Below are 71,578 nucleotides of genomic sequence, written 5' to 3'. Positions count from 1 at the left end.
TCTGACTTGAGGACTAGTTATGTAGGTAATATGTTGTGTCTGCCTGGCTATATCAGAGGGTGAGATTCCTTTCCGTCTTTGCAATCTCTAGCTGATTGCTCAGGAGGCACATCACATTCTGGATGAATGCTTATTCAATAACAAAACCGTCTTCCTTCCCTACTACCTTTGTGGAGAGGTTTTCTGGGTTGGCAGATTTGTTTTTAATTATAATTCCTCAACAGTTCCCATTGGTTTGGCTCTGTGAGCTTCTAGTCACACCCGTGATTAGTAAAATAACATTGGTGAGGGCTAATCAACTGGAATGCCTCCTAGAAGGTTTCTGGAGGACACTTAATTAGGAATGATGAACATGAGTTCAGTATGACCCGAGGCATTCTCCTCTCACAAGATTATGGAAACCTGTGACTGCCTCCAACTTACTGAGAGAAGTGTTTCTTGGTGTGGTGAAGCATGACCCCTGTATCCATTTCCCATACGGGCTGTAAAAGCAGCAGCTCAGGAAAAACAAAACAATTTTAGAAAGAAAGAAAAAAAAAAAAGGAGTCTTTTATTTTTACCTCATTGTCTTGATTTCCACTCCTGTGACAACATTCACCCCCAAGGAGATTTGGCTCTACAGCTACAGAGCAGAAATATTTAAAAATTTTCCATGAGAAGATGGCCTTGTTCTGCCTTGGGATTTCAACCTAAGACCTAATAATGAATTCTTCTCTCTCCCTGACCCACTCCTCCCCACAAGCAACTTGGAACCTAGAAATATCCATGTGGATATTTTTGCAGCCTACTTCAAGCATGAAATCACAAACCTAAACAAATTAGTTCTCACAAAAGCATTTCTGGTTCATCAAATAAAAGGAGGAATCACGATTATAAATTACCTCCAGATTATGAACATGATACCATATCATTTTGCCATTTTTATTTACCTTTTTAAATTCCACAAACTTCAATTTCATAAGGCATGAAATGCTGGCTTAACATGGGGGGAAAATATAAAGGATATAAATAAATGTATACAAAGATTTTGAGGGTTACGAAAATTCTTCCATGAGCGAATCACTACCAAGATGGAAATGCAACCCCATCCTTTGCTCAAATTATGCAGTTAAGTGCTCTGGTTTGGAGACTGGCCTTAAAGTCGGTCAGAACTGACTAGAACACCAGCTCTGTGCCTCAACAGCTGGGTAACCTGGGCAAATTAGTTAACCCAACTAAGCTCCAGCTGCCTCATCTACAGAATGGGAATGATAATAGGGAGTACTCACAAAGTTCTTGTGAGAATTCAGTGAGGTAATTGTCCATCTAGTCAACTTGAATCTCTTGAGCACCTACTATGTGCCAAACACTGAGCTATGAACAAGAATAGTAGGCTGGAGATACACCATCCCTGTCCTCTGACACACAATCTAGCCTTTGATACGGGACAATTTTGAAGTCATACTGTGGTATGTTAGAGCTGCATATGAAACAGCTGAGAAAAGGAAGGCATGCCCCCAGAAACGAAAGAGCTGGAAGTTCACAACTTTGCTCAAGGCCACAGGAATGTGGGCCACCATTCTCTCATTGTCCACACAGCAAGGATTTATTGTGTGCAGAAAGAAGGCCCAAGAGGGAAGGTCTGGGTATGTGGGACTGTCACTTTCTCAGGCACTTGGAAAATAGTGGCTTCAGGCCAGGGAGTGGAGAGCTAACTGGCCAGTCTGGGAGCACCCCTCTGGAATGGGGAGTGAGTGGGGAATGAACAATCTGGCCTCTCCTTCCCCTCCCCCCACCCCATTATCCATCAAAGGCTGGCCTCCAAGGGCATAGAGCGGGGTAGGCAAGGGTAAAGAATGGCACATGGAAAATAAGCAGCCCAAGCTCTTTTATTTCTGCTCAGTAGAGAGTACTAATGTACAAGGGACAACTAGCCAGAAGGTAGCATCAGTCTTTAACTAGAAAAGCCACTTTTTCCTTAATTGTATCCTGTACTTGGAATGGGGCTTCTCTGGGTACAGGACAAAATCATGATCCAGGCAGAAGTGAAGATCACAGAATTCCACAGGCCAAATCCTACATGGGCAGGGAATTCATTCCTATAAAATAGCATTCCAAACTCTTCAAATAAGTCATTTGCAAAGGTACCCAGTTCTGCCACTCTGAGAATAAAATTAAGTTCTCTAGGGATCAGATGATCCCTAGGAATCAAGAGCTCTCGGCTGTGGGGGGTGAGAAGCCTGCTGGTTATTTTGTTCTGATACAGCTGTGGGTCACAAGGTTCTTACACAAGCTTGGGGGTGGCCTGTGATATCATGAGCCCTTCCTTCCCCTTAGCTGGTGATGATGACTCAGATTTCAGAGAGGAGCTCAACCAGCAGGTTCATCTTGGGGCCCTTCTCAGCCATTTTCTAGATCAACATTAAGAGCTGGTTTCAGACCTGAGAAGCCTGGACATTCACTCCCCAGGCTCTGCCAGCAATATTCTAGTAAGTTCGGGCTAGAATATGATGAGTATACTACCTGAAGGGCATCATGAGGAGTGACAGAGAAAGACAGTTGTGGAGACTTGTGGTGTAAGGTTGGGATATGCAATATACATGTAACTCTACTAAATGCCCAAACCTCACTAGCGGGACAGCAAAGAAATAATAAAAAAAAAAAAAATAGGGAAACCCCACATGACACAGAAAGCAGAAGAGAGAGTAGCAGGCTCAAGAAAGCAATAAAATTAAAAAAAAAAAAAAAAAGAAAGCAATAAAATTATGGAAGAGGAAAGTGATGTCATAGACCAGACAAAGTGGAAACCTAAGCAGGCTGGGGTGTGTATGTATGTGGTATGTGTGTGTGTGAAGCCCAAAGGACTTCCTCTGTACCAGGCACTGGTCTAAGTGTTGAAGGCACATTGATTTATATAATACCCCAACAATGCTAGAATTTGTATCCTAATTTTGGGGATGAAGCACAGAGAGGTTAAATAACTTGTCCTAGGTCACACAGCAGAATCTGTAGAGGTGTGGCCCAGAGACCATGCTCTATAGCCTCACAGTGACAAGCAAGCCCTTCTGCGCCAAACCACAGGAGATCTCCAGACTTGGAATATCAGGAAGCTTCAAAATGGGGCTGAAAATAGAATTGGTAGGAAGCCTGTCTGAAGAGACAGAACCTCAGACTCCTTCACTATCTTACTCAGGCCAGGCAAGTGCCCCTGTGCTCCCTGGAGGATACCACTGGTCTATTCACTGGAGGCATTACCCAGTTGAGGATGAGATATCTATGCATGTAAGAGAATTCAGTGAAAGTTCACGAACTGACCAGTGAGGCTATGCCGACCCCTTCCCCACTCAGCTCCTGTGTGTCAGCAGTAAGGTCTTGCACTCCCCAGGCAGGGACTGGGGGCTCCTCTGCAGGAGTTCTGACTGGCTGGAGAGAAGGAATTCAACACTGACATCTGAAGGTCCTCTCATGAAACAGCTGGCTCACCAACTGATCAGTCCTGCCCACAGAGCTGGGGCTCATTGAACAAGCTTCTAGCAGCTTTTTGGTATCTTCCTCTTTTTTCTACCTACATTTTTATCATGGAAAAAGTAAACATATAGTAACTAATGAACATCCATATCCCTACCTTTTAAGTTGTACAAGAATTAGCATCTTAACATACTTGCTTCATCTTTAAATATAGAAAAATAAATACAGATACATGTGTTCATACAATGTTTCTCTAAACCATCTGAAGATAAGCTGCAGACATTGTGATATTTCATCCTTACATATTTCAGTAGAAGGTCATTATCACACAAAATTGAAATCTATACATAATCCATGACTGCACCTAAGAAAATTTAAAATAATTCCTTAATATAGTCTAACAGTCAATCCATATTGAAATTTCCCTCATTGTCCCTAGAATGCCATTGCATTAGGTTATTATATCTCTTCATTCTCCTTCCTAGAGTAGTCCTCTTCTCTTTGCTTTTCCTCCACCCCCTTTGGAAGGGACCAGGTCACTTAACTGAAGGAGGGTCTCACAACTGATTTGCCTGATTGTTTCCTTGAGGTATAATTTAACTTGCCCTTGTATCTCCTGTCACCTATAAGTTAGATCTAAAGGCACAGATAGATTCAGATCAGATGTTTTTGGCAAGTCATACAGGTTTTCTACTTCATATTGCATCACATCAGGAGATAACATCTGCTGTCTCACTCGTAGTGAAGTTTGGTAAAGGCAATGACCGCTAGACCTCTCCACTGTAAAGATCCACTGTCCTCTCTGCGGGGGCTGTGCATGACATCTGGCACAGTGTGCATATCCTGTGCAAGGCCTTACTCCAATGTAAACAGACAGTAAAGGATGGTGGGACATCTGAGAAGGAGCCTCCAACATGTGAGAGAGACAAAAACAAACAAAAACCAGTAACTCAGAAAAGGAGATCGGTGTGGGAAACAAAAAGAAATTTCCCCTGAACAATAAATATCCTTAGAAATAAGAGAAGATATCACACCCATAAGGCAAAATTACTATAAAAAGTATTTAGAAAATAGGAAAGAGCTCTTTGAAATCTACACTGAAAATCAAACACAAAGTTGGAAGATGAGGTAGAAACAAAAATCTCCTGAGGATCCTGGGTGGCTCAGTGGGTTAAACGTCTGACTCTTGGTTTCGGCTCAGGTTGTGACATCAGGATCATGAAATCAAGCCCTGCATCAGGCTCTGTGCTGAGTGTGAAGCCAGCTTAAGATACTCTCGCTCTAGACACCAGGGTGGATCAGTCAGGTTAAGCCATTGCCTTCAGCTCAGGTCATTATCCCGGGGTCCTGGGATGGAGTCCCACATCAGGCTCCCTGGTGAGCGGGGAACCTGCTTCTCCCTCTGCCTGCCACTCCCCCCCCACTTATGCTCTCTCTCTGTGACAAATAAGTAAATAAAATCTTAAAAAAAAAATTCTCTCTCTCCTTTTGCCTCTTACCACTCCCTTGCACATGCTCTCACTCTCTCTGGAAAAAAGAAAAAAAAGAAGAAGAAGAAAGAAAGAAAGGTGAAGGGGGATGAATTATAAGATAAATAAAAAACAAACATTTCCGGGACGCCTGGGTGGCTCAGTTGGTTAAGCAGCTGCCTTCGGCTCAGGTCATGATCCCAGCGTCCTGGGATCGAGTCCCACATCGGGCTCCTTGTTCCGCAGGGAGCCTGCTTCTCCCTCCGACTCTGCCTGCCTCTCTGTCTGCCTGTGCTCGCTCTCGCTCGCTGTCTCTCTGACAAATAAAAAAAAAAAAAAAAAAAAACAAAACAAACATTTCCCAGAACACTTGAATTTTAGCTTGAAAGGGTCTTTGGAGGGCCCAATACAAATATATTTTATAAAGATAAATACAAAAACATAATATTGGGAAATTTCAGAACATCCTAAAAAGAAAAATAGGTCACATACAACAGATCAAAAGTGAGAATAGCATTAAAACATCTTAATGGCAATACTGAAATCTAAAGGATAATGGAGGAAAGCTTTTAAATTTCTGAGAGCAATTTTAACAATGAAGTTGGACTATAAACCCTTAGAAAAAAATAAATATCTATGAATCCATGCTGACGTAAATAAATAAATGAATGACCAAATAAATGGAGAAAGGACAGCTCTACCTTACAAAAGAATTACATTGACAAGTGTAAAAGAAAGGAGGAAAATAGAAAATTACCATTAAGAATATTACAGTAGGGCGCCTGGGTGGCTCAGTGGGTTAAAGCCTCTGCCTTCGGCTCAGGTCATGATCCCAGGGTGCTGGGATCGAGCCCCGCATCGGGCTCTGCTCAGCGGGGAGCCTGCTTCCCCCTTTCTCTGACTGCCTCTCTGCCTACTTGTGATCTCTCTGTCAAATAAATAAATTTTAAAAATCTAAAATAAAAAAAGAATATTACAGTAATAATTGTTGCAGGCAAGATTTACCAACTGAGGCTAAAATTAGTGGGTGAAAAGTTTGAGGATAAACAGGATATTTGCATTGTCTTAAAGTATGCCCACCAGAGGCTCCTCAAAAAATTAAAAACAGAACTACCATATGATCCAATAATCACACTACTTGGTTTACTCAAAAAATACAAAAGCATTAATTCAAAAGGATACATGCACCCCTATGTTTACTGCAGCATTATTTACAATAGCCAAGATAAGGAAGCAGCCGAAATGTCCATCCATAGATGAATGGATAAAGAAGATACGGCAGAATACCACTCAGCCATCAAAAAACTGACATCTTGCCATTTGCAATGGCATCGATGGAACTAGAGGGTTTTATGCTAAGTGAAATTAGTCAGAAAAAGACAAATGCCATATGATTTCACTCATATGTGGAATTTAAGAACAAAACAGAGGCTCACAGGGAAGAGAGGAAAAAATAAAATAAGACAAAATCAGAAAGGGAGACAAACCATAAGAAACTTAATCATAGGGAAAAAAATGAAAAGGAAAAAAACAGGCCTGTTGGAGGGGAGATTGGTGGGGGATGGGTTAGCTGGGTGATGGACATAAATTAAAAAAAAAATAAATGTAAAGTTTAAAAAAAAAAAAAGAAATTTTTAACACTTCTTGAAATGGCAGTGTTTAAACCTTGGGCTACCCTCCCTGGGCACAAGTGGGGGTGGACGGCCAGGCTGGAGCCACCCAGTCTCAGTTTCGGTGTTTATTTATTTTCCCTTGAGCATTTAAAAAATATTTATGTGTGCCTCAGGTATTTTAGCCAATACTTTATCTCAGTGTTTAGAACAAAAATGTTATGATTTTATAAGAAACATGGATTCTTTTCAACTTTTTTAAAAAAGATTTTATTTATTTGACAGAGACACAGGGAGAGAGGGAACACAAGCAGGGGGAAGTGGGAGAGGGAGAAGTAGGCTTCCCGCCAAGCAGGGAGCCGGATGCAGGGCTGGATCCCAAGACCCTAGGATGATGACCTGAGCTGAAGGAATGCTTAACCATTTGAGCCACCCAGGTACCCCTCTTTTCAACTATTTTAATACAGCAAAATAAAGATTATGAAAAAGGCTAAAAAACTATGTGGCATATATGCACAATGGAATATTATTCAGTCATAAATATGAATGAAATCTTGCCATTTGCAACAATATGGATGAATTTAGAGAATAGAATATTAAGTGAAATAAATGAGTCATAGAAATACAGTATGTCTTCACTCATATGGAATTTAAGAAACAAAACAAAACAAGCAAAGGGAAGAAAAAGAGAGGCAAACCAAGAAACAGACTCTTAACCATAGAGAACTTGCTGATGGTTACCAGAGGGGAGGTCATGAGGGGTTGGGTGAAATAGGTGATGGGGACTAAGCAGAGCACTTGTGGTGAGCACAGGGTGATGTATGGGAAGAGCTGAGTCACTATATTGTACACCTGAGACTAATATAAGACTGTATGCTAACAATATGGAATTAAAATAAAAATTTTAAAAAAGTATGTCTACCAGTATATTTATTAATTATGAGAAAAAAAAGTAACTCACAGTGGAGAAAACAGGCACGAACCATACAACCAAGTGGTCAAGATCAACACCATCAGTAATAAGTCATACCACCTTCACATGCCCCTGATCAGATGCACTAAGAAGGGCACATCATCTCTGTGCTAAAAATCTTGCCAAAAATCTAGAACCTTGGTCTAATCATGAGAAATCAGAAAAATGTAAGTTGTAGGACAGTTTACCAAATACCTGACCACTATTCTTCAAAACTGTTAAGATCATGAAAGACAAAGTAAGACTAAGGAACTGGTCCAGATCAGAAGATACTAAGAAGACTCCACAATGAGATATAATGTGGGAATCCTGAAATGAACCCTGGAAACATAAAATGACATTTACTGGGAAAACTGATGAAATCCAAAGTCTATAATGCACTCAATACTAGTGTATCAAAATTAATGCCTACATTTTGATCATTGTGCTATGCCTGTGTTAGACGTTTGTATCAGGGGAATAGCAGTAAAGGCATTAGATAGAACGCTGTTTTTTTTTTTTTTTAAAGATTCTATTTATTTGACAGAGAGAGACAGCGAGAAAGGAACACAAGCAGAGGGAGTGGGAGAGTGAGAAGCAGGCTTCCCGAGGAGCAGGGAGCCCGATGTGGGGCTCGATTCCAGGACCCTGGGATCATGACCTGAGCTGAAGGCAGATGCTTAACGACTGAGCCACCCAGGTTCCCTGAGAACGCAAATGTTTTTGGAACATTTCTGAAAGTCTAAAGTTATTTTTGAATAAAAAGTACGAAAGCATTCTGAGAGAATATTACTGTTGTAACCTAATCAACCAATCATGTGAATAGAATAATGACATTTTCAGACAAGCAAGAACTCATGCACCTTTTATCAAGAGGCCACTGGTCGTTGTGCTCCCTCAAGCGGAGAGACCCAGGGCACCAGGGTGGCTCAGTGGGTTAAGTCTCTGCCTTCGGCTCAGGTCATGATCTCAGGGTCTTGGGATCGAGTCCTACATCGGGCTCTCTGCTCAGCAGGGAGCCTGCTTCCCCCCTTCTCTCTCTGCCTCCGTCTCTGCCTACTTGTGGTCTGTCAAATAAATAAATAAAATCTTAAAAAAAAAAAAAAGAGGACGGAACCAAATGGAGACACGGGACGCAGGCAGCATGCATTCAGGACTAGAGAGGATCAAAGGGGGTTTCCAGAACATAAAGCTACCTATACAGCTGGGAGCAAGAGAACCAGTGGTTCCCAGAGGTGTCACTTAGGTCTTTTGTCATAAGATAACAGAAACTAATACTTTATCTTATCTGTTTGATTCTGTCAGTAAAGTTTTCAGTTTTGACAGGTTAGGTTGTCTTATTGATAAGTATGTAGAAAACCAAGCAAACAAATAACAAAGAAGGGCAATTATCAGCTCCTGGGGAAACAAAAGTTTGCACTGGAAAGAAATGTAACTGTAGTGTACTATAATGGCCCAGTTGGGAACAATTTCTTCATATTCATAACAGTGTACACACTAAATACTCATTTAACCAAAAGTTTCTATTGGGAATATGGGGAAGGGATACATGTGTGAGGGTGGAAATTAGGCGAGAGTGCAAGAGAGCGCAAGTCTCGCCTTCCTGGGTCAGAAGAGAATAGGTTGAGTCTTTAGTTGAAAAACAATCAGGAGGTGCGCCTGGGTGGCTCAGTGGGTTAAAGCCTCTGCCTTCAGCTCAGGTCATGATCCCAGGGTCCCGGGATCAAGCCCCACATCGGGCTCTCTGCTCGGCAGGGAGCCTGCTTCCTCCTCTCTCTCTGCCTGCTTCTCTGCCTGCTTGTGATCTCCGTCTGTCAAATAAATAAATAAAATCTTAAAAAAAAAAAAAAAGAAAGAAAAACAATCAGGAAACAGCAACAGAAACATGGGGCAAAGAAGTACGGAAAATACCAGAAGACACAGCTAAAACAGCTGTTTCTGGGGAAAAGGAATTAGAGGAGTTCGTAGGGGGTGAGGCAGGAGACTGCTGTTTTTCATTATAAGCCTCTACTTTTACTTCACTTCTTAAGCCAGATATCTGTATTCTTTTTATAAAGATAAAAACATTTTAAATAATAAATAAGTTGAGAGCAACCAAAACGCCGTGCATAACCATGCTCACTCCACGGTTAATTTAGGCCTCTACGGCCAACTCCTTGTCGGCTCAAGCCCCGCCCGCTTGGCTTTCCTTCCTCGTCTCCCTGATTCTTGGGTGGCTGAGCTTCACCCGGCTGGCCCCAGGGGGCCTCTCCCTTCCTTGGCGCTTCCTTGGCGCCCCTTAGCCGTGGAAGAGCTCCCTGGCGGCCATGCTGCCCTTCCGTGTGCCCGCCCCCTCCACACTCCTCGGGACCACTCTGGGCGGCGTCCTGTTCTCTGGCTCACGGAGCCTGTGACCTGGAGGAGCTTCCCGGCCGAGAAATGCTGTGGGAAAACAAAAACAAAACAAAACAAAACAAAAAACATTAAAGAACACGTTTTTTATCCCCTTCCTTTTTTTTTTTTTTTTTTTCCTGACTTACCTTCAAGAGTCTCCCAGGACTGCCAGGTTCCCCGGAGCATCTTTGCCAGAAAATGCTGCTACTGCAGCAACTGGCAAAGAAACCATTTAGCTCCATTTAGCTCTTCCGGGCGTACCACAGGCGAGCACCGAGGTACTGCGGGCCCCGCTCTCCAGCGCTCTCTCCACCCACTTCCTTGCCGCGGCCTCATCCCGATTGGAGGGCCCTTTGGCGGGGAGCGGATGACGTCAGCGAGGCGTGGCCACGTTGCTTTCTTTGGCCAATGGGATGGGCACAGGTGGGACACAGGGAGCGGCTGGAAATGTGCTTGCATGCTGGTTCTCAATCTCTCTTGCTTCTGCCAGCGCCATCAGAGGAACAAGCTTGGGCCGGTCCACTGTCTAAGGAGGGTGAGAGACACGTAGAGCAAAGCCGCCAGCGGGGTCCAGAGACCCGACGTGAGAAGCGCAGCCCCTCAGCCACTGCAGACTGAGCACAGTGGAGCAGCCATGCCCAGGGCGGATCAGCCACATCCCAGACGACACGGAGCTCGGAAGGCAAATGCTTCCTGTTGCCCTGAATTGAGACTTTTGTGGTTTTTTTCCTCCCCATGATACTAACAGACACAGGCATCAAGTGTTGGAAAGTACCCGTCTACTGTTTTATATCAAGATTTCACATATGGGGTGCCTGGGTGGCTCAGCTGGTTAAGTGTCTGCCTTCTGCTCAGGTCATAACCTCGTCCAGGCATCGAGTCCTGCCTCGGGCTCCCTGCCCAGTGGCGAGTCAGCTTCTCTCCCTACTCTTCCCCCCTGCTTGTGATCTCTCTCAATCTTTCTCAAATAAATAAACAAAATATTTTTTAAAAAAGATTTCATGTATATAAAATAATGCTCAGGGACAGTATTCCAAGTACGAGTCTGAGAAGTAGCCATTGTCACTGCAGTCTCCCCCTCTGCAGGTAGGGGTGCATACTCCTTTGTTGTGGTTGTGTTTATGTTGGACTCCCTTGGGTACAAAGTGATAAAGCATATGCTTAAGTAAGGTAGGATCTCTTTTGCCATCCGCCACACCTTTCTGAAGTTATAACTTCTCTTCCTTAGCTCATAAATGATTAAAGACTTAAGCTATTTTCCTGTGTGAAGTTGTGTTAAACTACAGGTTGGAATTCTTATATTCCTTGGATTCCCTTTCACGAGCTCTTGGGGCTCTGCTAGCCACCAGACTCTTTCCCATCTTGGCATTGTTTAGTTGCGCTAACATGAACACACTACTTAGATGGTTTGCTGACAGCAGGTTTTAATAAGGGGTGAGGAGCGAGCGTGGCAATAGGTTCCAGAAGCCAGAGATCCAGCAATGGATTCAAAGCAGAGACTCCTGTATGATGATCACGAAGCCGAGAGGAAGAAACTATCTTGAAGCAGAAGGGGAAACACACCTTGGTTGGTCAGGACCCACGGGGACCTAACCACACCCAGGCCTGTAACAAAGCATTCCCATCCTTCCAGGCGGTGTCAGCTTTTCTTGGAGCAGAGCTGTTAGGGGTAGTGGGGCAGAGGTAGCGGGTAGAGGTACAGGATGGGGGAGAATCCCTGAAAGCTTGCGGGTCTGGGGCTGTAGAAAGGAAGAAAACCAGAGAGGAAGGACAGGTACATTCTTGGGCTGTGGTTCACAAATAGTTTTGATTTAAGAAAATAAATGGAATACTACATTTTCAGAATGCCAGCGGGAATAGCCAGGGCTAGTGTTCTGAATCAGGAATGAGGCTGTATTGGATTTGCTCAGCTAATAAAAGCCTTCTCCCAGGCCCAGGGTATTTTAAACAGATGTCAGGGAACACAGTATGAAGAACCAAGAGGGAGGGAATCAGGAAAAGCAAGGAGATCCCTGTCCAATGGGATCCCAGCCTCAAGGTGAATAGTGCCCTCTGGGAGTGAATCTGGTGGACAGTGAAGATGTGAATTCACAGGAGAATCCTCTCTCCTCTCCTGTTGCCCGAGGACGGCTCAGCTACTAGGCAAACAGGAATATGGTAGAAAGCCAGGGCTGAGTAGGATTAGGCCTGGGGAGATGGGCCAAGCAGGGCTGGCTCCTGATGCGGTGAGCTCAGGTTCACTTTTGGGAGGGATTGGTGTCCTCGGAGATGCCATCTGGGGTAGAATGCGGCCACGAGTCAAGGCAGCTGACAACTCTCAGGAGGTGGCTAGGGCGTGGTTTGGGCTGATGCTTCCCAGGTAGGTTCTGTGAAACTCTAGTCTGAAGGATGGGAAGTGCTGTTGACTTGAAGAGAGGCTCCATGGTCCAACAGGCTTGGGAAAGGCTGGGTTCAGTGACACGGAAGAGGTTTTTCCACTAGAGGATATCGGAGTCCTTAATATGATGATGGGAATAGCCAATCTGAAAGACCCATCACAACCATGGAACCCTTTCCACATAGAACATGACATTGAACTGGTGAGCTATGGACAACAACCACTTTCCAGCATGGGGGCTGGACATCAACTGGGGGCTGGTACTCACAGGGAAAGGACCTGGCTCCTTGCTTGAGGGCACCATCACCACCACTGTCAAGGCCCTCTGCCCTGGCTAGGTCTACTGAGGTTTCCGGGTCAACATGCAAATGAACTGAGGTTTGAGCCAGATGTTGCCCACTCCCCAGGGAAACTGGAGCACTAACTAAACAAAAAGGAGCAGGAAACAGTCCAGTTAAAAGGTATCTAGGCACTTAGCCAGGAGACTGGACCCCAGTGGACCCACAGGTCTGTGGTGTATTGACAGTCCCTCAAAAAACCAAGATCAAACCTCCAGGAGCCCCTCTCCACTAGCCGGAGACCTCAAGGCTCTGTGGCACGCCTTGGCTCCGGAGATGGTGGGGCAGCCACAGGGAGGACAAGCCCAGGGGTCCAGCTCAGCTGCTCTGGGTAAAATGCAGGCGTGGCCAACCTACAAGTGTAGCTCTCTCCAACTCCCTCCCTGCAGGAGGCTTGGGGACTTCACTGTCCCTGGTGCTCCAGGTCTCTTGTGCTGCTGATACCATTCCCTCCAGGTGCTGGTGCAAACCCCTCTTCCCGGAAGTACAAGTAGAATGTTTTCCTGAAACAGAAGGATGGCAAGAATAAGGAATCCCCAAAGCACTTTCCAGTCCAGTCTCAGAGGGTCCAACTGACAAAGTGTCTGGGCCTACAGGCTTTTTAATCTTTACCTTTTATTCTCTTTGATGTGCATGCTCAGAAGCCCCAGGTTTTGGCCAGTCCTGCTCTAGGCAGGAGCACCTGAATGGTTGGTTCTGAGACAGTCTCTCCTGTGAGGGCAGTGGCAATGTCATATACTCAGGGCCTGGACCCTGGACACATGCAAAGGCAAATAAATGTCTGAGATTTTATTTGGATAAGAACAGCCTATTGAGTATTTTTTTGTAAAATTATTTATTTGAGGGGCACCTGGGTGGCTCAATGGGTTAAAGCCTCTGCCTTCAGCTTGGGTCACGGTCTCAGGGTCCTGAGATCGGGCCCCATGTCGGGCTCTCTGCTCAGCAGGGAGCCTGCTTCCCCTTCTCTCTCTGCCTGCCTCTCTGCCTACTTGTGATCTCTCTCTCTGTCAAAATAAATAAATAAAATTTAAAAAAAGATTATTTATTTGAGAGAGAGAGCATGCATGAGCGGGGGTGGGAAGTAGTAGATGCAGAAGGGAAACAGACTCCTTGCTGAGCGAGAAGCCCAATGGGGGGCTCAATCCCAGGACCCCGGGATCATGACCTGAGCCAAAGGCAGACACTTAACCGACTGAGCCCCCCAGGCACCCCACTTTTGTGTATTTTAGTAAACATCCTTACAACTACATGTGCCAAGTGCCATGAGTCTCAGTTTCTGGATCAGGAGAGGAGTTAGCGTCTTGCCCTGAATCCCAGCACTGGTGAGCAGCAGAAGTGGGTTCGAACTCAGCACTGCTGGTGGCAAAGCCAGGACAGTCCAGCTTCAGGTTCCAGCACGTGTCCTCCTTGTGACCTTGGGTGATCGCTAGTCTTTCTCCGTCAGCTTCTTCTGCCACAGAAGGAAGATGATCATCGCTGTCCGTGGAGTTCAGGGGATCACTGCAAGGATCCGATCATACAATGAACAGAAAAGTGCTTTGAAATGGAATAAGTATGCATGCAGGGCGGTAATAACACCCCGTCCTTTTCCTAGATACCAAACAACCCAGGCTCCCCAAAGATACCACTGTCTCCTGACTAGGAAAAGGAAAAAGGCCAAGAGGTGCAAGAAGTACGTGGTTTCTAAGGCGGAGACCTCGGTGCCAGGAGCCTGGGAGCCCACAGGAAGTTAGGGAAAGAGATTTCACAAGTGGGAGGCTTTGAACTTAAGCCTGGGAAGAGCCGAGACCTCATCTTTGCCTTCTACCCCCACCCAAACCTCCTAAAGGCTCCTGACACTAAAAATACTCTGGCCATCTGCTGCCCAGGAAGGCAGTAAGTCACTGGACTTTGAGCACCAGAATCCAGGCAAGGCCCGGCCTAACGTGGCCAGTGGCAGCTGACAAGGCCCCACAGGTAAGTTCACTTCTTCCCAGCCAGGCAGTTATCAATAGCTTCTCCCTGCTCAGGAGCTGCAGGAGAGTGCCCTGGGGAAGTGGGGATGACGTTGAAGTGTTCTTGGGCCACAGGTGCCAACGGGGTATGCAGCGATGAGAGAGAAGCGTGTCCTGGAAGGAGGGGGGCTCCCTGGGAAAGGGTGTTGGCTCCTGTGGTGACAGGCCACAGCTTTATGATCTAGAATAAGGTCATCTCGTCAACATCCACAGATCAGGCGCTGGACTGCTGTCCTATTACCCTGGGGCCACCAGATGTCACTGTTAACAGGGAGCATGAATATTTGTGGTCTGAGCCGGGGCCAGGCACTGCATTTATGGAGACAGTTTAAATTGTGCGCGCTCAGGGGAACACCGGTGAGATCTGTTTCTTGCCTCCAGTTCTTTACTAATGAGATCCTACCCCCAGGTACAGAAGTCAGTCCAATTCCCAATATGTAATAAAAAAAAAAATAGCCCCAATTCTTTACTGTAAATACAGTCACATAAATCAGAAAAGAGAAGCCATTATCAACAAACATATTTGTGGGGAAAGGTACTGTGCTACTCTGCATTGTTGCTCAAATCTGAAAAGGTGGGGGGCCCTGGGGGAGCGTCCTCTACTTTACCGCCCCTCCCCCTGGAACACCACTGCATCATACAAGTTAACTGCTGTCACCTGACCACTTGGTCCAACCAGCGAAAAATACTAACAGGACAATATACAAAACACAAAGTCAAGCGATGAGAGATTGAGAGATTGAGAGACTCAGAGGATCAGAAAGGTGCTTAGGCTAAATTTTTTAGATCATAAAAAAAATGAACAAAATTGAATAACTTTCATAACTTGCAAGCTCCTGGGAATATGTCTAACGCTGCTGGGATAGGAAGAACACTGGGTCCTACCCCACTAAGATGCTGTGTGGCCTTGGGCAGTTAGCTAAGCCCTCTGAGCCTCCTTGTGTATAAACTGTACCTCCCCAAGTCCCCTTGACAGTATAAGGTTCTAGGACTCGGTGTGGCCTTGAGGTTCCTGGGAGTTGTGAAGATGGACACCAAAGATAACAATATGAGGCCACCCAGGGCCGCTTAAGTGACACGGACAAGGGCTGTAAGAATTCAGAGTCCTTCCCTCTGACTCTCAGGGAGGGCTTCTGGAAGGAAAGGGATTAAACACGTAGGACATAACACCACAGCACGCTCAGCACACTTGATCCCTCCCTTGAAGAGCTGGGAGGTGGCCAGTCAAATATTTTAAGATGTCAACTTGATCTGTGTTAACATAAGCATCTACGGAAAGCAGTTTCCAAAAATAAATGATAAACTGCTACCTCTCCACCTCTGTCAGTGCATGCATTTCTCGAGAATGGGGGCATGTTCTAGAATACTCTCCACAGCTGGTTTTGCGTGTCCATGTAGAACAGATCCTCCTTGGATAATAAGTTAGGGCAAGGGGGAGAGAGGAAGGAAGGGGTGTTAGAGTCCTACTTCAAATGTTAAAGTCTCCCCAAAATGTTAATACATGCACAGATAAGAGCTTGAGAACTAGAAACTAAATTTGTAATAGTGGCTCTTCCTGACGATTCTGGGTATAATTATTTTTTTTCTTTATGCGTATCTGAATTTTCCATTTTTCGGCAATGCAAAATTATCAATTGTGTCATACATTTTTTATTCAAATACATTCAGGAAGGGTAATGGGGTAAAGTATAATCAGTTAGTTATTAATACCTTAATATTAATGAATGGATGTGAGTTGTTTCCCCTAAGGAATTGGTGACGGGAAATGGGTTTTTTCAGGTCTGGGGTCTTGGAGGGTCCAGCAGTGGTTAAGTGGGGGAGGAAAGTGCAGACACTCCAGAAGGGCTCTGGGTAACAAGCCCGGAGGTTAGTTCACATTATGCTTAGGGCTGCTGGGCCCTACTTAGCACCTTGTAGGCACTTAATTACAATTCAGGATGGCAACAGTTAACCTTTTTCATATAAGGCTTTGCCCAGTGATTCTCTGTATAAATTTATCCTTACATTCAAACTCTAGCTTTCATAACAAACAAGAAAAAGTTTGTGGATTTTAATAATAACTTTAAAGAAAAACAAAGGTTTCTCCCCCCAACTTTTGGCATTTTGTCTTCCGTCAAGCCAGTCTCTGGCGAGGTGTTATTTTACACTTTCATACTGCAATCTGTAGACTTTTCCTAGAGCCCGGGTGCCAGTACTTCAGGAACTGTAGAATTAACATAATTAAATACAAGGAAACTATCGTTCAGACCGGGAGTTGAGATTGGTTATGCTGATTCTTTGCCTCAACAGTTATCTGGAAGGGAAGAATTTGCAAAGGAAATTTACAGTGTAAGCAAATACTGGGGAGGGACAGACTGACTTGTTTGCAGGAATCTAGTTACTTACAATATAAGCCATTAGTAATCCACTGCAAATCATTTTATATATTCATCACAGCAGGCCTTCTACAGTTGGCTCCCAGGCAGCAAATGTGAAGGGATGGGGGGAAGGGCGGGAGATATTAAAGTAAGTGATCCCTAAGGCTCCAAGCAAAATTGAGACTTCCACAATAAATTTTGAACTGTCAGACTCCAAGTAGCTCAAGATACTGAGGCTTGAAGGAGCAACACTGAAGGTAGTGACTTATTTAACTGGATCTGAGATACCATCAATTATAAGATACATCATACTTCGAAAGAAAATGAAAAGGCCCTGCCAACTAACTATGGCACAGTACAACACATTCTAATTTTTGGAATATTAAAATACTGCTGACTAACATAACATAATAAAAAAATCAGTTAAAAATTTAAAAATATGCAGGAAAAAAATCTGTTTTTAGGATCAATGAAATAGAGTATTTTATACCTTGTCTCCAACTCTCTCTGATGGGGAGAGGGCTTCTATCTACCCTGATCTGTTAGGTTTTCACACCGGGACACCAATGTCTCCCCAACTCCCTTCATTGTGAAAACATTTCGATCTGTCCTCCTTTGGCAGCAGCACGTATCTGCACTCCAAGTTCCTGTCAAAGTCTATAATCCCCATTTCTCTCCCAATCAACACTCAGCAAAAATTCTGTTGAGAGACATCATGTTTTCAGGGCTGCCTGCGGGTTCTGTAGCCCATCCATTTTTTCTCTACTCTGTTTACCCTCGGATTGAGCCAGGTCAGCAGAGAGCAAAGTCCCGGAAACAACTAGGTAATCCCTCATGGAAAGGCTTTTAGATTCCCTCTGGCATCCTGCCTTCAGCCCACATCAGGGACACCCTTAGAAACAGCCCATTATCCTAAACCTACAGTCAAGGACACGGTGTTCTCTTCATGGTGGCCCACTGGAGACAGTTTCCAGGTCTTCGTGCCAGGGTTTTTAAAAATCAACTTTTAAAAAACTGAGGTAGAACATATATAGAGAGAAGCATACCATTCATAAGCGTATAGCTGGATTATCACAAATTGTAACTATCACGCATATGAAAAAAACAGATGACCAGCATCTCCTGGTAATCCCCTCATAACTTCCCCCATTACCACAGCCAACCATCTTCCCCAAAGGCAGCCTTTACCAGGTTTTCTAACACCACAGTTTGACTTGGTTTTTGGACCTTCTATAAACAAAAATCCTACAATATGTATTCTTTTAGTCTTTTTTTTTCATTTATCATTATGTCTGGGAAATGCATCCCTGTTGTTATGAGTGACGTAGTTGTTAAATTTCATTGTATAGTAATCCTTTGTATATCTGTATCACAATATAATCATGTAGGTTGTTTCCAGTTTGGGATTATTAAATGAATGCTGCCATTCTGGTGCACAAAGCAAGCATTTCTGTAAGGTATATACCTAAGAGAAAGACAGAGAGCTCGCACGAGTCGGGGGAGTGCCAGGGGGAGAAGAAAAGAGAGAACCCCAAACAGACTGCCCACTGAGCCTGAAGCCCAACGTGGGGTTCCACCCGGGACCCTGGGATCATGACCTGAGTGGAAATCAAGAGTCAGAGCTTAACGGACTGAGCCACCCAGGTGCCCCAAACTCTGGTCTTCCACAATGTTGTCCTAGCTTTCCTAGCCCTTGGTATATCATTCCCCTAGAACATCTTAGAATCAACTTCTTTTTTTTTTTTTTTTTTTAAAGATTTTATTTATTTATCAGAGAGAGAGAGAGGGAGAGAGCGAGCACAGGCAGACAGAATGGCAGGCAGAGGCAGAGGGAGAAGCAGGCTCCCCGCTGAGCAAGGAGCCCGATGTGGGACTCGATCCCAGGACACTGGGATCATGACCTGAGCCAAAGGCAGCTGCTTAACCAACTGAGCCACCCAGGCGTCCCTAGAATCAACTTCTTAATTATAATTTTTTTTTAAGATTTTATTTATTTATTTGACAGACAGAGATCACAGGTAGGCAGAGAGGCAGGCAGAGAGAGAGAGGAAGGGAAGCAGGCTCCCTGCTGAGCAGAGAGCCCAATGTGGGGCTCTATCCCAGAAACCTGGGATCATGACCCGAGCCGAAGGCAGAGGATTTAACCCACTGAGCCACCCAGGTGCCCCTCTTAATAATCATTTTTAAAAAATTTTCTGGGATTTTGATTGGGATGAGATTGAATCAATATATCAATTTGGGGAGAACTGACTTCTTTACAATATTGAGCCTTCTAAAATCTGAAGGTGGCCTATCACTCCACGTATTTGGATCTTATATAATTCTCTCAATAATATTTTATAGTTTATTTTCTTGTACATCTTTCAGTTTTCCTAAATATTAGAATGTTTTGATACCATAGTAAATGGTATTTTATGTTTTAAACCTTTATTGACAACTGGTTTGCTTTTAATTTCATGGATGCGATACTGCATTGCTCAGTGCTTCCTTAACTGCTGTTCCACGAAATACCGTCGCGCTTGTTAAAGTGGTCTGGTAAATATGGCGGGAAAGAGTGGGGTTCAACAAGTTCATCAAGTTCCTTTATTAGCAGGACTTCTAAAGCCTTTACTGTGATAATATAATATAATATTCCTCAAACTTGTCTGGCTCTACTTATTCAATATTCAACAAATACCATTGTCAAGATACACTGGTGGAGAAGAGAAGTCCCTTTAGGAGATTTGAGGAGGATTTAGCCCAGGAAATGAGGTGCTTACAAAATTCACTAAGAGGTTTCGAGGGCAGGTACTTGGCTAAGCTTCTAGGAAGGACTCCCAGATGCCCACAGAACGAACCCACCCCCAAGGGAGACAATACCAAAGAGGCCACCACTGGAGCGACTCAGCCCACAAACACCTCATGCTCGTGCCCCAACTCCAACTGCCTCTCAGTACCTAGGAGGTGGGACACAAATGGCAAAACTCCTTACATGTTACCACAAAATGGCAATAATAATAATAGTAAATAAATCAGTAAACAGGAGAAAAGGGAGGAATAGTCGAAATGATTTCCACGCTTTTACCCTCCAGATCTCACGGAAGCATTTCTGAAAGGGGAAACCAGTTTTGCATCCAGGACCACAGCCTCCAGCCTCTGCAGGATAAGAAGACGACTGGAAGGAGGGGACAACGATGCAGACCAAGCTCTCCGAGCTACAGAACCACCACAACCTACCACGTGCCTGGTCTACGTGCACCGGACACTTTTCTAGGCATTCACTTCATCTCTGGTTTCACTTCAGTAACCGAAAGACAAATGAGAGGAGGCAACAATATGTTCTTGGAATAAAAAAATACAAGGCTCTACAGTATTCTATGATCATTGGTTTTATTAATGTGGAACAATTAATGCTAGCCATGAAAACATAGAATTAAACGTGTTATTATTACAAGTTAAAATGTATTCTCTGTTCCCCATATTGTCATTTAATTGGGAAAAGAAAAAACAAAACAAAAAAAAACAATTAATGAAAACTTGTCACCATACAATCAATTTGAAATAGGTTGTTGAGGAACAACAGTAGAAAAAGCAAGTGTACAAAGGAATGCATTACATTTTGACCAACCAAAAAGGTTTGACCCTTTCCGGCTCATAAAGCAAGATACCAGCATTTGCGATTTTGAAAATTCACTGGAACTTTTTCCCTGAACTGGTTCCTCTGTAATACATTTTCTTGAGTTCTACCCATGACTGCCACAGTAACAGTCCTGGCATCAGAACCCACACACTATTGAAAAATACCAGATAGACTCCAAAGTAGAGCCAATTGTTGGTGTTGAGGTTGGGGCTTCCCATAAGCCAGTCCGGGAAGAAGGTCATCCACCCGCCATACAATTCACACACGCACAGGGTAATCTGTAGGAAATGCCTGTTAGAGAGAAAGAAACAAGGAATCAAACCATCAGCTCGGCACAGCTTGACACCCCGAGTCCTGACATCTTTTCTCGGACGGCAGCATCAACACAGTCTTCCTCAGCAGAAGACCTCTCTGAAGTCGGTCCTCAGGTTTTGCACAGCGCTCCTTTGATGGGGCAAGTCAGTCTGATTCATGGAAGACCCATGCAACCTCGGGAGAGGCAACACTGCCCTTTCTAGATTATCCTCAGAGTTAAATAAGGCCTCTAGGGTATCCTGTTCTATTCTTAGGAAGATTCACTGAGGTCAGACCTCACCCAACAAAGAGAAACTGAGGTTCGAATCTTGCTAGAAGCCACAGTTTTACCTACTGGAAAAGGGGATGGTAAGAACAGTCTCTTCCTCAAAGACTACAGTGGGCAGTAAACGAGATACATGCATCTGTAAATACTCACAGTGCAGACATTATAAACGGTTGAAGTAATTACCAAATGGGGCAAGCAGTGAGTCTACAACCAAGGTCATGGAGCTGAAGTTATAACAAGATAACCAAGAAGACATTTAATTTCTCCCGCTCACTATCTAAGTAAAATTGGGTGGGAAAAGGTAGGTTCAATGAACTTGGAGGTTCCATTCCACCTGATATTTTGTGATGGAAGTTTTAAACATGACTTCTTCGATTCAAGATGCTAGAAAATGGAATGCAATTGTGCCTACTTGACATTGGTTCTGGAATCGTCCCCAGGATAGCATTCTGTTTGCCCTAGGTCATTGTGTCTGCAAGGAGAGGAAGGGAAAGGGCCGGAGAGAGGGCAGAAGAGTCTGCAGACTCAGAATCGGACCGACAGCCGGCGGGTAGTCTTCATCTCCCTCCTTCCTCTCCCCCCTCTTCTGCCTTCCTCACATCTTCCACAACCTGCTTCTGGAAAGGTTTATCTTGCGTATTTAATTTCAAATTATGTAAGAGACTTTGCTTGGTGTAAAGTGGAATAGGAGTTTTCTAGAGTGATTTGGGGGTGGGGGATGGGATGGAAACATGAGCCTTTTATTTTCCAAAATATTAGTGAAAAATCGTCCAATGCTTTTCACGCTTTCTTGCCTACACAGGGACTACCTGGTCCCTGCGATCCCATTTCTCAGCTTTTATTTTGAACGATCTGCAATTATCCTGGCGGCACCACGATTCTTACCTAACACAGGACAGTTTTCATCTTTACTCTACTTTTCATCTAACAAATAAATATGGTTCATAATCTATTCCAAATGCCACACGGGCTTTGGGACAGTTCACGTGTGTCCTCTCTTCAGCAGGCCAGGAGGAGGGCACTTACCGATAATACTTCTCTTTGACTATGGCATAAATGAGGACTATTGCCAAAGACCCATCCAGGACAACAGTCAGAATTTCCAAAGATACAATAGTTGGGTCAAAATACAGCCATCTTGCATCAGCTTTGCCATATTCTTTCCCTACAAGTGAAATGCATTTTGTTACTCATCTGGCAACCATTTTTATGACAGTCAGTGGAAATTACCTTTTTTTCCCCCTAAGGAGAAGGTAAAAAGAACTGCCACCCCCTGCATTCTCCACAATGCCTTCGTAGAAGACAGGAGGAGGACTGAAGCTAAAGCACATTTGCTGGGTGACACGAGTAATAATAACAACGTCATGTGACATTTGTAAAAGGATTTTGTTCCTAAAAAAAGGGGCATCCTCTTCGCCCCTGCCCTTTTCACTATAAGCAGAATCCTAAATTAATTCAACGTGGTCAGATTTTGCAAAGACGATCTTTAACACTTATCTTGGTAAATGCATTACAATTCCTTATTTCAAAATTGCGACCTAAAGACTGTAGATGTAATCTAGATGTGGGAAAATTTTTATTAAGGAAACGTTTATTTTTTTAAAAAGTGTTTATGAATAACTGAAGAGAACTTGAGCGCCGAGGGGGGCGGTAGGGAGGTGGGGGATGGTAACGACCAGCCCGGACTACAGAAGGGATCCTGGATGGACACGGGGGGGGGGGGGGGGGGGCTTCGGTCCAGACAGGGGTCACTGACAACGGCTGCCACAGAAGTCCTCACTGGGGTCACCAGGGAGTGGGTATGCCCTAAGAAATGTTTCCAGGCCCCATTATCAGGATGGTTTCTTCTAGAAAAAATGAAGTGAGAAAGTCATTTTAGGGCCGGTCTGAGAGTCGTGCCCTGGGAGAATCCTACCCCCCTCCATTCCTTTCTTCCTTCTTCCCTCCCTCTTCTCTCTTTTTTTAATTTATCAAAGTAATACATCCTGGTCCTAAGATCTTAAGTGATCAGAGTGAAAAATGAAAAGTCCCACCTCTTCTCTGGCTTTCAATACTGTTCTCACATTACTTAGAAAAGGCACGAATGATCAAATATTAGCTACATTATCTGATTGGTTGGAGCAGCAGGACAAAGCTCTAGTCTCTAATAATGGCCCAAGTTACAATCCCTCAGGGCCTGGGACAAAGGGGTCTAATGAAGGCTGTCCCCACAGAAAGGCCAATAAACAGGATTAGCCATTTAATGAGAAAAGACACAGACACAGGCTGAACAGAGATTCTGAAAGGCCAGACACTACCACCGGCAGGCAGAGCTGCCCTGTCTGTCCTGAGCCCACTGCCAGCCAGGAGCCAATTGGAGAACAACATAATAGTGAAAGCAAGTTTTTCCTCTAAATCTAAACATATATAAAGGGGCACCTGGGTGGGTTAGTTGGCTAAGTCTGCCTCATGATCACAGGGATGGAGCCCCGCATCAGGCTCCCTGCTTCTCCCTCTGCCCCTCTCCCTGCTCATTCTCTCTCTCAAATAAATAAAATCTTAAAAAGAAAACCCATCTATACAAAACCTGAGATGTTCCCACTACGGCACCCAAAAATCTAAGGAATTATCATTAGCATAAAATGTCAGTGTTTTAGGAACTAAGAGATCAGTGGGTGTTTAGACATAACCCCATTCAGGGGCGCCTGGGTGGCTCAGTGGGTTAAGCCGCTGCCTTTGGCTCAGGTCATGATCTCAGGGTGCTGGGATCGAGTCCCGCATCGAGCTCTCTGCTCAGCGGGGAGCCTGCTTCCCTCTCTCTCTCTCTGCCTGCCTCTCCATCTACTTGTGATTTCTCTCTGTCAAATAAATAAACAAATAAAATCTTTGAAAAAAAAAATAACCCCATTCATTCATTCTTTAATTCAGCAAAGCTTCTGGAGCACAGGGAAGGCTCTCTGGGCAGGGCCTGGGGAATGCAGTATTAGCCAGGACGGGGGACACAGGCGGCCCCCGAGAGGCTCCCATTCTGAGGTCAAACTGCACAGTAAGTGAGGGCAACTGAACGTGGGACATGGAGAAAGCGACACTTGGGCCACATGAGGGAGGTGAGGTGTGATCACTTCCTCCTTCCCGCTGTCAGTGAGGGAGGGAGCCCCACCCTCAGGTTTTGGGGGTGGCCACACACAACAGGTGGCACTGGACAGATGAGGTTGGTGGTAATTTACAAGTCACCTACACTCACAGCCTGGGGAAAGAACCGGGAGGGGCTTCAGGAGGATGGGGCGGGCCCTGGTTCCTGCAGCAGGATGGGACGGGCTTCTCCCAGGAATCCGGAGGGCTGGCAGGGAACTGAACCCCGCTCCTCAGGGATCTACGGGCACTGTGTCTGGTCCTGGGGATGAGGAGGGTCGTTTGGCTCCTACTGAGGAAGCAGAGTGGGGAGGCGACTTGCGGGTTAGGCCATGCGAGGCCCTCTGGATTGTATCAGCTGTCAACACATGTTAGTGGATCTTAATGTCACAAGAGGTGAGCACTGGGCGAAGGGTAGGGTGTTTCGGGGAGGAGCATGCCCAAGGCACAGGCCTGGAGTGGAGAGAACACGGTATGTCTAAAATCATGTTTAACTCAGCAGAGCTGAAGGAGACTGTGTGTGTGTGTGTGTGTGTGTGTCCATGCACGCATGGGGCTGAGGTGAATGCCAGAGAGCGAGACAGTCCCAGTGCCTCAAGCCTTTGCTGGTCAACTCTAGCCGTTTCTTTGCTGAGTAAACACCCACACAGCAAAAGGGCAAGCAGAGCATTCAAAAGCCTAACGATGGAATCGATATCATTTATTTTGTGACTGACGCCAGGCTCCGACAGAGGCTTAGAGGGAAAGATGCACTGAAGTCTGGAGTAGGATCCCAGTCTCCCATGGCTGGGCCCTTCATCCTTATAGCGGAGATAAGGAGAAGGTGAGGGGTGACAAAGTCTGTCTTCTTGACCCAGCTTGAGTCAGGCTCTTCGGAGCCCTCTCCTCGACGAGACCCCCACCTAGCGCTCTGTCCTTGGCTCACTTATCCCGATTCCAGCAAGAGTCCTACTGGGTCAGTGTAGCAAAAGTCCTCCATTCTTGGTATTTGCTCACATTTTCCCCCCAGTTTTACTGAGACGTCCCTGACACCTAGCACCATATGAGTTTAACGTGTGCGTCACGATGATGTGCCTTACATAGATCATGAAATGATTACAATGAGTTCAGCAAACATACATTCTTCATATAGATAGAAAAACAAGAGAAAATGGTGTGTTCTTCCTTTTGATGAGAATTCTTTGGATCCATTCTCTTGATAACTTACAGCGGTGGTAACTACAGCCATCATATTGTACATTATATCCTCAGTGCTTACCATCTCGTAAATGCAAGTTTGTACTTAATCACCTTTATTCAGTTTCCTCAATCTCCAACCCCCACCTTGGTAACCACCAATCCCATCTTTTCTTCTAGGAGTCTGAGCATTTTTAAAATTAAGATTCCAGGGGCGCCTGGGTGGCTCAGTGGTTAAGCTGCTGCCTTCGGCTCAGGTCATGATCTTGGGGTCCTGGGATCGAGCCCCGCATCGGGCTCTCTGCTCAGCGGGGAGCCTGATTCCTCCTCTCTCTCTGCCTGCCTCTCTGCCTGCTTGTGATCTCTGTCTGTCAAATAAATAAATAAAATCTTTAAAATAAATAAATAAATAAAATTAAGATTCCACATAGAAGTGCGGTTATACAGTATTTGTCTTTCTCTGTCTGGCTTGTTTCACTTAGCATAATGCCCTCAAGTTCCAACCATGTTGTCACAATGGAGGCGTTTCTTGTTTTTTTGTTTGTTTGTTTTTTAATGGTTAAATACTATTCCATTGTGCACATGCACGTGTGCGTGTGTACACACATATGCACAATCCCCCCTCCAAACTTCTTTATCCATTCATCCGTCGATGGACACTTAGGTTGTCTCCACACATTGGCTACTGTGAATGATGCTACCATGAACATGGGGGTGCAGATACCTGATTACTCTTGATACCTGATCAAGTTCCTTACCCTCCATGTCATATCCTATCATCCTGGCCTGCCTGCAGCATGAATCCTGTTGAGTTGGTCTATTAAGGGTCCCCACTCTTGATGTTTCTTCTTAGTAATTTTCCATCTACGGATCCCACCTGTTTTCTGGCCATAAAGCTCCACTTGTCCTTGGGTGCATCTGGAGTTGAGCCCGATCTCGTTTCCCTACCCCTAAGACTCCCCTGTAGGGGTACCTCCTGAGTAAATTCTTCTTCATCATCTTTTAGAAGTGTCATGAATAGGGGCGCCTCAGGTCATGATCTCAGGCTCTTGGGATCGAGCCCCACATCGGGCTCTCTGCTCAGCAGGGAGCCTGCTTCCTCCCCTCTCTCTCTCTGCCTGCCTCTCTGCCTACTTGTGATCTCTATCAAATAAATAAATAAAATCTTAAAAAAAAAAAAGAAGCGTCATGAATAATTCTTCTTTAACAGGGTCCGTGTAATGGTTATAGCCCAGCTCTACATCCTGGTGAGTCAAAGGACAGCCCGCAGATCAACATCTGGGAGGCTTCCCCGTAGCCCCTCTGAATCCGAATCTGTATTTTGACAAGAGTCCAAGGCAATCTGGTCCACTTTAATGTCCGAGAAATTTACATTATCTAATGGATTTTACATTATCTAGTGGATTTTCATCTTCTTAATAAAGGACACACCATTAATGAGTTTTTACTTTTTTTTAAGGCAGATAATGTAAACTGAGGACGACTGACAAAGATCATGTCAGACATTTGCATTTCAAGGGACTGGGCTAATGCTGGGCTCTTTGCTTTCTCTGATGCCTGGCCAAGCAGCCAGGGTGAAAGACAATGACTTAGGCTGGTCCTCCGGCCTCTGGGCGTCCCCTGCAGCTCTTGGGTACAGTTTGATCTGGCCCACTCATCCCATTACACACACGAAAGTGAACAGCAGCACTTCACTGCTGAGGCCGGGGCTCAGCCTCCCTGAGCTACCACTGGCCAGGACCTGACAGGCCTCAGAAATGACACGCGTTTTGCTTTGAGAAGCACTGATGGTAGCTGCCTCGATTCTCTCGAAGTTTCCTAACACGAGTGATGAACAGCAGTCCCAACACAGGTCCTGGCTGGAGGGCCTGATTCCAGAATTATGGGAGAAATGAGATAAACAATGCAGAGTTCCAGACGCAAAATCTGAAAGAAGTTGCCTTGCATAAGGCAATTCTATAATGGTGGCAAAGGACCCTATTGTTGCCTGGCTCACGTGTTTGTCAGATTTGACACAGTTCACAAGAGGAAGTCAATACTAACTGACGGAAAGTTGACTGATTTACTGTAGCAGGAAGAAGGTAGGCAAAATGAGGTAATATCTCTGCAGAGCAGGAGGAGTTGGGGAAATTATTTGCAAGACTACACACACACACACACACACACACACGTCATATATATATTTGATAAAGTGAAGGTTGATATTGAAAGTAAAGAAAAACACCCAGTTTAAATACTGCAGACCCTTCAATCTGCATTATAAACACATTTTTAAAAAGATTTTATTTATTTATTTGACAGAGAGAGAGAGAGATGACAAGTAGGCAGAGAGGCAGGTGGCCGGGTAGGGGGTGGGGGTGGGTGGGCAGGAAGCAGGCTCCCTGCTGAGCAGAGAGCCCCATGTGGGTCTCAGTCACAGGACTCTGAGATTATGACCTAAGCTGAAGGCAGAGGCTTTAACCCACTGAGCCACCCAGGTGCCCCATAAACATATTTTTAATATACAGCTTTACTGAGATATAACTCACGTGTCATATAATTCACCCATTTAAAAAGTATAATTCAGTGGGTTTTAGTATATTCGCAGATCTGAATCATCAGAATGAAATTGTAATACATTTCATTAATTCCCCAAAGGAAACCCAAACCCGTTAACCAGTCGCTCACTCTCCACCCCCTGCCCCCCTCCCCTCCCCAAGTCTAGTCCCAGGCAACCACTAATCCACCGTCTGTCTCTAGAGATTCACCTACTCTGGACATTTCATATAAATGAAATCCTACAATTTGTGCTACAGGTACTCATTTAATTGGCAGCCACACTTGCAATTAATCTCCTCAAATATTCCAAATGCAAACATTTTAAATTACTTACACAATGAAGCAATCAAGCCTTCGGAATCTGCAATGTTTCCTACAAAAGACAAGTAGACAAAAGGGCCTTCCTGGAGAGAAGAAAATGAATACAGGTTCTAATTTAACATCACAGCCACAGGATGGCACCCCAGATGCGTGGTGGCACCCCCAGGAGCCCACATCCTGGTCCATGCCCTCTGCCCAGGACACCTCCAAGACCGCGCGCGCGAGGTGTGAGCCTGGAGCCCGGCCCCCCTACCCCCCCCCCCGCCCCTGCCCTTGCAAACAGATATGTCCAAAGGGAATGTTTATCTAATAAATGCTGTTTTCCAATGATTGGCATTATAAAAACCAGAGGTGTGTTCTTATGGGGAAAAATACGTCAAAAATTTGGCACAAGGAAAGAGCTTAAATATTATATTAAATGAGCTAAATTCTGGATTATTCCAGAGATTTTACATCTTTGAGAAATACCTCAAGACAGTTCCTTTTGTCTCATCTCAAAAAACAGCCAGGATCTCTTTTAGCAAAAGTGGCATTCACATATCTATGTCAGAGTTGAACTAGTTCTTTTTCCTGCACAAGGACAAATTTAGGAAAATTAAAATCCTTACAGGCTACATTTTAAATTTTAGGTAATGAAACAGCTGCAACTACACTGAGTACTTTCCTATCGCTGAAGTGTTTCTTTGCTTAAATCTCAAAACTAATTAATTAGAATTCCCTGGGGTATCTAATTGTCATGTTGCTCCTTTGAACAACTTTTATTGCCGGTCACTACAACTTTTTTTCCTATTTCTTTTTACTAATGCAATTGTTTATAATACATTAAAGTTATATCTCTGCCTAATCCCTGCTCACTTATTATACTACTTCCCAGAGCTCATCACTCAGAGTCTCTGCTGTATTTAGTTCTGTGGATCATCATCCTAATGCAATATATTTAAACTATTTCTTTCTTTCATCTTTCTTTCCTTCCTTCCTTTTTTTTTTTTTTTTTAAGATTTTATATATTTGACAGAGACAAAGGGAGAGGGAATACAAGCAGGGGGAGAGGGAGAAGGAGAAGCAGGTTACCCGGCGAGCAGGAAGCCCAATGCGGGGCTGGATCCCAGGACCCTGGAATCCGGACCTGAGCCAAAGGCAGATGCTTAACGACTGAGCCACCCAGGCACCCCTACACAGTTATTTCTTTAGATATTCTCAACTGACTGCCAATCTGAAAGATTATGATTGAACTTACGTCTCCCCTCCACTTCTCTACTTTTCAGTTTTTTGATATCGTAGGGGAGGAAAACTTCCTTCTGCCCTCTTAGACTCTGTAGCTGGCCCAAGAATTAAGCGACACGACAGTCTAACAGGAGGAAAGCACACATATTTATTTGATTTACTATTTGTACCCGTACACGGGAGTCCTTAAAAGGAAAACAAGACCCAAAGAAGTTGTTAGGCCCAAAAGCTTATATACTTTTTCACACAAAGAACGATAAATTCTGGAGATGTGACAAGACAAAGGGGCATGGACCAGGGGGCAGTAAATTGTGGGAAAGTGACTAAGAAATATAGGAGGGAAACCAGTGGAAGATAAGGGTTATTTTAGTAGGTCTGTGTGTATAGGTCCATTTCAGCACCGACTCCCAGTCTCTGGTGATAAGAATGTTCTTCTCTTCCTGGCGCAGGGAAGGCACTTTTCTTGTGGGGAATTTAATGACCTGATTTTAGGTAGAAAGGAGGAGGTCAGAGAGGCCTTCCTACATCTGCTGTTTTCCAATAGCCTTCAGCTCAAAACCATCCATATGCCAAAACAGCATAGTTTAGAGTGGCATATCCTGCACCCCCCCCCTTTAAAAAAAAAGATTTATTTGAGAGAGAGAGAGACAGAGACAGAGAAAGAATGTGTGTGTGGGAGGAGGGAAGGGGCGGAGGGACAGAGGGAGAGGGAGAGGTTCTCAAGCGGACTCCGTGCTGAGCATGGAGCCTGACACAGGGCTTGATCTCACAACAATGAGAACGTGACCTGAGCTGAAACCAAGAGCTGATCGCTTAACCGACTGAGCCACCCAGGTGCCTGAATCCTTTCAAATAGCCACATTATATTCTTTAATTCTTCCATTAGTTACCAAATTTGTAACTTAAGTAGTAAACCTAAAAACCTCAGCTTCCTCATTCATCAGTGTTGCACAGCATCTGGACCTCCCAGTGTATAAGATGAGGATGCTCGCCCCTGTCACGCTTTCTTCCTCTCCTCCCCGCTACCAAAGCTCAGCCTCTGCCTACTTTGCTTGTTCACTGCTGAGATTGATGACATTTCCATTCTTGTTCTGTAAACGTATTTGTCTTCCTATTTTATGTGGATTCTAAAAGCTGAAAGTCAACAGCACTTATAATAGGGTGATTAGGTAAATGTCATTCACTGCAAAGGGCTACAACTTCTTTCTCTGCCGATCCAGTATTCTGACTTGTGTCATTTAAGAAGAATGTGGCAGCTGGAATATCCTTTAGTACACTTACGCATTTCTGAAAACCAAGCTATATTTTAGTTTGCTACACATTTGTGCCATGACTTTCTTACAAAATATTTTTGTTTATGTTACAGTTTGTAATTGCCTTTCTTTTGCTCATATTGAGAGAAGAAACTCGACTTTCTCCCCATCTCATTAATATCTTCCAGCTTCTTACATATGCTCATCTCCGCTAAACAGAAGCTTTAAAGTTGGTTTGTTCTGTCTTTTCTGGACACTTTGTAAGTTACTTACTTGGTAAATGTGGCTTACCTCAGAGTACATGTAAAAATTTTATCCTTTAAGGGAGATTTAAACAAATTACAAGGAGATAAACAGCAATGTTTTAAAATAAAAAGTACTTCCCATCCACTGTGTAACACCTTATTTTCACCAATCAATTTTTTATTTTTAGCAGAGACATAGCAGGAAATCCACACCATTTCCCTGGCTTGGGCTGGGGACTTTCTAGACAAAACATATCCACTGGCCTGGCCAGCAGGAGCAATAAGGCTGGGCTGAATTTGATCCTCTGTAGGTCTTAGTCCCTCTATCTGTAAGATGAAAGACAGCCTAAAATTAGATTGTGGATCTCATCCTAAAACTAGACACGACTTCCACTAGCAATCTCTTCAGCTGGAGCCATCAGTGAAACATGGACTCTGACATTAGGTCCAGGACCCTTCCTCAGAAGCAACTCTGTGGGTAAGAGCAAGAAGGGGATCTGGCAATCTACACCATGCAGGGACCTAGGAATGTACAAATGTTGTCCCTTTTATATCTACCTGTTCAAGTTCTACTCCTTTTTCAAATGCCAACTCAAACTCTCCTTCTTCGAAGAAATCTTCCCAACCTCTTAGTGATAGTTCCTCACTCTACTGTGTTACTAAATGCGTGCTTCTGTGATCAACTGTCTGCTGGTTATGAATCTCCAGTGCTCATTAGATCATACATCTCTGGGGTCTAGGGTGCTGTCTTATCTTAGAATCTTCAAGAACCCAGGATGGTATTTTGTGTTCAGTGTTTGCTAATCTTGAATTTATGACAAGTTCCCATAATGAATTACTTAGAAAGATACCCGGAGGGGCTTTTAGAAGGCATCATATGCTTCTTACTATATTAATGTCTCAAATGTAATGGCAGTATACAGTTGACTCTCAAATAACCCAGGGACCAACCCCCGTGAAGTCAAAAATCCACATATAATTTTTGACTTTCTAAAAACTTAACTACAAATGGCTACTACTGAACTAGAAGGCTGATAACATCAACAGTCAATTGACATATTTTATATGCTATATGTATTATGTACTGTATTCTTACAATAAAGTGAGCTAGAAACAATTATTAAGAAAATTATAGGGCAAATACACCTACAGTACTGTACTACCTTTATCAAAACAATCTATGTATAAGTGGACCAGTGCGTACAACCCACGATGTTGAAGTGTCAACTGTAATCCATGTCAAGTGTAATAAACATATTCATGCCTTCCCCTGCTGATCAGATGCTGCCTCCTCCAGGAAGCTTCAGTGATTCTCTTGACAGAAAGTAGGTGTCTTTCCTATACAGAACCCCACTGCTTACTTGTTCCCTCCTCAAAACCGTCAGTTCCTTTAGGGCAAAGTCTTTGTCTTTTCTCTCTGTATTCCAAATGCCTGATAGATGGTACATGCTAACAAATATTTACTGAAAGAATAAGAAATAAAAGAAGGGGGAAGGTAGTGGGGGATAACAGAGTTAAACAATAGCAGCAAACATGCAAACAATCCATTTAGAAAATGGGCAAAAGAAATGAAGAGGCATTTCAGTAAAGAGGGTCTACGGGCAGCAAACACACACTTGAAAAGATGTTCCACATCATTAGCAGTCAGGGAAATGCCCATGAGAACCACAATGAATTAGGACTCCACACCTATCAGAATGGATAAAATAAAAAAGTAGTGATCACAACAAATGCTGATAAGGATGTGGGTCACTTCCATTCTTCTGGTGGGATTAAAATGGTACCGTTCTGGGAAACTACAGAGTCCGTCCATTTATTCTAGAACAAAATATGCAATTACTATAGGACCCCAAAATTGCACTCTTGGGTACCTGGCCCTGAAAAATAAAAACTTATGTTCACACAAAAGCGAGCACACAAATGTCCACAGCAGCTTTGTGTGTAATAGCTTAAAGCTTGATGCCCTTCAGCAGGCGAATGCTTAAGCAAACCTCAGTCCATTCGTACTGGAGCACTTCCAAGCAATGAGAAGGAGCCAAACATTGATACACTTGACCGACAACTTGGATAGATCGCCAGGAATTTGCCGAGTGAGGAAAGCCAGTTCTGAAGATTATATATACTCTCTGATTCCTTTAATATAACACTTTTAAAAAAGATTTTATTTATTTATTTGACAGAGTGAGACACAGCGAGAGAGGGAACACAAACAGGGGGAGGGGGAAGGGGAGAAACAGGCTTCCTGCTGAGCAGGGAGCCTGATGCAGGGCTCGATCCCACGACACCAGGATCATGACCTGAGCTAAAGGCAGATGTTGAACGACTGAGCCCCCCCCCCCACGCCCCTATATAACACTTTTTAGAAAAATATTTTATTTATTTATTTGACAGGGAGAGAGAGTGCAGGCAGGGGGAGCAGCAGGGAGAGAGAGAAGCAGACTCCACCCCCACCCCCAGCAGAGAGCCTGACATGGCGCTTGAACCCAGGACCCTGGGATCATGACCTGAGCCAAAGGCAGACGCTGAACTGACTGAGCCACCCAGGCGCCCTTCTATAAAACTTTTTGAAATGTTACATTTTAGAAATGGAGGACACATTAGTGGTTGTCAGGGATTAGCGGTTGAAAGAGATGGGGGAAGGGCAAGTGCCAGTGGATTCAAAAGGAAAACACTAGGGATCCCTGTGGTGTTGGAACTATCTGGTATCCTGTTGTGGCGGATATTTGAACCTACCCAGTTGGTAAAATGGTACAGAAATTAATACACACACACACACGCATGCATACACACAAGTGGATCTAGAGAAATCTGAGTAAGATGAGTGCACTGCATCAACGTCTTGCTTATGACACTATACTATGTTATACTATAGGTTTGGAAAATGTTACTGTTGGGGAAAGCTAAGCAAAGTGTACATGGGTTCTCTCTGTATTATAACTTACAACTATGTGCAAATCAACAGTTACCTTCCCCCTCAAAAAAATTAATTAAAAAGCCAGGCAGGTAAAACAAGAGATATGGAAAAAAGAATAACATGACTAATTGAATACCATTTTTTAATCAATTGCCAGGACTATTTTTTTTTAACGATTATTTATATATTTGAGAGAGAGAGAGAGAGAGAGAGAGAGAGAACATGAGCAAGGGGAAGAAGCAGACTCCCCGATTAGCAAGGGAGCCCAATGCGGGACTCGATCCCAGGACCTCAAGATCACAGTCTGATATCTGAAGGCAGATATTTAACTGACTGAGCCACCCGGCACACCTCCCCACCACCACCTTGCCTTTTTTAAAATTTAGAATAGGCTGGGTCCTGGCCTCAGAGAGTTTGTCTAGCTGGACAACACCAATTGGAAAAAGATGAGGGTCCAGCAGTTGGGACAGTCAGGAAGACTTCTAGGAGGAGGCAGGCCTAGGGTAGGGCCTTGGCAGGCAGGCTGAGAGGTGGAAGGAAGGATAGGGATGGTAGCCCCGGGGTGCGGAGGGCAGGACATTATGAGGCCTGGTGGGTCCAGACTCTGCCCTGCCCAGTACTGGAGCCAACAGTGACGGCCCCTGCCCCTCCCCTTGGGCGCTCTCACGAGGGCAGAGGGCACTTGCACTTGTGTTCTCAGAAGACCTCATGCTGGTTTCCACTCCTCCAGGCCTGTACATGAGCTGCTCCTCTGTCCAGAGGACCCCGCCTGGCTTTCTCCCCCTCACCCCCAAAGAATATAAATTTAAAAAATATATTATAGTAAAACATACATATTTTAACCATTTTAAGTGCATGAGTTAGCAGTGGTAAGTACTTTCATATCCTTAGGCAACTGTCACCATCACCCACCTTTGTAACTGAGCCCTTCCCAAACTGAAACTCTGAACCCATTAAACAATAGCTCCTCATTCTCCTCCGACCCCCAGCCCCGACACACTCCACTTTGTCTCCACGCACAGGACTGCTCTAGGTCCCTCCCGTAAGTGGAATCACAGGACCTGCGTCTTCAGGACTGGTATATTTTTCTGCATCATGTCCGCCAGCTTCCCGGTGTGGTAGCCTGGGCCAGAATTTCCTATCCTTGTAAGGCTGACTAATATTCTATTGCATGTGCCCATCACATTTTGTTCCTCTACTCATCTGTTGATTGGCTACAGTGAAAAGAACTGCTACGTGCAAGTATCAAAGTTCCTGGTTTCAATTTCTTTGGATATTTATGTAAAAGTGGGCTTGTTGGATCACAGGATAATTCTACGACATTTCTTCTGGCGGTATACCTGGACTATTTTAAATACTAAAAATATTATTAAAGGGATACATTACTAAAAGCTTTGTTTTGTTTTTTTTTTTTTAAGTGAAAAGGTATAAAGTGAAAGGTAAAACTCTTTTCCTCCTGATCCCCAATCTCATTCTCCTGAGACACTACTGGTGAGTTTCATGGCAGCCCTTGAGAAGCTTTTCATGTGGTCTCCTGGGTGACTCAGTCAGTTAAGAGTCTGACTCTTGATTTTGGCTCAGGTCATGATTTCAGGGTCATGGGACTGAGCCTCGCGATGGGCTCTGCACTCAGTGTGGAGTTGGCTTCAAATTCTCTCCCTTTCCCTCTGCCCCTCCCCCTGCTCACTCTGTCTAAAATAAATCTTAAAAAAAAAAAAAAAAACAACTTGTATATGTTGTTATGGAGCCATAAATATTTAAAATATTTTCTTTCTGCTATTACATTTTCAACTATAAACCCCCAGGGTGATGAGGAAAATTTTACCACGTTTGTTTATTTAAATAAATTTTCAAGTTCTGTGGATCAGCAATTTTGGTTTAAAAACATTCAGAAATTCCTATCAGAGGCTCTAATGATAGAAGGATTGGACTGTAGTTAATTGAGCTGCAAACAAAATCAATTTAAATGCTACATTGTGTCATAGCAAATAAAAGTAACAACAGCAGGGTCATTTTTTCATTCAAGGTGTTCTCGACATGTAATTTTAGTAACTGTGTTTTGGAGGCTGTTAGACAACTACCAGTCAAAGCTCAGATTAAAAACAAAAACAAAAAGGCTGGGCTAGACAAGCTACTGTTCTCTGTAGTTCAATGACCACTTTAGAGAAAATGCAAAACAATTTACTCATTTCAACCCTTGAAGGAAAATTTAGTGGGGTAAAAAAGGCTTTCTAGAAATAAAAAGGAAAAAGAATCCTTTTTTTTCTTTTTTGGTAATTTATGTTGGTATTTGTGAAGGCTGAATCTGTATTCAAATGTTTCTGCAAGCCTTTTGTTTTTTAGCTTGTTTGAATGAAGAACCAGAGAAAACAGCACAACATTCATTATTAAGAGTGGGAGAATAAAGTGGAATAGGACAGAACCACTACATAAATCCTGTCAAAATTTATTAGCATTTTCTATTCAGACTCACAAAATCTCAGCCTAATCAGACTTGATTTTTCCATGTCATGGCAACAGCACCCATCATTGTTTCTGGAAGGATCAGCTGCTTCAGCCTCCTACAGCACCTCAATGACAAGGCGTTAGTGACTTCATAAATCTAGGCTGCCCAGCTGTCGTCCCCTTAATGACATGACGCCTCCTGTTTGTTGGAACCTGCCGCGCAGATGGGCTGTCGCCTGGTATTCAGGGGACAGTGCTGGCCTCTTCAGAACTCCAGGGATGGAATAGGCACACAAGTGCTATTGTTCCTACATGATGGAGGCTTAGTGTTTGGTTTAGAACTTGAAAACATCTCTCCTGTTTTAAGAACATACCCTTCTCCACCAAGACTGTTTTTTCTCTGATTAAGGATTTGAAAGGAAACTTTCTAAAGCTCATCTTAGTTGGACAAGTGCTTTGTCACTTTATTATATGGGGACAGGATGGAAATTAAAAGTTAATCCTGGTATGGAGTACTGTGAGAAGGGTCACGAAAGCGCTAGTCAAAGACAGAATCAGCACTTACTGAACACTGCTGGGTGCCAGGCACCACGCCAAGTGTCCTACATCCTGGCTATTCAAATGTGATCCATGGACCCCAACGTGGGCATCTCTCAGGAGCTTGTTAAAAACGCAGAATTTCAGACCTAGACTTACAGAATCAAATCCACATTGTTAAATTTCCCTGGGGACTTTCAAATTTGAGAAGCACTGCCCTAAACGACAAACTTTGACTTAATCCTCACCACCATGCTTTGAAGAAAATACTGTTTCCATACCTCATGGATAAGTGCTTTGGTCTGAATGTGCAGCACCCAAGCATGTGTTGAAATTCTATCTCCCAAAGATGATGATGATGTTAGGTGGGGCCTCTGGGAGGTACTCAGCTCTCGAGGGTAGAGCCCACCTGAATGGGATCGGTGACTCTCTCAGAAGCTCCAGGGAGATTTCCTAGCGTCTTCCACCAAGAGGACACAGCAAGAAGTCACCACCTTCAGAGCAAGGAGAGAGCCCTCCCCTGACACGATGACAGCCCGAATCCTGGACTGCGAGCTTCCTGAACTCTGAGAAATACATGTCTGCTGTTTAAGTCACCCAGGCTGTGGTATTTTGTCATAGCAGCCCAAATGTATGAAGACAATAAGCAAACATAGACAAAAGGTTTCCTTCCTTCTTTCTCGTCCTCCTTACAGAAAGCGTTGTGGTAGGGAAAAGGTACTACTGCTCAGAATTTCACAGCTGGTAAACGGCAGAGCCAGCTTTCGAGAGTGCCTCTGTTAGACCCCAAAGCCTGTACTTTTTCTGACTCTCCTCCCTGGCCCAGGCTTCTTGAATAATGGTCAGACCGTTCTGGAACAGTGCTGAGTACAATCCACTGCACTTAAAAGGCAACTTGTGGCATGGGTGAAGGTGAGGGACAAGGACAGCAAAGCACCAGGAACCCCACGTCCTGAGAAATGTGGGAAGACACTGACACTAGGGGGCGCTGTTGGGTAGGGTAGCCAGGGGACTCAGAGGGCGCAGCTAGGACCAACCAAGAGAAATCGTAAAGAGGCTATTTCAGCTCACCCTAAGTAAGAATATTCTTGACACTAGAGCCATATCATTCTGGAAAGATGCTATTGGCTGAAAGTTTTCAAGCAAAGGGTGGATGACCTTCAGTCTGTCTGGGTTACTAGTACAATTCCTATATCAAGGGGGAGACTGGACTCCTTGGCCCCTACTGCCCCTTCCTAGACTGAGGTGGCTTTCTCGCTTTCCACACACGGTACTGGGCATCCCTTTAGATGTGTCCATCATGACGCATGCCATGCCAAGTCTACCCCCAGTCCCCAGAGAGTGGACGGCTGTGGGAAACTGCAGTTTACACTGTGACAGCCACTGCTTTGACAACAGGTGATGACGCAGAGGACAAGGAGGGACAAGGAGGGATGACAGGACTCCAGAGCGGACAACTCACAGGCTGGCTGCTGGCTGACAAGGCAGCCTATCCCAAAAGTCACATTCAGAAAGGGACACAGTGGGCCAGCCAGGAAATCCTTGCTCTCTGGAACAGAAATGGACAAATAGGAGTGAATCCAAACTGATTCTGAAAACTAATTATGTAGGCGAGGTCGTGAGAGGCCAACAACTGGACGTGATGAATAAAAAGCTACAAGGAAGCATGTGGGAATGGTTCGCTAGGGCTGCCGTAACACGGTACCGCCAGCTGCGCGACTTGGAGTCATGTCTGCTGTCTCACGGTTCCAGAACTTGGCTGTCCAGGATCGAGGTGTCAGCAGGGTTGGTTCCTCCTGAGGGTTGTGAGGGAGAACCCGGCCCATAACTTCCTCCAGCTTTTGGTGGTTTCAGTCTTCTCTTCACATGGAACCTGTTTGTGTCTCTGTGTCCCAATTTCCCCTTTTCTTTTCTTTTTTTTTTTAAGATTTTATTTATTTATTTGACAGAGAGAGATCACAAGTAGGCAGAGAGGCAGGTAGAGAGAGAGAGGAGGAAGCAGGCTCCCTGCTGAGCAGAGAGCCCGATGTGGGACTCGATCCCAGGACCCTGAGATCATGACCTGAGCCGAAGGCAGCGGCTTAACCCACTGAACCACCCAGGCGCCCTAATTTTTTTTTTTTTTTTTTTTACATTTTATTTATTTATTTGACAGACAGAGATCACAAGTTGGCAGAGAGGCAGGCAGAGACAGAGGAGGAAGCAGGCTCCCGGCCGAGCAGAGAGCCCAATGCGGGACTCAATCCCAGGGCTCTGGGATCATGACCTGAGCCGAAGGCAGAGGCTTTAACCCACTGAGCCACCCAGGCGTCCCTCAATTTCCCCTTTTCAAAAGGACACCAGTCATCCTGGATGAAGGCCCACCCTCATGGCCTCATTAGGTCTATAAAGTCCCCTCAGAATTGCAGGGCCACATTCTGAGGTACTGAGGGTCAGGACTCTAGCATGTTTTGTTGGGGGGAGGACACGATCTGACTGAACATACTTAGATAGGAGGAGTAGGTGTTATGGGAGACACAGCAAGAATAAGGGGCAAGAAAGCCAGCAAGTTACAGAAAGAGAGGCAAACCTAGAGAGGAGCTAGGAGGTGGGTAATAATTTTCTTAACCCAGAGCTGCCTGTGAATCAGCACCAACCTCCAAGGGCCCAGCGACATCTCAGCTTCTGCGGGGTTTCCATGAGTTTCCACGTGTTGCCCTGTTCCTTGTTGTCACGTGTGCCTGCCCATCACTTGACCTACTTTGAGGAAACAAATGCATAGGTTCTGGCCCCAAAGAGTTCACTAGCAGGTCTGACACTGAGCTACCACTGTCCTCAGGAACTTATATCCTAAAGACGAACCCTGCAATGTATGCTGCCTTTGCCTTTCATCCCCCAAATTAACACGGTGCTCAAACAGGATAGCGACTTTTCAAAGAAGTACACCATGCAAGGAAAATCTCAAATCATACAAAAGCTCCTCTGACTCTCCTCCACAAAGTGGTTGTGACTTGGGGCCACCCTTTTGAATGGGTAGAAACAGTTATCACCAGGGAAACTGGATAGAGCATTCATGGGATCTCTCTGTATTATCCCTCTGGGAGGAATGGACAGTTATCTCCAGATTACAAGTTTAATTAAAAAATTGAGTGGGGATGCCTGGGTGGCTTGGTGGGTTAAAGCCTCTGCCTTCAGCTCAGGTCATGATCCCAGGGTCCTGGGATCAAGCCACACATCGGGCTCTCTGCTTGGCGTGGAGCCTGCTTCCTCCTCTCTCTCTGCCTGCCTCTCTGACTACTTGTGATCTCTGTCTATCACATAAATAAATAAAATCTTAAAAAAAAAAGATTTAAAAAAAAGATTTAAAAGATTCTACTGGCAAATCCCAGTAGAAGATATTTGCAAGGCAAAGAAACATTATCACCAGACATCATGGAAATGCCAACCAAACCACAGTAGGTTTTGTTCATATGCATCTACTGGAATGACTAAAATGACAAAAATACTAGTACAAAGTGTCCCCTTAAATGTATCTGTTGAAGCCCTAATCCCCAAGGTGATGGTATTTAGAGGTGGGGCCTTTACAGATAATTGAGTTTAGATGATGTCACGAGGGTAGAGCCCCGTGATGGGACTGTTGTCCTTATAAAAAGAAGAGAGACTTGGGGCACCTGGGTGGCTCAGTTGGTTAAGCGATTGCCTTCGGCTCAGGTCATGATCCTGGAGTTCCGGGATCGAGTCCCACATCAGGCTCCCAGCTCTGCGGGGAGTCTGCTTCTCCCTCTGACCTTCTCCCCTCTCATGCTCTCTCTCTCTCTCTCTCAAATAAATAAATAAAATCTTAAAAAAAAAAAAAAGGAGAAGAAGAAGAGTGACCAAGGCTCGCTGTCAGCCACCTGAGGACACAGCAAGCAGGCAGCTGTCTGCAAGCCGAGAAGAGGGGCATCACCAGAACCCAACCTTACCGGCACCCTGATTTCGAACTGCCAAGCCTCTGAAACTTGAGATATGGCTGTTCTTTAAGCCACCAGTCTATGATATTTTTTGTAACAATAGCCAGAATAACTGAGACACAAAGTGCTGGTGAGAACGTGAAGGAGCCAGAAGTGTAACATGTCACCGGTGGGAATGGCAGTGGCAGAGCCACCATGCAGAATGTTTGGCAGTTGTTACCCTGGTTAAAGAATCCACTCCCTGGGGTGCCTGGGTGGCTCGGTTGCTTAAGTGTCTGCCTTTGGCTCAGGTCATGATCTTAGAGTCCCGGGATTGAGTCCCACATCAGGCTCCCTGCTTGGTGGGGAGTCTGCTTCTCCCTCTGACCTCTCCCCATCATGTTCTCTCTCTCTCAAATAACTTAATAAAATCTTAAAAAAAAAAAAAATCCACTTTTGGCTATTTACCGCAGATAAATGAAAACATACGTGCGCACAAAGACTTGTAAGCAGATTCTCATAGCAGCATTATTATTTACAACAGTCAAAAACTAGAAACAACCCCAATGTTCATTAACGGATTGATGTATAAGTAAATTGGGATGCATCTCTGTAGTGCGATAATATTCAGTAATTTATGCCAAATCAAAGACTACATATTCCATGATTTCATGTATATGAAATTCCTGAAACAGTCAACCGCTAATGACAAGAAAGCAGATCAGCATTTCCCGGTGCCAGAGGTCAGCATGGGGGACATCTGCAAAGGGACGGGAGAAACCTCTGTCAAAAAGTGACGGAAATGTTCTATACTGTGATTGCGATGGTGGTCACACAACTCTACACTCGCCAAACTCATCAAGCTGTACTCCCCGGGGTGGATTTTACTGTCTGGAAATTATAACCCCATAAAGCTAGAATGGGGGAAAAAGGGAATTTAGAAAGTGGCTGGTTTCTATACAGAGATACGTCCCAATGGTTTCCATGTAGAGCAATAACCAGTTGAAGTACAAAGGAAAAATATCTCACGGTAGCAATAAAAATATTTAGGAGTCAATTTTAAGAGACTGTAACTGAGGATTTAAATAGACTGAGATCCACTCAATTCTTTGAGGAGACTAAGGATGGTAAAGATATCACTTACTCTCAAGTTAAAGTAGGAGTTGAAGAAAATCCCAAAGCAAAACACCAACTTTTAGAATCTGGCAAAGGGAATCTAAAGTTCACGTGGAAGGATTCATATTTACGTGTTTGAAAGTGAGTGGTAAGAAGTTTGCTTTGTTGGATATTAAAATGCACGATCAGGCTAAAATAATACGGCACTGTATGGACAGAATTGAAACTGAAAGATTCTTAAAACAGAATTGAATTTTTAAAATCTCCCAATTATCCATGCATATGAAAGACTTTAGTATATGATTAAAAATAGAATCTCAAATAAGTGGAGAAAGGATGGATTAGTCAACAAATGAGACACTTTCTTGGCCAAAAAGAAGAGGGTGTGTAATCAAGTATGAGTGAGATCATTTCTATTATCCTATGAACACCCCTCTCAGCTCAATAAGGAAGACAGGAAGAGCCGTATAGAAAAACAGGCTATTGGGGTGCCTGGGTGGCACAGTCGGTTAAGCACCCGGCTCTGGTTGTGATCTCAGGGTGGTGAGATGGAGCCCCCGTGATGAGCCCCAAGTCGGGCTCTGCACTGAGCACAGTCTGCCTGAGATTTTCCTTCTCTCTCTGCCCTTCCTGCTGGTGTTTTTTTTTTTTTTTCCTCTCTCTCTCTTTCTCTCAAAATAAATAAATACATCTTAAAAAAAAAAAAAAAAAACAGGTTATTAGGGGGTGGATTCCAGGATCCAAGCCCCATATTCCTGTCCCAAAGCCTGGCAGAGAACAGCAAGCCTGCCCGCCTTCTAGAAAGCATGGGATGGGACTCTGTTAGTGAGGGTATCGCGCTATCAGGATGGAGCAAAGATGACACAATCCTTTTTTGCTGGGAATCATGTAAATCTCCTGGGTTCTCATGAGACTACAGAAGAAGGCAGACTCCTAATAAGGGGCTGAATTTCCCACCCCTAGACAGGACGGAAGCTTGCCAATTCCATTTATTTTGATTTTTTTTTCCAGCTTGATTAAACTTGTCCAATAGAAGAAAAGATACCTGCTCCAGGACGTTTATTATGAAATTCCGGTTGTTTTTAGTGGCAAGGAACTTAGAAATAACCTGAAGATGCATGTTTGGTTCAATCATCCACGCTATGGGATAATGTGCAACAATTAAAAGAAAGAGTATCAGGGCGCCTGGCTGGCTCGGTACAGCACATGACTCTTGATCTCAGGGTCATGAGTTCAAGCCCCACAGTGGGAATAGAGATTAGTATGAAAAAAGAGAGGAGGAGAGAGAGAGAAAGTGTATCTCAGCCTGGGTCCCCCAAAAAACATTCTAAAGTGTTCTACCACTTTTATGGACATGGCTCTCCCAGGTAGGCTGGAAGCAGGTGGTGGATGAGAAAGGAGACAGAGAAGGAGGACAAATCTGACCCGAGGCTCTGTCACCGAGCTCAGGAACTCAGTCACACCACTCAGCAACACGCTGGCCATCCCTACCTTGACTTTTTCCAGAGACTGTATATGCACTACTGCTTCTCTGGGAAGTCCATCGCAGGGGAGGGAGGAAGAACTTACCCTGGGGCTCCCAGATATCACTGGGGGTGTCACCATGGCAGGTAGCTGGAAGCTGGGTGGGGCCCAAGGACCTCCCACCTGGGCTGCCTCCCAGAGGCCTTGGGCAGGAGTGGGCAGCAGGCGCTGTCTGCTCGGGCCGAAGGGAGTCAAGTCGGAGCTGGCTGCTGTGGCGGCGGCCGGACGGAGCCTCTTGTCAAGGGTCAAATGAGACCCAGAAGACCTAAGCCAGCGAGTAAGAGCTGTGTGATCTAGTAATGACGCCTGGCGCTGGCACCAGTGTGAGAAATCAGCTGACGGGAGTATAAAAGCTGACTATCTCTGTGGAGTCTTGACTTTTTTTTTTTTTTAAGATTTTATTTTTATTTATTTGAAAGAGAGAGAGAGAGCAAATGAGCGAGAGACAGAGAGAAAACGAGGAGGGGGAGGGAAGGGGAGGGAAGGGAAAGAGGGAGAAGCAGACTCCCCGCTGAGCAGAGTGTCCAGTGAGGAGGCTCGATCCCAGGACTCCAGGGTCATGACCTGAGCCAAAGGCAGAGGCTTAACCCACTGAGCCACCCAGGCTCCCCTGGAAGACTATTCTTTTTTTTTTTGGGAAGACTATTCTTGAGAATATAAACAATAATTAAACAATAATGATCTCTGGTTAGTTTTATCTTTTTCTTCCTTTTAGATCTATAAATGTTATATGTTTGGTAGTGATCATGGTAATAGAAAATTTAAACCAATTTTGTTTTAAAACACTGACATAGGGGTCGCCTGGGTGGCTTACTGGGTTAAGCCGCTGCCTTCGGCTCAGGTCATGATCTCGGGATCCTGGGATAGAGTCCCGCATCGGGCTCTCTGCTCAGCAGGGAGCCTGCTTCCTCCTCTCTCTCTGCCTGCCTCTCTGCCTACTTGTGATCTCTGCCTGTCAAATAAATAAATAAAATCTTTAAAAAAAAAAAAACAAAACAAAACACTGACATAGGAAACACATTTTGACATTTTAGATATTTGAGCTATTCGAGGCTTAACATGTAAATGAGTGATAACTACCACAAACTGAAATGACAGGATCTCTCTTCGATTCATGGGCTATCAACAAATTCTCCAGAACAGCTCCTACAAACCAGGCACCACGCCAGGTACTGGGGATAGAGGAGGACAAAACAATTACAAATTGTGTGTCGTGTTACAAAGGACAAAACCAAACCAAAAACAAAAAAACATGGTATTTTCCCTAGGCTATCTCTTCCATTTCAAAGGAAATAAATTTTAGTAGGATTAACATTTTTTTAAAGCATTTATATACTTCATTTTATGTTTTAGGATTTTAGGTTAATTACAACAAAAACATTCGATTAAACGGCACATTAAAAACTACTTTAAAATGTACATAAGAATTTTAAAATATTAGTCATAAAAAGTATAAAAATGAATAAGAATCCAGATCAGGAGGTCAATAAGAATATATATATATATGTTGTTGTTATTTTAGGATTTAATGTGGTTCTGAGCTTCCCAGCAGCCAAATGAAAAGGGAGAAATATTTACATTGTTCTTGCTGTCAGAAAGCAATAGATGAACCAATTTGGGGGAGAGAAACTAAGCTTCTCCCAGCGCTTCCCTGCAAAAGCAAATTCCTCATATGGATAACACTGACAGTGACATTAGTAACTGTCATTTTCCCTGTGAAACAACTGGAGAAAAACTCTCTGCTACTCTCTAAGCTCTGAGAGCACAAGGGCCATGTGTTTTGTCCGTGTCCAGCAGAGCACCTGGCCCCAAAGAGGCACTCACATATTTGTGGCAATGAGGAACAACAGAACAGGATTTCACTCTGAGGTGTAGCTACCCAGACATCTATCCCTAACACATGTCTTGTTCAGGGTGTTAGAAAACAAACTGGATTTTGGTCTGCAGAAGCAGAATGGCTGTGTACCCCATACCCTGAAAAGGCCAGTGGGCCATTATGAGTGCTATTCCTTGGACTTTCAATTTGGCATCATTTTCTAAGCTTGTATGAGGGTTCTCCAGAGAAAGAGAACCAATGGGATAGGGATACACACAGACAAAGACACACACACACAGGGCCTGTCATAAGGAACTGGTTTATGTGATCATGAAGGTTGACAATGAACTGCAGGGTAAGTGGGTACCCTGGAGCCCGAGGAGAGCTGATGTTGTAGTTTTGGTCTGAGTCTGAGGCCTGAGAACCAGGAGAACTGATGTAGTTTTAGCCCAAAGGCTTCAGGTTTGAAACCCAGGAAAAGCCAGTTTCAGCTTGAGTCTGAAAGAGGAAAAGGCCAATGTACTTACCAGTCTGAAGGTAGTGAGGCAGGAAGCATTCTAGCTTACTTTGCCCGAAGGTCAGCCTTTTTGTTCTGTTCAGACCTTCAACTGATTGGATGAGGCTCACCCACATTTAGGAGGGCCACCTCCCTTACTCAGTCTACCAGTTGAAATGTTATGTTATGTTATGTTTTGTTATTTGTTTTAAAGGAGGCTCCACACCCAATATGGAGCTTGAACTCAATATCTGAAGAGTCGCATGCTTTTCCACCTGAGCTGGACACAGTTAAGACACCCTTAACTGTCAATCTTACCCAAAACATCCTCACAGAACACCCAGAATAACATGTGGGCAAATAACTGGACATCCCTTGGCTCAGTCAAGTTGACACAGACAATTAACCATCACAAAGCTTTACCATTAATATACAGCGAAACCAACTGTGATTCACCAGGCCTGCCAAATAGCATGAAGTCTATAAATGCATTTACTGGAGAGGAGATCTATTTTACAGCAAAACCAATGAAGATGACTATGCCAAAAAAGGAAAGGGAAAACAGGAGACAGTAACAGACTGAACTAAAAGGCAACTTGAGACCTAATGATAAAGCAAGTAGGAGGAGGAAGAAATTTTTAGAATCCCAAGAGTCGGAGGCTGAAGCTACTGTTGTGGAAAGTGGGAACAGATGGAGATGCTAAATGGAAAAGGGTAATGTCCAAAATACACAAATTAATAGGGACTTGACCAGCCACTGGGACTCAGGACTTCTTAAAGGAAGACCCACGGTTGTTAAGGTAGGATGAATAGGACGGCTGAAGCCCAAGTTTTCCACGACAACTGTCCTTCAGCCTGGAGGTCAAGCCTAAGTCTTGCTTTCAATGAGGAAAGTGTGGGAGGAACTAGTCAATCAGAGGGGTTTGATCTGAGGACAGGGAGTAGATTCAGGCAAATTCAGCTCTGCTGTAGGTTAATTCACATGCCCAGGCACAGCACTGGACACCAAGTGCTGTACAGCTGACTTCTCTGCCCCGGACCGTGCTCTTGCTCACAGATGCTCCCAGACCTTCCCATCTCAGACAGAACCCAATGTCCCTGTCTGCTCCTTCAATGTCTTTGAGCTACCCTCGTACACTCTTCTTCCTCCCACCATCAAATCTCTAGGTCTCTTATATGCTGCCTCCATTCTTTTTCTACCTCCCTTGCTAAGTTTTTAGCTTCTCAAACAATACTTTTACCATGACATTTTTTTTCTTTTGAGTAAACTTTTTCTTTTGAGTAAACCCAACATGGGGCTTGAACTTATGACCCTGAGATAAAAAGTTGCATGTTCCACCAACTGAGCCAGCTAGGCACTCTTACCAATGATGGCTTCTTTTTTTTTTTTCTTTTTAAAGATTTTATTTATTTATTTGAGAAAGAGAGAGAGAGAGCGAGCAAGTGTGAGAATGAGCACAAGAACAGGGTGAGGGACAAAAGGAGAACCAGTCTCCCCACTGAGCAAGGAGCCCGAGGTGGGGCTCAATCCCAGGACCCTGAGACCATGACCTGAGCAGAAGGCAGATGCTTAAGCAACTGTACCATCCAGGCGCCCAGCCCTACTAACAATTTCTTGATTGACTTCTTAATCACTGGACCCAGAGGCTCCGGCTCAGCCCTCACCTTTTTAAATTTTTAAATGGTGCTGAAGCAATTGACAGCAATGTTGTCATTCCTTCCCTTGGGTCCCAGGACCCAGCACTACCCTGGTTCTTGGTCCGGCCCACTGTCTCTCCTTCCTGGCTCTTCCTCTTCCTGGCTGTTCAACACATACACATTTTAAGACATTTTTTTAAAGATTCTGTTCTCAATCCTCAGCATTTTCACCTTTCTATTCTCTCTTGCTCAGAAAATGCTCACTCCCAGAGCTTCCTGCTGTCTCCTCCAAAGCAGTGAAAACGTCCAACTCCCTCCACTCTGCCCTGAATCTGTCTCTCCAGCTCATCTTACAATTTTAACTGCCTTCTGGCCATTTCTCCTCAACTATATACCAGACCCCCAGATTCACAGTTCTAAAATCTGGTCTTCCTGTCTTCCCTAAGATTGTCTACAGGATCCCCGTCTTCTCCACCCCCAACGTACAAGTGGTCACTTTGACTTACAACGTTCTCCCCTGGAAGGTCTGTTGGATTTAACTTTTTCCCCCATTTTAACTTCCAATTCCACCTTAGCTCAGTCCTCTTTCATCTCACTGCTCAAATACTGCACTTGATTTTAGCTGATCTTTTTGTCCCTTCTCTATTCTTTCTAACCCACCATCCACTATGCTGGCAGAGGATTCTCTGTGTACCCCTTGTATTCCTGCACCATCTGAGGTCTCTGAGCACAGGCATTTACAACAGATTTAAGAATCTTTATATAAGGAGACACTCCAAGGTAGTAAACCTAAAGAGATCTCTCCTTCCTAAGGTATTCCAGGGTAGTAAAGATAAAGACCTGCCTTTCCTTCCCAGAGATTTGTTTACCTTCTTGACTAAAGATAAGGACTCCCTCCCAAGAAGTAGGAGCAGGTCACCAGCAACTCCAGGTAAGATGGGAGCCTGAGCTTGCTGTTCCTTGCCCCGAAACGCCCGCATTTCCTGTGCAGGCACGAGCAGGTCCTTGTGTGCTGCCGGCGGCACTTGGGGAAATCAACCAGGCTAACTTGTTAATGTGTAAGAAGGGTACAATCTCAGACCCTCTACAATTACTGACTTAATACAACACCACCAAATCATTTTTGAAAGATCTGCTTTGGTCATGCTACTTCCTTGCCTGAAATCTTTCTTCAACGGCTTCCTATTACAGGATGAAATTCAAAGTCCTACTTGTCGTTCAAGTGCCAAAGCACCCACCCAAAGAACGTCCATGGCCACCTGTGAGGAAGTGTGAGCCAAACCACTGATTTCTCCATGTATGTTGCCTTAACTCCTTCCAGGTGCCCTGGTGGGAAATCAGCCTGTCCTTTACTCTGGCCATAACCAACCGAGCTTTGGCCCCGGGCTGCAGCCCCAGGAACCACATTCTGGTTGGATGCCAGGGAGCTGAAATGCCTTTGGGAATGCTTGGTGGAAGCCCTGTCCAACGGGGGGCACTAGAGGCCTTTGATGGTGGCCAACACATCCCAATGTCTCCTCCCTTTTGAGAAGTTTAAAGGAATAAGAAGAGGCAGCTCAGGTTCTAGTGTGAACAAGAGAGTCGTAGTTCCAGTTCTCTGGGAGGCTTTCTTTCCCAATCTTTGCCTATGCCACATTTTACCGGTACTCTTGCAGTAAACTCCCAGCCAAAGGTACTGTGCGCACACATTTTTCTTGCAGGTTTTAACCTTCATTCAAGTGCCCTCCTCACCAATCTCTATGATATGTGTACAAAGACGCTGGCTGAAGCATGATGTGTAAACAGCAAAATAAAAACATACCTATTAATACAAGCTAGCTAAGTTATCATATTTCATCAATTATAAGATATATACCAATTTCACAGATATAAAATATCATTGCTCTAATATGTGAAAAAAATGTGCTGTTTAGAATTAAAAAATGAAAGGTATGGTGCATTCATATGGTGGGCTCTTCTGCAGCTGGGAGAGGTAAAATAGGGCTGTGGGAGGGACACTGCCTTCAGAACGGGGGTGGGAGGAGACAGGAGCAATGACTCCACGTGTGGGCTTAAACCTCAAGGTGTCACAAATGTGTGATGTTACCTGTAGTAGCCTGTGCTTGAAAAGCAGACTTAATTTTCTTAAACTAGGTTGGGCATATGGGTATATGTTTTTGTATCATGATACATGATACATTATGTCTAAAATATACTACATTTTCTTTAAGAGGGCCAGCCACCCTGTTCTACTACCCATATTCTTTGGGAGACCATGTGTCCAAGGACACCTTAAAAAATCAACTCTGTAAATGAAGGAGCTGAAGGACTGTTCACTCTCTTTTATTTCCACATGTAAACTTTCAGGAAAGAAAGAATTTCATATTTCAGCAACATCTGGTATGTGCACATATCCAACCCATCAACATTCAGAGATCTAAATGTTTATCAAACCCTTTTTGTTTTCTCCTTCTTTCTCCATACTCCAGACTTTGGCTTTCAATCAACCACAGGTCTGCCTAGATCCAAGCAAGGTCAAATTTGCAAAACAGCTATTTTGACTAAGTTGTTAAACAACAACAACAACAAAACCTTTAGGGGCTCAGTCACTTAAGCGACCTCCTCTGCCCCAGGTCATGATCTCAGGGTCCTGGGGTCCGGGGCTCCCTGCTCAGCGGGAAGCCTGCTTCTCCCTCTCCCTCTGCTGCTCCCCCTGCTTGTGCTCTCTTTCTGTCAAATAAATAAAATCTTAAAAAAAGAAAAAAGAAAAAGAAACCCTTTAAAAAACGTGTGTGCATGGAGGAGGGAGACATTTCAACAGAATTCCCTTAAATACTAACCTCCTGGTTATTTATAAAATGGGTTGAATTTTTAGGGACCCGGTTTCGCAAACCCGGCATGTTACAAAGAGCGCAAGCTTTGGAGCCAGACTCTACTGAAAGTCACCTAACTTTGCATGGCGTGTTCTCTCCTCGGGAAAACAGGGACCGTAAGTAGATTACAGGGTGTTGTAAAGATCGGAAATAGTGAACACCGCGCTGTGCCGGGCGGTCATTACCCAAACATGGTGATTACTCTCAGGGCACGCGGGATGTTTCGTTTTGGTACCGGTCCTCGCACTTTGCGCAGTGCGCCTCCTCATCCCTCTCTGCTCCCTCTCGGGCACTCAAAAACGCTCACGATCTCAGTTAGTTTCCGTGCAACATTTACGTGCAGGTCACGTAAGCCAAGGCCTTTGGGCTGCTTACAATCAAACTAACATAACACGGTACAGAAATATCCATTTTCAAATGGTTTTTTGGTTTTTTAACCCGGCAGAGGAGCTGGGACCCCAGGAAGGCACGCGCTCTTTCTACTGAGAGGGGCAGCCCTGCGGCCTCCAGGCACCTCCCGGTCTCCGCAGACCGACGGTCGGCTGCAGGGCGCAAGGCGGCCCACCCGTCCGGGTCCTTTTCCGGGAGCACCCGGCGACCAGGAAGGGTCGGGTCCCGAGAGCAGCGGCGGCGCCAGCACTTACCAGGGCGAAATGCACCAGGGCGTCGTAGCAGAGCCAGGCGAGCACCCCGCGGTCCGCCCGCCCCCGGCCGCGGCCCAGGCGCAGGCCCAGCGCGCAACCCGCGAGCAGCAGCGCGGCGCACAGCAGCAGCGAGGGGCCCGCCGCGGTCCCCAGCTCCCAGCCCGCGCCCATGCTGCCGGCGGCCGGCGGAGCCTAGGAACCGGAGCCCGCGGGGGAAGCGCCGGGACGGGGCGGGGCAACTCCGCGCCGGCGAGCGGGGGGAGGCGCTTCCTTTCCCGCCTCCTCTCCTGGCCGGCCCTTGGAGCCTGGAGGTTTTCGGGAGAGTGGGGATGTTGCTCACGAACCCGCCAAACTGCCTGGACCAGACCTGCTCCCCGACAAAGCCCAAAACACCTGGCAGTAGCCGCACCTTCTGATGGGCTCTTTCAGCAAGATTCAAAACCTTAAGCAACAAAGCGAAGTCCAAATGGTAGAAATTTTGCCAATAGACCGGGAAGAATTTTAGGAACAAAAGGTCCTAATGAGGCCCTTGCGAGTGTTGAAGGAGAGTGAGGGCCAAGGGCATTTTCACGCACCAGCAGGCTTTTTAAAACCCTGGTGGCTTATTCTGACCCTATTTCTTTCTTTACGTTTAAAAAAAAAAATTATATATATATATATATATAATCTTATATATATATATATATGACAGAGATCACAAGTAGGCAGACAAGCAGGCAGAGAGAGAAGGGGAAACAGGATTCCTGCTGAGCAGAGAGCCCAATGTGGGGCTCGATCCCAGGACCCTGGGATCATGACCTGAGCCAAAGGCAGAGGCTTAACCCACTGAGCCACCCAGGTGCCCTTCTGAGCTTATTTCTTAAAAATCCACAGAAACAGCAAAGTATGGGGGAGAGGAGCATTAGGTTATATTGGCTGGACACTGGATTCTTTTAACTATCTTATCCAAGTCACAACAACCTAGGAGGTCAATGTTTTCCTCGTTTACAAACACGAAAACAGCCTCAGAGTAACTTGCCTAAGGACTCTCAGAGACTACGGGCTGGGACCCATAAGACCTTTGCTTTCTGACCCTGCACTTGTCTTGTAGGCAATTATAGCTCTCCCCTAAAGAAGCGCCACTTTGTGCTGATCACCACATTAACGTTTTCTCTCTGCATTTGCTAGCATCTTGTTTGCTTTCAACCTTCTCCTCGCTCCCTTTCGTAGGCCTCCGTTACCTAGAGACTTAGCACTGGAGAACAGAGTCAGAATTTAAGAAGGGTGTAACCCTTATTGACCAAGTCTGTGTCTTCACTTTTAGATAGCCAAATAAAATACAGGATGCTCAGATAAACTGGAGCTTCAGACTTAAAAGAAAGAAAGAAAGTAAAAAAGGAAGAAAGAAAGAAAGAGGGGATTTTTAAATACTTATACTTAATTATCACTAGGGTACTTAGGCTAAAAAAAGTATTCGTTTGTTTTAAAATACAATGGAATATTATTCAGCCATAAAAAGGAAAGATATCCTGTCACATGCTACAACATGGATAAATCTTGAGGGGGTTATGCTGAGATAAGCCAGTCACAAAAGGAGAAATAATGGTATGATTTCATTTATATGTGGTATCTAAAGTAGCCATATTCCTAGAAATAGAAAATAGAATGGAAGATATCAGGGGCTCGGGGAGGGTAAAAAGAGGAGTTGTTTAATGGCTTATAGAGTTTCAATTTTGCAAGATGAAAAAGTTATGGAGTATGATTGCACAACAATGTGAATATTACTTAACACTACCAAACTATACACTTAAGATATGGTTAAGATGGCAAATTTTGTTATGTGTATCTTACCACAATTTAAAAATATACTTTCTGGCATTGAACACAATTTCAAGAACTTTCTCCCCTGGCTACTCCCTATATAATATTTTATATAGCATTTAACACCAGATAAATTATATTATTTACGCATTTATCGCTAGTCTCTTGCCACTAGAGTATAAGTTCCACATGGCCAGGGACTGTGTTTGGCTTCTTGGCTGCTCCATCCTTGTCACCTGTTACAAAGTTTGGCATATACTAGTTGCTCAATTAAGTAAGTGCTGACTGAAAAAGTGAGTATATCCAATCTTGCCACCTACACTTTGGATTCTCTCCTGTAACTTAGAAAAATGTTCATCACTCTTCTCATGTAGAGTTAACATCTTTCTCAATGGGATTTCCCCCACCAATTTCCCTGTATCACCCTTTAGTGGCTCTGTCCTCCCCTTTGGAGCAAAATAAAAACCTGATTAGATTTAATGTCTCCATATTGTGTCCCTGCTCCTCAGTCCTTCCTACTCTAGTTTCCTCCCTTGTCTCAGTGATACACACTATGGTGACTGGTGACATCTATGTGACACTATGGTGACTGGTGACTAACCTAAAGGACATTTCCTGTCCTCACTTTACTTCTCAACAGCATCACAGGACCCTGGAATCTTTTTTCTATTTTCTGAGGAAACACACAGCACTTACTTTTTACTTCCCTATCTATACCTTCTGTTTCCACTGAAAGCTCATCCTCCACCATATGCCCATTCAATGTTGGAATTCCACAATGCTGTCCTAAGCCCTGTTCTCACTCCAAATGCTGGACACAGGCAGTTTCATGATCACCCCCTGCATTAATAACCACCAAAACAGGCAGAGAATTCAAATCTCTAGCCCAGCTCTCTTCTCCAAGCCCCAGAGCAATATTTGCTACTGCCCTACTTGACTGTCATTTAGATGTCTTAACACAACCCAACCCGAACTCATCACCTTCTATTCCTTATGTCTGAGTCTTTCGCCATGTTCCCTATCTTGTGCTACTTCCACTCATCAGTGACTGCAACCCAGAAACCTGTAAATCATCCTCAGTACTTCCCTCTCCTCAAACTCCAGATCTAAGGCATTCCCAACTCCTATTTTAGCTGCCAAGTACCTCTTGATTCCATCCACTTCATGGACCAAGCTGTTCACCCTCTCTTGCTTCAGTGCTTCACACTCACTAATGTAACCTCTAGACATCACTAACCTCAAGTACATTTCCTATCCTTACCTTATCAGCCAATGATCGTTACTACACATGATTCTTCTGTCATCATTCTTGTGGAATGATAACAATAATGAGTAATGATGATTGCCCATTGCTCTCAGACTGACTTACCAGCTGTGGGACCTGGCCCCTACCAACCTCTTTAGACCCTCCCATGTCCCTAGTAATCCTGCTTCCCATCATTATTTTTGCTCTAGTTATATATTTTTTCAAAGATTTGTTTTTATTTATTTAACAGAGAGAGCACAAGCAGAGGGAGCAGCAGGCAGAAAAGACGAGCCTGACCCAGGACTCGTTCTCAGGACCCTGGGATTATGACCCAAGCCAAAGGCAGACACTTAACTGAGCCACCCAGGTGCCCCTGTACTTGCTTTCTTTCACACCCTTTAACTTACCATGGTGCTTCCTACATGACATGGAAAGGATCCATATAAACAGAATCTGATCTTATTATGAGGAATCTGGGCTGAAATCAGAAATATGGCATTTATAAATTCTTATATTTAGGTTTGAAAGTGTAAATGCTAACTACTGAGTAAAAGAGAGCTGATGACAAGGGGAGCTGAGACTGTTACTTGATCACGTCTAATTATGATGAAGCTGGTATTATAATGGAAAAACTCTCCTCCACATTAATAGAATTAAGTGTCCAGATAATGGAATGTTCCTATTCCATTTTACTGAGAAACTGGTCCCATCACATTATTCTTGGGGTCTTTGGAATGCATGTGACAGGAAACAGTTCCAGGAACGACTTTATACATAGCTGGCTGAAATGCACGGGGTGTTCAGGTTGAAGAAGGCAACTGATAAATGCAGATCTGCCTCTTCTGGGAACGAGGAATAACACAAACTTTATTTATAAAGATGGTCATTTAAGAGCAGTACCTTTTGTTCAGTATTAAGAAGAGTTGGTAACAGCTAAAAAGCTATTCCGCAAAGTAGAATAGGGTCTCATAAGAGCATTTAATCATTGCTTCTCAAACTCTCCCAACTCCTGCAGTAATGTTTCCATAAAACAGCCTTCCTCAACAATCTGATTTTATCTTTAAAATGTCACAGAAAAGGTGTCCTTTACTCTGTAACACTTAGACTTGTATAACCATAAAACTGCTCTACTTATCATCAAGTAAATCTGCTGTCCCATGAAGATGTGTTTATCTTGTGGATTTGCACGTTACTTGGCACAAGTCCCCATTTATCTCCGGGTACCAGTTTGACAACAGAGACTGACTCAAGAAGGTGGATGGCAATTTTGTTAGGGTAAGGAAGAGGGATGTTGTAGAGGTTCCCTGCGAGAACACGTCCTTTATAGCACGACTCATAGTTCCACTGATTGTGATCATTTTCAATAAACTTGTAGGTTTCCTGATGGGTCCAGTCTCTCACAGGGCTTCAAAGAAGAGCTTTTCAGACTATGCTGTAATTTTCTGGCCCCACCCCAGCTTTCCCAGAGAACTTAAATATCTCACGTAAAAATGTCTGAAAAACACCGCTACAGGGCAGTGTTGTGAAAATTGTGGGCAATTAACACATTTGCTTGTTTCACACACTTTCTTTTTTTTCTTGCCATGGGATAAATTCAAGAAAATTAGTAGTTCCTCCATATTCCCATTTCTATCCTAAGTCCTTTGCAGTAGATGGGGCTCAGTACTACGAGGAGTTCCTATAGGTGGATGATAGAGCTGGCTCTGATTTCTCCTAAAATGGAGAATGAAGAAAAGGCACATTTCTGTCTCCTCTCTTTTTAGCTGATGCGTCTGAGCAAAGTCGGGACTGTTTACACAACAAAAAGGCGTGTCTTAGGCAGTGGTTTGCACCCAGGCAAATTTGGCTAACGAGGGATGGACATTTGGCAATGCTGGAGACAATTTTTGTTGTCACGGCGACTGGGGAATACAGAGGTACTACTTAGTGGGCACAGCCTAAAGATGCTGCTAAACATCCTACAATGCAAAGGACAGCCCCCCACAACAAAGAATGAGCCAGCCTAAAATGTTGCTATTGTGGGGTTTGAGAAACCCTGATTAAGGTCAAAGTTAGTTGAGGAGTTTCAGGGACAAAAAAGGCGGTTAAAGGAGGTGAACAGGCTATATTCTCAAACCCTTTTCCCAAACTCTTTCTCTTAATATAATACTGAGCCCCAGCTATACACAGGACAGACGGATACAGGTCTACCTCTATATGGTACTTTTGGTACTACTTTTAGCCTTATGCACACCATAAAGCATCCCTTTAAAACTTCAGACAAATGGAAGCACCTGGTGGCTCAGTGGGTTAAAACCTCTGCCTTCGGCTCAGGTCATGATCCCAGGGTCTTGGGATCGAGCCCCCGCATGGGGCTCTCTGCTCAGCCGGGAGCCTGCTTCCTCCTCTCTCTGCCTACTTGTGATCTCTGTCAAATAAATGAATAAAATCTTTAAAAAACAAAAAAAACTTCAGACAAAAGAATGGTGGGTTATATAGAACACTCCTTGGGTTATACGCCTTAAGACTTACAGCTTAATGTACAGAAATTATACTCCCTTTCTCCAAATAGATTTAATTGAAATCCCCTGGTGCAACTAGGGTTACAACCATCACTGTTAAGACAACTGACATTCATAAATTTTCACTTGTAATAATTAAATAATCCTCTAAAAAGGACAACTCTTCTGAAGGAAATCATGGCAAGATGACATAGAAGAACTATCACATTTATTTACTTATACGCACTGACCTTCAAAAATAAATTGAAGTGGCATCATACTAAAGTAAAAATATCTGTATATTCAAAAGTTCAGTTGTTCTTTTGTCATTTAATTAATCCAAGATTTCATTTAGAGCCACAACCTCTATCTCACAGGTTAAAACTTCCAAGTTTACTTCAATTCCTATCTTCCACAGTTACTTGTTCTCAAGGATTAGGCCGTAAAGTTTGATTTTGTTGTTTGGTTCATGAAAATCGTAATCACACCATTTTCTCAAATGGCCTAAGTCATGGTATTTAAACCTGAGGTGCGCAGGGAGAAGGCCACGTGACGAGGACGACAGCGGGGACCGGAGGGATGCCACTACAAGCTGAGGAACGCCCAGCACTGCCCGGCACCCCAGAAGCTGGAAAGAGACAAAGAAGGGTCCTCCCCAGAGCCTCCAGAGAGGGTCCCAGCCTGCACCTGATTTCCGACTTCTGGCCTCCAGAACTGGACAACAGTAAGTTCCTCCTGTTTGAAGCCACCTGGCTTGTGGTACTGTTAGAGCAAGTCAGGAAATAATCAAGATTTGGGCATTTCTTATTTTTCACAAAATACTCTGAAATCTAGCACTGTTATTGTCCTGGTTTGTTATAATGGAAGAGAGAAATTAAAATACGACGGAAGAGTAATGCATGACTTGCCTCCTATTGTGGTTGTTTGAAAAATAGTTCCAAATTTCAATTTAACCATGCAGAAAACAAAACTACAAAACTAAGAAACTCTTAGAAATAAGTTCTTCAATGTTTTATCATATTTGATAGCAGCTTTTTTTATTGGTTACAAAACCTAAGCCCATATACAAAATTAGGAACACATTTAGATGCCTCTTTTGAAAGAACGTTTTAGTTTTTTTTAACTGAGTTTAAAAAAAATAAAAACAATGCAATTTTTCAACACTGTTCTGAAAACTTAAAAGTGCAGCAATATACTTAGTTTCCTTTGTCTACGAAATGGTGCAATTCCAATTCCAAACTGATAAGGTCACAACAAATTGAATCAAGCAAATGCATACGTATGTCTGCACTACTTGATGCTAATGTCTTATGTTAGTTCGCGCTTAAAACACAAGAGGAAATAGGAATCGGCACAGTAGAGGCCCAATTTAATCTCAATGTGTGCAAAATTTAAAAGGTAACTGTCAGTAAGTAGTAGGGAGAGTCCAGAAGAAACTAAACTGGAAGGGGTACAATTCACAATATTGAGAAGATTTGGACTTTAAGGGTTTCACCGAAGTTTGTGACCTTAATTAGCTTTGACTTTGTTATTCCTACTTTTAGTGAACACCACATAGTTTCAAAAATTTCGACTACAGTGTCTGAACAGGATGCAGTTACCATATGAAGCTTTAACTCAAAATTTGGATAAAGAAAAAAGGCACAATGAACTTCAACTCAATTTTATGTGCACAAGAGTTGAAAAATCTGAGCCACCTTAAAGAGAAATTGATTCTAAAATTTATAAAACCTATAAATAATCAGAGGCCAAACCACTATATTAAAACAGATTCTCTAGCAAGTAAAAATCTTGCAGTTTAAACATACGCTTGTATCCATTTTAGATACAAGACAAAACTCGCTCTTTAAAGTGGCTCCACCTTGGCAGATACATATATTTGTAATGAACGCACACCTGCTATGTGTTGTTTATCAGTGAAAACACCCCAGCTGATTCACGAAGCTCTGATGGCATCTGTCTCATCTTCATCACAGTAAATACACCCCCCATCGGATACTAGATTAGTTTAGATTTTTCTATCCCTTCACATCAATGCATTGGGAAATTATACCCAGTAAACAATAGCAACAAAACCATTTCTGTGACAGCACAAATTATTCAGTTTAAAAATTTTCAAATTCATATTCTTTCATTAATAACTGGGTCAGACAATTTACCGAAAGCAAGGACTTTACATAGTAATACCAAATTTTGCAGAATTGCTTAAAGATCACTGCAAATCAGGTTTATGTCAAATAACTGCAGATTATTCCTCTACACAGATCCTTGTCTGTATCTTTTAATATGTAAATATGCTTTTAGAGTAGGATCTGAATTAACTTTCCCAATACTCAAAGAATGAAGTTTTATAACACTTCTAAATAGTTGCTGGTTTGTTGCCAACCACATTATCAAAAGCACTGGTTACTAAGTAAAAAATATTTTAAGACTAAATTACAGTAAACATGAAAGCTCCACAGTTTAAACCCAATATAAATCAACCATATCCAATTATCAATTTAAAACAAAAAATATTAACTCCTGAAAGCTGAAAGCAAGATTTTTTTTTTTTAAACATCACCAATTGGTACTTCAGACCTTTGTTTTTTGTTGTTGTTTTATATTTGTTTTTTTCTTTATAGTCAGGGACTCTTGCTTTCAACTTAAACAGAAGTTCAAGTCCGTAACAGGTTGCAGCTCAGGTAAAATACCATGCACAGCATTTGATTACTTCAAAACAGCAGGAACACACAGGCTGAAGTGAGTGGTCAAAGAGGGCTTGCTGTTCTCAAAAATTAGGTATAATGGCGAAAGCATTACCATCCATAGCTAAAGTTCTTCCTCCAACCCTGGCTTCTGAGGCAGATAATAAACACATCAATTACTGGTAGATGAAGCACAGTTTTTTTTTAAACTTATCTGTTTAATCAATAACCAAGTTTCTTTTTTTAAGTTACTTTTTTGTTTGTCAGTTCCACCAATGAAAATCATTTGGCTTGTACTTTAAAATCTATTCTTCCACATAAAGAATATGAAAATATGTTTGTGGAGGACAATGATGGAGGCTCAGATCAGACTGCACCTCTTTAAAGTCTTCCAATGTGTATATGCATCATACCAAAGTGTCTTGATCCACAGCGCACCATTTTCCAAAGGAATATCAAGTGGGCAGCTGACATGCCACCACTATGGAATATTCTAAACTGGAGACTGCAGTTGTCAGCATGTGGCACCAGGGAACAGGGAAAAATAGGGTAGTTGAGATTGTTAAGGAGAATTCTAAAACAGTTTAGGAAATCATGCATATGCATTTACAGTCCATGTGATAGTAACTTTTGGCAACTGCAAAGTGACTGAGACATGGCTTGCTTTAGAAGCATCAAAACGAAGAGGCATGTGTGTTTTGGAGCCTTTTGTTGTTGTTCTTCTTCTTGTCATTTGGTAGCCATCTGGTGGTGCTTCGTATTGAATTGGGAAAGATGCTGCACTCAATTGAACTTAAAAATTAAATTCTTTTGTTTGAAGGTTGGCTGTTGGGTCAAAATTGTAAGTACCTCCTTGTGTTGCTTCAGGAATGAGGCTAGGATCTTCATCAATCTATAAAAAACAAAAAGTCCTTATTATGATAAGATACTACATGTTACAGTATAAGCAGAACTTCTTATGAGAATTCTATTCAAATGCTGTAAAATCATTCTGTATGTTTCAATCAATAGAAATATTTAAATCAATAATATTAAGAAAACAATTTATTTATTTAAAAGATTTTATTTATTTGACAGACAGAGGTCACAAGTAGGCAGAGAGGCAGGCAGAGAGAGAGAGAAAGAGGAGGAAGCAGGCTCCCCACTGAGCAGGAAGCCCCATTCGGGGCTTGATCCCAGGATCCTGGGATCATGACCTGAGCCGAAGGTAGAGGCTTTAACCCACTGAGTCACCTAGGTGCCCCAACAATTTATTTTTTTAAAAGATTTATTTATTTTAGAGAGAGTGCAGGTGTGCCAGCTGTTGGGGAGGGGAGGGCAGAGGGAGAGAAAATCTCCAGCAGGACTCCCTGCTGACTTCTAAGCCCGAAGGGGGTCTCAATCTCATTACCTGATCCAAAATCAAGAGTCCAAGAGCTGGACACTCAACCAACCAAGCTATCCAGATGCCCCAAGTAATTTAACAATTTAATTAAACTGAACATTTAAAAAGTGCTCCAATTTTTTTTATCCCCTCCCCCATCCCTAGTCCATTCTTAAGCTTCTGTACCTGTAGATTTATTTTACCTATCTGAACACACATCATTTCTATAATTAGAGTTGACCCTTGAACAATACGGGGGCAAGGGGCACTAAGCCCTCCCCAATGCAAAGTCAAAAATCCAAGTATAACTTCTGACTCCCCAAAATTTAACTATGGAAAGCCTACTGTTGACTAGAAGCCTTACTGATAAACATAAACAGTTGATTAGCACATATTTTGTATATTATATGTATTATATGCTGTATTTTTAAAGGGATTTATTTTTTTTAAAAGACTTTATTTATTTATTTGACAGACAGAGATCACAAGTAGGCAGAGAGGAAGGCAGAAGAGGGAGGGGGAAGCAGGCTCCCTGCTGAGCAGAGAGCCCGATGCGGGGCTTGATCCCAGGACCCTGAGATCATGACCTGAGCTGAAGGCAGACGCTTAACCCACTGAGCCACCCAGGTGCCCCTATATACTGTATTTTTATAATGAAGTATGCTAGAGAAAAGAAAATATTACTAAGAAAATTCTAAGAAGGAGAAAATATATTTTTTGGAAAGATTTTATTTATTTATTTGAGAGAGAGAAAGAGAGAGAGACCATGAGCGGGGGAGAGGAAGAGCGACAAGCAGACTCCCCACTTAGTGGGGAGGCCCACACGGGGCTCGATCCCAGGACCCTAAAATCATGACCTGAGGTGGTCAGATGCTTAAGTGACTGAGTCACCCAGTGCTCCACAAAATACATTTACAGTACTGTACTGTATTCATAAAAAACAAAAACCAGGGGTGCCTGGGTGGCTCAGTGGGTTAAAGCTCTGCCTTTGGCTCAGGTCATGATCCCAGTGTCCTGGAATCGAGCCCCACATCGGGCTCTCTGCTTAGGAGGGAGCCTGCTTCCTCCTCTCTCTCTCTCTCTGCCTCCTTGTGATCTCTGTCTGTCAAATAAAGAAATAAAATCTTAAAAAAAAAAAAAACAAAAAAAACAAAAGAACAAAAACCAAAAACCAAAGAAAAACTACCTATAAGTGGACCTGTGCAGTTCAAACACTTGTTCAAGAGTCAACTGTACTATTTCTTCCCATTTAACAGATTACAAATGCAACAAGAAGTGTTTTTGGTTTTTGGTTTTTTTTTTATTTTTTTTATTATTTTTTTTTTTAAAGATTTTATTTATTTATTTGAAAGACGGAGATCACAAGTAGGCAGAGAGGCAGGCAGAGAGAGAGAGAGAGGGAAGCAGGCTTCCTGCGGAGCAGGGAGCCCGATGCGGGGCTCGATCCCAGGACCCTGAGATCATGACCCGAGCCAAAGGCAGCAGCCCAAACCACTGAGCCACCCAAGCGCCCCTTTTTTTTAAAAGTAATCTTTATGGGGCTCAAACTTTCAACCCTGAGATCAAGAGTCTCATGATTTACTGACTGGGCCAGCCAGGTGCCCCTCAAAGACCTATTTTTGTATTTTTACCTTGTAAAATAACACAGTATTTTTTTTTTTTAAAGCTGACTGATGGGCTTCTGGGTGGCTCAGTCGGTTAAGCATCTACCTTTGGCTCAGGTCATGATCCTGGAGTCTTGGGATTGAGTGGGAGTCAGGCTCCCTGCTCAGTGGGGAGTCTGCTTCTCCTCTCTCCCTGGCCCTCCCGCCCTTTTGCACTCTCTCTGTCAAATAAATAAAATCTTAAAAAAAAAAAAAAAAAAACCTCACTGATGGAAAACAATCATTACTTTTTAAAAATTTAGATTATTAAAAATAACTAGAGAATGCCACCTCAAGAATATCTGATAGAAATATAAACTTGTCGTATTAATGATAAAAGGAAAATTCTTAGCAAACTTACAGTATGTATAGGTTTTAATGTACATCCAGGCATAATGCATACTTACATCATCACCAGAGAAATACTGATCTATGATTTCAAATGCTAATTTATATATGTCTTCGTTTTCATGTTGTTGTAAAACTTCAATTTTCTCCAAGCCTGATAAAAACAAAAATATCTAATAATTAAGCAGACACAAATAAAAACTGTTCATTTTCACCACGGAAAATATGAAAGAACTCAGAACACCTTCCCACCACTCTCCAAAGATAACAGTTTTCTAAAAAACAGATAAAACTCTGAGCTTCGCTGGTTGGAGGACCTGTATCTCACTAATTTCTTCCTCTCTACAAACCCCTGAAGTACACTTGTATCTGAGGCAGAAGGTTTAAGAAAACACCTAAGCACTCCATCTGACAGACAAGGAAGCTATGGTCCAGAGATGTAAAGCGATTTACTGCTGGCTGCGTGGCAAGTTAGTGACAGACCTTGAACCAAGGCCTCCCCAGACTGTTTTCGTGGAAGCACACTATCTCATATAGTAATTTTTAACTTTCCCTTTGTTTTCCAAATGTTATTACTTTTATACAACAAGTTTTCAGAAACTTCATGATTGACTCATATAAACAGAAGACAAAGCTTTAAATTTTGAAGTAATTAAATAGGGTCCTTATCTCCTAAAACCATAATGAAACTGGGAAACAATTTTCCAGAACTGTAGAATGCTTTCATTTTTATTCTCAATATATTTACTCCATGCATCAGATGTATAAGTCTATAAATTTAAATCCTTAACAGTATTCTTCCTTGAGATGTCTTTTTAGCTAGGTTATTTTGAAATAGTTGCATTTTTTTCTTTACATAGTAATATAAAACCCAGAAAAATGAGACTATAAGTGACAAAGATAATGGATGTAAAGTTGTTTATATAATTATAAAATACTAAGTAAATGTGTATCCTAACTATAACTATACCTCCCATAGACCAAAACAACTATATTGATAAAAAGCTGAAGAGTTACAATTCTGCAGTTTAAACTCTCTGGAGGTAAATTGTTCTGTATTAGACTACAATGCTAATTTCAAATTATCTCAAAATATCTTAAAACCAGAATGAACAGTGAATTAATAGTATGAAGATCTACTTCTATGACCATAGATTAAACTCCTTAACATCTCTAGGATAATTTCTTCTTGTTATTAAGAGAATACTTTCAGTCTGAATATTTTATGATGCTATTACGTTTGCTTTCTCTTAAAAAATAAAATGGGTAGTATAACTACATGTAATAACAAGATATAGAAAATAAAACATCACAACAGAATGAGTTAATTTAAGGTTTGGGCAATTTAGTACATAATGAACAGGTACCTTTAAAAATAAAACTTTAAAAAAATATATTTCATATGTCATTACCAGAGAAATAATTAATATAGAATTTGAAATCAGTTTTCTCATTAAAATGTCGACGTAACTTCTGTGGTAGTAAGTTCAGCATGCAGCTCTAGCAATCTAAGACTGAAATAAAATATCTAGATGACTCTGGAATCATTAGCCTTTGCCAACAATATAGAACAGCATTTCACAAAGTATGGTCCACAGAATCACATGATATTAGGTGTAACATGAAAGAAGTGTTTCAGTGTGGCAGACTCTAAGTTTAACAAAGCTTGTAAGTTTCTCTGCTATAGTGGTTCTCCAGCTTTGAATTTGCTCTCAGGCACTATGGCTTCAAGAGGAGTGTTTATGTTACCTAAAAAGCAACATAAACCTCTAGGAAGGCACAGAATGCCCTTCACAACCAGTTTTTCCAAAGTATGGATTAACACTTGCTAGAAAATCTTCCTGGAATGCTAACATGGCAACAAAGGACAGCGACATATTTGATGATGGAACGGCAGTGTTTCCTGACAGTTTTCTTCCTAATTAGCTGTCTTTAAAGGAACTACTGTTTCAGCATTCCAGTGCTCAACTATTTTTCTTCAATCCACTCTTACCTCCACATTCTTCTATGATTTCAGCTATTGTGCTTGCTTCATCACCAGCCATTATCAGAATGTTTTTCAGACCATCGAGGACCACCTGAACAACTTGAGAATCTTTCACAGATAGTAAATTACAGAATGGTGGTATTACATTCTGCTGTACAAGGTACTCAACCTAGGCAACAAAGGAAACATTTTTATTCATATAATTATCTTTTCCCCCAAAAGAACACAGCATAGGACTTATAAACAATCCGCAGCTCCTAAACATAAAAGAGCAGTATACTTTTCAGTATTAACAATCCTAACAGTTTCTCCATACTCACTTGATCTTTTCTGCCACTTATCGTTAGGTTGCTAATTGCCCAAGCAGCTTCTTTTTGTGTTCCAAAGTCCCCCTGAAGGTTAAAAAAGAAACGATTACACGAATTCCTTATTTGAAAAATCTTGGTTATAATATATTAATGTACATGATAAACTTATAATACCACTGACCTTAGCAAGCTGATGAATAATCATAGGAATTAATCCCGCATCTATTACAGCTTGAACTTGTTGCTGGTTGCCTGCTGTTATGTTGGAAAGGAACCACACTGCTTCCTATAATTGAACAAAATACAAGGTACGTTTGTTTGAAAAATTATTTTTAATGCATTTATATTTTTATTTTAATGTAGTTTACATATACTATAACAAAATCTCTTGAGTTCCATTAGGGGGAATGTATCCAAAAAGCAAATAGGTGACACATAATCTCTCATTTTAAACAAGTTATAAACCAAACTGCTACCCATAATATTTGGACCCCAATAACCTAGCATTTATCTATCCAATAAAACATATGCCTATAAAAGCCAGGCCAATTATTTTATTTTATTTTTAAAGATTTTATTTATTTATTTGACAGAGAGAGAGAGCGAGAGAGCGCGCACAAGTAGGCAGAGAGGCAGGCAGAGGGAGAGGGGTAAGCAAGCTCCCTGCTGAGCAGAGAGCCCGATGCGGGACTCAATTCCAGGACTCTGAGACCATGACCTGAGCAGAAGGCAGAGGCTTAACCCAATGAGCCACTCAGGCGCCCCACAGACCCCTATTTTAGGCAATGGTAATATGGCATTGAAAAAAACAAACAAAAACCCTAACTCATGCAGCTTACATTTTTTGGTTCTTAAGGTCCCTCTAAAAAGATAAGGACAGAAATAAATACAAGACTCAATTTCCCAATAGTCTGTGAAAGCTTCTAGGAAAGGAGAATTGTTTTATTATAAAAATATTTACTTGGGAGACATATTTAGAAATTAAGTACCCGATTAGTCTGGAATGGGTCTATATAACAAATTTCATTATAACCTTAAAGAATTTGTAAGTCACAAAACAGCAGGTTCTATTTAAATTTCAGTGTCAAATGTTGTCTCTTCTTCTACAATTAAAAAGTTCACTATAAATATTTTGCCATCCAATTGTGGTAAGATGTTAAGGACTGGTAAATCAGTGTTTAGAGTATATGGGATACTATTCTTACAAATTTCCCATATATTTGAAAAATTTCAAACTAAAATGCGGAGGGAATATGGGGCGCCTGGGTGGCTTAGGTGGTTAGGTGTCTGACTCCTGATTTGGGCTCAGGTCATGATTTCAGGGTCCTGGGATTGAGCCTCATGTTAGGCTCTGCACTCAGAGGGGAGTCTGGGATTCTCTCCCTCCCTTGGCCTCTCACGCCCCCGCTGCCACCACACCGCACTTACTCGTGTGTGCTCTCTCAAATAAACAAATCTTTTTTTAAAAATGCTGAGGGAATACAATAGAGTTTTATCTCAAGTGCAAATAACACAAATGCTCAAGTTGAAAAACTTCTGAGGAGACTAACTGGCTGCTGAGGCTGAGTAGGTAACTATATGAACCATTTTTCTTTCCCCCATGATACCTTCACTTAGAGCATATCGATCACAGGCCAGAACTTCTCTGCACCCACTTCTGTCCGGCTTCCTCACTTCTCAGCTCTGTTTCCAATTATGGAATACATTTTAGCTGTAAAAATCACCTATATTATTGAAATTTCTACAGTAAAAATAACTGGCTCAGAGTCTAAAAGACTCTGGCTTCTTTCCCTTCATTGGAACAAATGTATTCATAAAATACGCTTTTTGACAACATACTTTTCTTAAGAATCCAACTGTCAAATTATAGTTGGGTAACTATATAAATATAGCTATGACACAGAAGAAATGATCAGTTATGTTGGTTTGGGGGATGGTGGCATTTCAGGAAGATAAAACTACATCAGACTAAATGCAAATCAAAACCACAAGACATCATTTCACAGCTACTAGGGTGACTATAATAATAATTTAAAAAAAGGAATTGGAACCCTCATACAGTGCTTGTGGAAACGTAAAATGGTACAGCCTCTATGGAAAACAATTTGGCAGTTCCTCAAAAAGCTAAACATAGAGTCACCATATGACTGGGCAGTTCTACTCCTAGATATATACCCAAGAGAACTGAAAGCAGGGACCCAAATAGACACTTGCTTGCCAGTGTTCATTGCAACATTATTCACAACAGCCAAAAGGTAGAAAAACTCCAAATGTCCATCAACAGATGAATGGATAAACAGAATGTGGTGTATATATATATGTACAGTGGAATATTTGTTCAGCTATAAAAAGAAACGAAGTTCTGATACATGCTCCAACATGGATGGACCTTAAAAAAATTATGCAATGTGAAATAAGGCAGACATAAAAGGAATTAAGTACTTAAGTATATATTTAGCAATTAACAATTAAGTTTGTATTTCAACTCTGAGATTTTAAAAAAGACTTTTTGATCCTTTAACTTAAGCACTGCCTCTTTTGGTCCAACCTAATTTCACAGGGAGATTAAATTATGATCTCTCTGTTTATAAAAGATACCAACCATCCAATGAGAGATTTTGTATGTATTCTCGCTTAGTGGCTACTACTTTACTGACTCTTGCTACTGCCCAATCTATTTTAATAAAAACACTGGTTATTTTATCAGGGGAGCACTTACAACAAAATAACTGCAGGGGTGATTTGAAATAATTCTCATCTTAACTATAGTGGTATTGAAGACAATCATGATCAAACAAATATCAACAGAAAACAAGGGAACAGTTAAAAATGAAATATACAGAGAGAAAGAAATGAACCAGTGAGGCAATTATATGTCTTACCTTATTTATCTTCTCTTTTGGATGTGATAAGAGATTTGGGAAGTGTGACAGGACATCGCAGTTGAGAACAACCTGGGTCTGCTCATCAGTACCAGTCACTATGTTGCCAACTGCTCTGAGTGCTGCTGTCTAGGTGGAGATAAAAAACACTATAAATTTATTTGTTTATGATGAAGTGGGTTCTTTATTTTTCACAATCCTGAGAAAATGTAAAAATGCAAGGGGTAAATGATTGGCCCTTAATGTATTCTTAGACAAAGTACTATGTAGAACTGAGAGGCAATTTTGAATTTTAAACAAGTCTTGTAAAAAATGGAAATGTACAGAAAAATTGTGTGAAAAACTGCTGAAAAGATTCAAATACTAAAAAGAAATGAAAATTTAAAAAGTAAAGTTTCATTTTAACAGCAGCTATTTTTAAAATTATTACTTAATTAGTACCACAGAAATAGTTTAATAAAGGCCTGTAATGGGCACATATTTCCATCTAGACAGTCACTTTGGCAGAAGTGGAATGAGTACCTCTATCAGGCACCCACCCCTAATTAAAGTGAGGAGAAATGAGAGATAAGGAAATGCAGTTAGGATGCTGTTGCAATTATTTGGTGGGGAAAAAAAAAGAGTCTTGAACTAAATCAGTGGCTATAGATAGATAAGGGGCAGACAGATTTGAAAGCTATATAATAAGAATTAACAGGACTCTGTATGGCGGGGAAATGAAAGGAGGCATCAAGGTTTCAAGCTTGGACTATGTGGTCTACTGAAAGGGGATATAAAAAAGAGGAGCAAAGGGCGCCTGGGTGGCTCAGTGGGTTAAGCCGCTGCCTTCGGCTCAGGTCATGATCTCAGGGTCCTGGGATTGAGTCCCGCATCAGGCTCTCTGCTCGGCAGGGAGTCTGCTTCCTCCTCTCTCTCTCTCTGCCTGCCTCTCTGCCTACTTGTGATCTCTCTCTGTCAAATAAATAAATAAAATCTTAAAAAAAAAAAAAAAAGAGGAGCAGGTTTGTGGGAGAAGATGATACATTTTAATTTTGTCAGGTTAAAATGGCAATGGAATGCTTGAAGGTAGTTCTTAGGGGAGCTAAGACCTCGAGCACAATTGGCTATTGTCATTCTGAAACACTGCAAAGAATCTGGGTGAGATAAAGATTTGGAAACCAACAAAATCAGGTTCAGTAAAACAGAGGAGAAATATGGAAGATATGTGCAGATCTTGTACATACCTTAAACAGAAATATGGAAGACAGAACTGGAGCCTGGTTGTTCAAGTTAACAGGTTATATAAAAAACACAATTCTATACAAGTAGGAAAAATGATACTTACTTGAACTTTCACTTCCTGGTGGCTCAGAAGGGGCACAAGAAATGGCACAACCCCTGAATCAATAACCATCTGTATCTGCTCATTACCTCCATCTGTCAGGTATGACAGAGCCCAAACAGTATCTACAAGAATCTAAAGAAAGTAAGAAAGAATTACCAGTTTAGGTATTTGTTTGAATGCTTAAAATTCATTAACATACCTCAGAGGTGGTAACATAAAAAGTAATTACACTTTATTTTTTAGTTTGGTGGCAAAAGGATCTGCTTACCTGATAAATCTACTCAGCAGCAGAGAACTCTCTCAATGCCTACCTCAGACCATTCTCCACAAAAATGAGACAAGTCTGAGACAACGTCTACACTAACTTCTGCATTTATATATCAGACAGATGAATTGGAAAACAGGCAGAGGGGCGTCTGGGTGGGGTCACCTGGGCACCTGAGTTGGATAACAATCTGCCCTCAGCTCAGGTCACGATCTCAGACCCCTGGGATTGAGCCCCACATCAGGCTCCCTACTTAGTGGGGAGTCTGCTTCTCCCTCTGCCTCTTCCCCCTGCTTGCATGCTCCCTCTCTCTCTCAATAAATAAATAATGAAATCTTAAAAACATACAAATAAACAAATACAGTCCACACCTTCAGCATTACTAGGAGTCAGAGAATACTACAAATTTCAAATTACCTGTAAGAAAAGAAAAAATTAAAATCTAGTTTTTGTTTGGGCCTCCTGCCCCAAGCCTATGTAAGATTTCAGAGAAGAGAAGAGGGAGAGAGAGTTAAGTGTTTAAAAGTAATATATTCTAGGTAAAACTATGTCACACTAGTGGGACAGAGACCATGTGGTTCCAAGAGCCTCCGATATTTACTATCTGTTCTTTTCAGAAAAATATGCTGATGCCTTCTATACCAGAGGATGAGCTTCATTCAACTAAGAGATGCCTGAAGAAATATTTCATTGTAAATCACAGACAAAAATAAACATGGGATAGGAGTGGAAGAATAATTTACAAATGGTGTATGTTCTGCAAAAATAGAAATATTGCAACTTCAAAAATGGAAGGCCAGAAGGGAGCTATGCCTGAGAGCTGAACGCACCTACAATCCCACCTAGCACTAAGGCCACCCTACTGAAGGGTGTCTGCAGATGTTGTGTGTATGGGCAAAGCCTGTCTACTACGCAGTCTGGCAGTAACAGGTAACAAGATTTATACAGAAACCAGAGTCATATAACATAACACCCAAAATGTGCAGGCTTACATTGTCATACCAAGAACCAGGAACATCTCGACTCAAAAGGGAAAAGACAGTCAACACATCTCAATACCGAGATGACACAGATACTGAAATTATCTGACAAAGATTTTCAAAGAACTATCATAAAAATACATCAGTGAGCAATTACAAATATATTTAAAACAAGCAAATATAGGAAATCTTAGCAAAGAAATAAAAGATGTAAGGAAGACTCAAACAGAAAATTTTAAGCTGAAAAAATCAGTAATCCAAACTTAAAACTCACTGGAATGACTCACTAGTAAAATGGAGAAAAGGAAAAAAAAAATCAACAAATTCAAAGATAGATCAATACAAATCACCCAATCTGAGTAACAGGAAAAACAAACTTCATGAGCATTGTAGAACAGCAACAAAAGATCGAACATTGTGCCATCAAGAGTCCCAAGAGAACTTTCTGCCAGTGCGCCACCGAGTAAGCATCATTAAAGTTCCCTTCCCACTGCCATCCTGTCTAAGTCAGTGCCTCCCAGAGAGCCTGAACAGCTGTGGAAGTTCTTCATTGGAGGTTTGAACTTTCAAATAACCAGTGAGTTTGAGGAGCCATTCTGAGCAATGGGTAATGCTTATGGACTCTGTGGTGTTGAGAGATCCAAATACCACATGCTCCAGAGGCTTTGGGTTTGTCACATATGCCCCTGTAGAGAAGGTGGATGCAGCCATGAACGCAAGGCCACACATGGTGGATGGAAGAGTTGTGAAACCAAAGAGGGCTATCTCAAGATTCTCAAAGACCTGGTGCCCACTAAACTGTGAAAAAGATTTTTGTTGATGGCATTAAAGAAGACACTGAAGAATATCATCTAAGAGATTCTTTTGAACAGTGTGGGAAAATTGAAGTGATTGAGATCATGACTGACCGAGGCAGTGGCAAAAAGAGGGGTTTTGCTTTTGTAACATTTGACTCTGTAGACCATGACTCTGTAGACAAGACTGTCATTCAAAAATACCATACTGTGAATGGCTACAACTGTGAAGTAAGGAAAGCCCTATCTAAAGCAAGAGATGGCTGGCTAGTGCTTCATCCAGCCAAAGAAGCTGAAGTGGTTCTAGAAACTTTGGAGGTGATCGTGGAGGTGGATTTGGTGGGAATGACAACTTTGGTAGTGGAGGGAACTTCACTGGTCAAGGTGGCTTTGGTGGCAGTCAAGGTGGTGGTGGATACGGTGGCGGTGGTGATGGCTGTAACAGATTTGGTAACGATGGAAGCAACTATGGAGGTGGCGGAAGCTAGAATGATTTTGGCAATCACAGCAATCAATCCTCAAATTTTGGACCCATGAAAGGAGGAAATTTTGGAGGCAGAAGCTCTGGCCCCTAACGCCGGTGGAGGCCAA

At 43.0% G+C, this 71,578-nt stretch overlaps 3 protein-coding genes and 1 long non-coding RNA gene across 4 annotated transcripts in view; 1 reads left to right on the top strand and 3 right to left on the bottom strand.

The window, feature by feature from the left end:
* Nucleotides 1–8,983: 8,983 nt before the first annotated feature.
* LOC309849232 (uncharacterized protein) lies at nt 8,984–10,332 on the bottom strand. Its single transcript, XM_082701577.1, has 3 exons — nt 9,998–10,332; nt 9,706–9,899; nt 8,984–9,311 (listed from the first exon to the last, which is right to left on the bottom strand). Exons 1-3 carry the CDS (start codon nt 10,091–10,093, stop codon nt 9,293–9,295), a joined length of 309 nt encoding a protein of 102 aa, XP_082557703.1. The 5' UTR covers nt 10,094–10,332; the 3' UTR covers nt 8,984–9,292.
* Nucleotides 10,333–14,403: 4,071 nt separating this feature from the next.
* LOC309849236 lies at nt 14,404–20,679 on the top strand. The gene is made up of 2 exons (XR_014303609.1): nt 14,404–14,522; nt 19,989–20,679. It is a non-coding gene; the product is annotated as an uncharacterized lncRNA (long non-coding RNA).
* EBPL (EBP like) lies at nt 20,270–51,107 on the bottom strand. Its single transcript, XM_082701569.1, has 4 exons — nt 50,881–51,107; nt 28,279–28,348; nt 22,146–22,284; nt 20,270–20,827 (listed from the first exon to the last, which is right to left on the bottom strand). The coding sequence occupies exons 1-4, from the start codon at nt 51,049–51,051 to the stop codon at nt 20,587–20,589; spliced, it is 621 nt and encodes a 206-aa protein (XP_082557695.1). The 5' UTR covers nt 51,052–51,107; the 3' UTR covers nt 20,270–20,586.
* Nucleotides 51,108–57,416: 6,309 nt separating this feature from the next.
* Nucleotides 57,417–71,578, bottom strand: part of KPNA3 (karyopherin subunit alpha 3) — a 102,271-nt gene continuing 88,109 nt past the window's right edge. Inside the window, exons 11-17 of the mRNA XM_082701544.1 lie at nt 68,949–69,080; nt 67,625–67,753; nt 64,924–65,028; nt 64,755–64,826; nt 64,441–64,603; nt 62,507–62,601; nt 57,417–59,985 (exon numbers count right to left, since the gene is read on the bottom strand). Of these exons, the coding sequence (XP_082557670.1) occupies nt 59,887–59,985; nt 62,507–62,601; nt 64,441–64,603; nt 64,755–64,826; nt 64,924–65,028; nt 67,625–67,753; nt 68,949–69,080 (795 nt within the window). The 3' untranslated portion in view covers nt 57,417–59,886. The remainder of the gene's footprint in view (nt 59,986–62,506; nt 62,602–64,440; nt 64,604–64,754; nt 64,827–64,923; nt 65,029–67,624; nt 67,754–68,948; nt 69,081–71,578) is intronic.

The sequence above is a fragment of the Mustela nivalis genome, assembly GCF_964662115.1.
Source record: "Mustela nivalis genome assembly, chromosome: 15".
Taxonomy (NCBI): Eukaryota; Metazoa; Chordata; class Mammalia; order Carnivora; family Mustelidae; genus Mustela; species Mustela nivalis.
The sequence above is the reverse complement of the archived record's forward strand: the minus strand, read 5'-3'. Positions and strand labels throughout refer to the sequence as shown.

Coding starts and splice junctions, on each gene's coding strand:
- LOC309849232 (XM_082701577.1), bottom strand. CDS start 10,093: ATGGAGCTAAATGGTTTCTTTGCCAGTTGCTGCAGTAGCAGCATTTTC. Junction 9,900..9,997: donor GTCCTGGGAGACTCTTGAAG/GTAAGTCAGGAA, acceptor GTTTTCCCACAG/CATTTCTCGGCCGGGAAGCT.
- EBPL (XM_082701569.1), bottom strand. CDS start 51,051: ATGGGCGCGGGCTGGGAGCTGGGGACCGCGGCGGGCCCCTCGCTGCTG. Junction 28,349..50,880: donor CCCTGGTGCATTTCGCCCTG/GTAAGTGCTGGC, acceptor TCTTCTCTCCAG/GAAGGCCCTTTTGTCTACTT. Junction 20,828..22,145: donor GTCAAAGAGAAGTATTATCG/GTAAGTGCCCTC, acceptor TCTCTCTAACAG/GCATTTCCTACAGATTACCC.